General features: G+C 45.5%; 4 protein-coding genes, 1 long non-coding RNA gene and 1 pseudogene across 10 annotated transcripts; 5 read left to right on the plus strand and 1 right to left on the minus strand.

The window, feature by feature from the left end:
• The first annotated feature begins 6,714 nt into the window (after nucleotides 1-6,714).
• On the plus strand, nucleotides 6,715-33,113 carry LOC103647509 (protein SCAI homolog; annotated as a pseudogene).
• An 896-nt stretch (nucleotides 33,114-34,009) lies between these two features.
• Nucleotides 34,010-39,092, minus strand: mbd117 (methyl binding domain 117). The gene is made up of 4 exons (NM_001130128.1): nucleotides 38,329-39,092; nucleotides 37,317-37,446; nucleotides 34,989-37,244; nucleotides 34,010-34,390 (listed from the first exon to the last, which is right to left on the minus strand). Exons 1-4 carry the CDS (start codon nucleotides 39,090-39,092, stop codon nucleotides 34,010-34,012), a joined length of 3,531 nt encoding a protein of 1,176 aa, NP_001123600.1.
• On the plus strand, nucleotides 38,335-43,777 carry LOC100279021 (uncharacterized). 6 transcript variants are annotated; one of them, XM_008669534.4, is made up of 4 exons: nucleotides 39,332-40,413; nucleotides 40,489-40,683; nucleotides 42,783-43,110; nucleotides 43,328-43,710. In XM_008669534.4, the coding sequence occupies exons 1-2, from the start codon at nucleotides 39,401-39,403 to the stop codon at nucleotides 40,625-40,627; spliced, it is 1,152 nt and encodes a 383-aa protein (XP_008667756.1). In that variant the 5' UTR covers nucleotides 39,332-39,400; the 3' UTR covers nucleotides 40,628-40,683; nucleotides 42,783-43,110; nucleotides 43,328-43,710. The 6 variants fall into 6 exon arrangements, with proteins under 6 accessions (XP_035821317.1, XP_008667752.1, XP_008667753.1 ...); XM_035965425.1 differs by having other exon boundaries at nucleotides 42,825-43,110; XM_035965424.1 differs by having other exon boundaries at nucleotides 38,335-40,683; nucleotides 42,776-43,110; nucleotides 43,328-43,777.
• Nucleotides 43,778-57,391: 13,614 nt separating this feature from the next.
• LOC109944361 (uncharacterized) lies at nucleotides 57,392-62,622 on the plus strand. The gene is made up of 5 exons (XM_020549095.1): nucleotides 57,392-57,869; nucleotides 58,143-58,537; nucleotides 58,630-58,800; nucleotides 58,931-58,973; nucleotides 62,588-62,622. Exons 1-5 carry the CDS (start codon nucleotides 57,497-57,499, stop codon nucleotides 62,620-62,622), a joined length of 1,017 nt encoding a protein of 338 aa, XP_020404684.1. The 5' UTR covers nucleotides 57,392-57,496.
• A 2,363-nt stretch (nucleotides 62,623-64,985) lies between these two features.
• Nucleotides 64,986-66,583, plus strand: LOC111590892 (uncharacterized). The gene is made up of 4 exons (XR_002750033.1): nucleotides 64,986-65,057; nucleotides 65,933-65,968; nucleotides 66,035-66,207; nucleotides 66,418-66,583. It is a non-coding gene; the product is annotated as an uncharacterized lncRNA (long non-coding RNA).
• A 295-nt stretch (nucleotides 66,584-66,878) lies between these two features.
• Nucleotides 66,879-68,908, plus strand: LOC103647512 (ribonucleoside-diphosphate reductase large subunit-like). Its single transcript, XM_020549362.3, has 6 exons — nucleotides 66,879-67,108; nucleotides 67,192-67,274; nucleotides 67,477-67,742; nucleotides 67,833-68,064; nucleotides 68,138-68,215; nucleotides 68,748-68,908. The coding sequence occupies exons 2-6, from the start codon at nucleotides 67,269-67,271 to the stop codon at nucleotides 68,805-68,807; spliced, it is 642 nt and encodes a 213-aa protein (XP_020404951.1). The 5' UTR covers nucleotides 66,879-67,108; nucleotides 67,192-67,268; the 3' UTR covers nucleotides 68,808-68,908.
• Nucleotides 68,909-70,609: the final 1,701 nt, after the last annotated feature.

Below are 70,609 nucleotides of genomic sequence, written 5' to 3' on the forward strand. Positions count from 1 at the left end.
CTGGCCAACGGCGGTGGCTGACGCCACTAGAATTGTCCGCACCTGCGAAGGGTGCCAATTCTATGCAAAGCAGACCCACCTGCCCGCTCAGGCTCTGCAGACGATACCCATCACCTGGCCCTTCGCTGTATGGGGTCTGGACCTCGTCGGTCCCTTGCAGAAGGCGCCCGGGGGCTACACGCACCTGCTGGTCGCCATCGACAAATTCTCCAAGTGGATCGAGGTCCGACCCCTGAACAGCATCAGGTCCGAGCAGGCGGTGGCGTTCTTCACCAACATCATCCATCGCTTCGGGGTCCCAAACTCCATCATCACCAACAACGGTACCCAGTTCACCGGCAAAAAATTCTTGGATTTTTGTGAGGATCATCACATCCGGGTGGATTGGGCCGCCGTGGCCCATCCCATGTCGAATGGGCAAGTAGAGCGTGCCAACGGCATGATTCTACAAGGGCTCAAGCCCCGAATTTACAACGACCTCAACAAGTTCGGCAAGCGATGGATGAGGGAACTCCCCTCGGTGATCTGGAGCCTGAGGACAACGCCAAGCCGAGCCACGGGTTTCACGCCGTTCTTCCTGGTCTACGGGGCCGAGGCAATCTTGCCCACTGACCTGGAATACGGCTCCCCGAGGACGAGGGCCTACAACGATCAAAGCAACCAAGCTAGCCGAGAAGACTCACTGGACCAGCTGGAGGAGGCTCGGGACAAGGCCTTACTACACTCGGCGCGGTACCAGCAGTCCCTGCGACGCTACCACGCCCGAGGGGTCCGGTCCCGAGACCTCCAGGTGGGCGACCTGGTGCTTCGACTGCGGCAAGACGCCCGAGGGAGGCACAAGCTCACGCCCCCCTGGGAGGGGCCATTCGTCATCGCCAAAGTTCTGAAGCCCGGAACATACAAGCTGGCCAACAATCAAGGCGAGATCTACGGCAACGCTTGGAACATCAAACAGTTACGTCGCTTCTACCCTTAAGATGTTTTCAAGTTGTTCATATACCTCGCGCCCACGCAAAAGTTTAGTCATCAAGGAAGGGTCGGCCTCGCCTCGGCAAAGCCCGACCCTCCCTCGGGGGCTAAAAGGGGGGAGACCCCCTCTGCGTCGAAATTTTCCTCGAAAAAAGATCTCTTTTTAGCGGAATTTCTTTCGTGTTTTTTTACTACTTCGAAAAGCGGATCCTGGAAACGACGGAGTACACGTAAGCAGCCAAGGTTGACCGAGCCGAGGGACTCCTACGCCTCCGGGATACGGATACCTCACTCATCACCTTCTGCGATAAGTAACTCGCGTTCGGATAAAGTGATTCCGCGGACCGAACAAGTCTTTACGTTCGGAAGCTCTTCTGCCGAAGCGGATCCTTCGAGCCTTCTCGACTGAGTCGGAGACAGGGCCTCATGGACGGGCGAAAGTACGCGTAAGCGGCAAGGCCGACCGAGCCGAGGGACTCCCACGCCTCCGGGATACGGATACCTCACTCATCACCTTCCGCGAGAAGCAACTCTCGCCCACACAAGCATCCTTGTTACCGACAAAAAGTCCAGATGCTCGAAATAAGAGGAAAGGAGACGCAGCTTTACAGCGCAGCGAGGATGTGTTTTCTGGCCTCGGCGGCCGCAGAAGGCACACGCTACAAGACAATCTGATCCTGCAGGCTCGGGTCTTCACGCTGGAAGGGGGCTAGCACCCTCGGCATCGACGACACCTTCAGCGAGATCCGACCCAGCCTCGGACGGCGACGCGGTCCAGGGATTTCTCCGGGAATCCGGCCCGAGCAGGCGGCTCAGTCGGTTACCCCTGGGGCCTCGGCCAACCGTCTTCCAAGGGCGCCAGCCCGGCCCGAGGCCTCGGCTGATCGACTCCGGCGTCGGCCCCGCTGACGGACAACCCGGCTAGGCTCCGGCCAACCAGGTTCCCATTTTCGAGCCAACTCCGCCTCTGTTCGTACTGATATCGCTACCCCTGGCCTCGACTCATCGAAGAGCGGCCAAGGGGTCTCCTTAACTAAGCTAGAGGAGCCTCAGACGACAAGGCCGATCGAGCCGAAGAACTCCTACGCCTCCGGGATACGGATACCTCACTCGTCATCTTGACACGGGGCGACTCATGCTTGGTGAAGCGGTTCAGATAATCAACAGGCGAGACTTAGTGCTCGAAAATGAGGAAAAAACACGGCTCCGTGCCGAAATTACATACATGTTCAGGCCTCGACAGCCATAATGAACAAACACACTGGCATCCAAAGTGCCATTACAAATGGAACTCCGGTTCCCCCTCCGCAGGTACGAACAACCCCACTCCATGGGGGAAGGCCTGCGGAGCAACGGAAGACCGACGAACGGCGCGCCGTCACCTGCTCCAGCAGCGGCGACGACGACGACTTCTACTCCGGGGGGCCGAACAGCGGCAGCACTGACCTCAGGGCGGATGCTGCCGCCAGGAGGCCCCCACCCATGCCAAAACTTGTGAGGCAAGGACGGGCAGAAGGCCGTAGAGTTGAAGGTCGGTCCGTGGCCGGCCCTGTCTATCACGCCGGCAGAAGAACCTCTTCAAGCTGCCGTGGCGGACGCCGGCGCCGCGAGCGGCTCCGAAGCCACTCGCGTCCGAGAGCCAGGCACGGTGCAGCTGCCAGCGCCACGGACGACGACCGCCCTTCCCTCCGATCACTGAGTGAAGGAGCGGGCCGCCGCCCACGCGGGGGCCGACCTCAACTCGGCACACTCCCCTCCCCAGCCCTGATGATGAAAATCCTTGAGGCTGAGGGAGGGGCAGAGGCCGCAGCCCGGCTCGCTTTCCCCCACCATCAAGCCGAAGGTCGCCACCTTGGGTGACCGTCGGTGGAGGGGTGCGGCCGGGCTGCATGATGAAAATCCTTGAAGCCGAACGATGGCTGAAAGGTACCAACTCCCGCGGAGTTGCGTTCCTCCAACGATGAGGCGAAAAGACGGCGGGCACCCCCCATCCGGGGGCTTGGAAGGTGGAAAGACGCGACGCATAAGGGAAGAAGAAGACATGGTTGCCTTCCGAAAGGGGTCGCCCTCCTTTTAAAGGCAACTCTCCCTACGTGCGCCCCAAAACGCCACGGGCTGAGTCTTCTCCGACATGTTCCGAGGCCCTCCCCTGCGGTGCGGGGGCTGGGTCCCGCATGTCATGCAAACCGGCTCAGAGCAGAAGAAGCCGAAGCGCCGCGCATGGTGCACACAACCGCCCAGCGGTTACAAGCGACCCCCACTTTTGCCCAGACCAACGGGCGGAAGGAGTGGGCAGCCATGCAGGCGGCATACAACCGCGCCAAGTGGACACGCTTCTCCAACTCCCAGCGCGCCAGCACGGAGGCCCAGGCCCACGCGTCGCGCAACCGGCGCGCCGGATGCTGCATGCAGGCAACTGCACCGCCACTTGCGCCACCGTCGCGCCTCTTCGGTTGCGGAACCAATGCTGCGATTCGAGGCGACCCAGCGGCGCCAGCCTGGCGCGACGATCAATGCGGCCGAAAGTGGGCCGACAGTAATGACGGTGGCAGGCGGGCGGGAGCAGCGGTCACGTCGTCAGCCAGGCTCACGTCCCATCCAGGGGCAGCAAGAGAGCCTCCTCTCACGGCGTGAAGACGACGCGTCCGTGATCCGTCCCTCGAACGGCTCGCGCACGCACAACGGCCGCCCCACCAACCACTCGCCCCGTCGCATTAACTCCGCGGCGGGATAGGCGGCGCCCCTGGCGGGAGAAGCGGGCGACGCTTCGCCTTCGCCGTAATAACCGTGCCCAAAGAGGTACGCCATGTCGTTCGATTTCGTATCCTTTTCCTTTTTTCCTCTTTCTCTATCTCTTGCAACAGGGACCGGGAAAGGGGGATACCCCAAAAAGGATCCTTCCCTGTGAAGGAACCGGGCTCCGAGCCCCCCTACTGATCAGAGGTTCGAAGGCTGGCCCTCCGAGGGGTTCAACAGTCGCCTCAGATCGCGTGGGCCCTACACCCACTACTGGTCATAGGTTCGAAGGCCGGCCCCCCGAAGGGCTCCACGGCCGCCTCAGGCTACTCGGGCTCCGCGCCCATTACTGATCAGGGGTTCGAAGGCTGGCCCCCGAAGGGTTCACAGTCGCCTCAGACGCCGAGCGAGGGATGACCAGGGGTACGTTCGATACATAACCAAGGCTCGGGCTGCGCTCCCGAGGTACCCTAGGACATTTCCGAGACCAGCGGGAGCGGTCTTGTAACGGAATCCAATCGGAGGGAGGCATCGAGCCCTCGGACCCCGTCGCCAGGGGACCGGGTCCGGCAGATCACCCGCAGGTACTTTTGGGCGTGCCTCTGGGCCCCTAGCCGACCCCCAACGAACGGGGCACGGACGTCCACTCGGATTACCCGCTTGCAGCTCACCGGAGACACCATGTTCGGTGCCCATCGAGGGTAACATGGTGCACTCCCCCCCTCCTCCTTGCGGAAAGGCGATGTAGGGGCGTATGTAAAAAGCCGAGTCTGTCCCTGACCGTCCTCTCGCCCTGTGCGGAGGCTCGGGGGCCACTCTCGCAAACCCGGCTCCGGCCGAACCGTTGACAGCGTCAACATACCAGCTTGAGAGCTTGGGCCCCGACCGTGCACCCGGGCTACGGCCAGTTCGCATGAGGGAACAACCAGACCAGCCGAAGCGTTACGCAAGGCATTAAGACCTCGAAGGAGTGAAACCACTCCTCCGAGGCCTCGGGGGCTACACCCGGCGGGTGCGCTCGCGCGCACCCACCGGAACAAAATGCAACCGAGAAAGGCTGGTCCCCTTGCAAAAAAGTGCGACGAAAGCCTCCAAGCGAGTGCTAACACTCCCTTCGAGGCTCGGGGGCTACTGTCGGGGACCATAATTAGGGGTACCCTCAAGACGCCTAATTCTCAGCTGGTAACCCCCATCAGCATAAAGCTGCAGAGGCCTGATGGGTGCGATTAAGTCAGGGATCAGTCCATACGAGCGACTTGATCACGCCTCGCCCGAGCCTAGCCTCGGACAAGGGCAGCCGACCCCAAGGGGTTTCCGTCTCGCCCGAGGCCCCCCTTTAACGGCGGACACATCTCCGGCTCGCCCGAGGCCTTGCCTTCGCTAAGAAGCAACCCTGACTAGATCGCCGCACCGACCGACCGAGTCGCAGGGGCATTTAACGCAAAGGTGGCCTGACACCTTTATCCTGACGCGCGCCCCCCGGCAGAGCCGAAGTGACCGCCGTCACTTCGCCGCGCCACTGACCGGTCTGACAGAAGGACAGCGCCGCCTGCGCCACTCCGACTGCAGTGCCACTTGACAGAGTGAGGCTGACAGGCAGTCAGGCCCTGCCAAAGGCGCCATAGGAAACTCCGCTCCGCCCGACCCAGGGCTCGGACTCGGCTAGGACCTGGAAGACGGCGAACTCCGCTCCGCTCGACCCCAGGGCTCGGACTCGGGCTAAGACCCGGAAGACGGCGAACTCCGCTCCGCCCGACCCCAGGGCTCGGACTCGGGCTAGGACCCGGAAGACGGCGAACTCCGCTCCGCCCGACCCCAGGGCTCAGACTCGGGCTAGGACCCGGAAGACGGCGAAGTCCGCTCCGCCCGACCCCAGGGCTCGGACTCGGGCTAAGACCCGGAAGACGGCGAACTCCGCTCCACCCGACCCCAGGGCTCGGACTCCGCCCTGGCCTCTGCCGAACGACCTCCGCCTCGCCCGACCCAGGGGCTCGGGCTCGGCCTCGGCAACGGAAGACAGATTCGACCCCAGCTTCGGAGGAGCCCCCACGTCGCCCGGCCTCGGGCACGGGCCCGCCACGTCAACAGGGAGCGCCATCATCACTCCACCCCGAGCCGACTCGGGCCGCAGAGAATAAGACCGGTGTCCCATCTGGCTAGCTCCGCCAGATAGGCAATGATGGCGCCCCGCGTGCCCTGTGACGACGGCGGCTCTCAGCTCCCTTACGGAAGCAGGGGGACGTCAGCAAAGACTCGACCGCTCCGACAGCTGTCCCTCCGCCAAGCTCCGTTGCTCCTCCGACAGCCACGACATCACGCCAGCAGGGTGCCAAGATCTCTCCGGCTGCCACATTGGCATATACCTAGGGCGCTAGCTCTCCCTTCGCTAGACACGTAGCACTCTGCTACACCCCCATTGTACACCTGGATCCTCTCCTTACGACTATAAAAGGAAGGACCAGGGCCTTCTTAGAGAAGGTTGGCCGCGCGGGACGAGGACGGGACAGGCGCTCTCTTGGGGCCGCTCGCTTCCCTCACCCGCGTGGACGCTTGTAACCCCCCTACTGCAAGCGCACCCGACCTGGGCGCGGGACGAACACGAAGGCCGCGGGATTTCCACCTCTCTTCACGCCCTTCTCCGGCCACCTCGCTCTCCCCCCTTCGCGCTCGACCCATCTGGGCTGGGGCACGCGGCACACTCACTCGTCGGCTCAGGGACCCCCCGGTCTCGAAACGCCGACAATGTGTTACCTCGGCGCCAATGATGACGGCGCCGAGGTTAGGGTCTATTTTTTGAAATGAAACTAAAAAAAGACATAATTGTGAAAAAACCAAAAAGGCTAAAATGCAAAAAAGTTGGCCAAATCGCAGCATTTTATATTATTATTACATTAGGCGTTCCTCCAGTCCTCCATCCCCCCACCCCCCACCCCCCATTCGCCCAGATTGGAAGGAGGAGAGGACGAATTTTAAAACCTCGCCTCCCGCCCGCCCACCTCGTCGCCGGCGATGGCCGACGGCGAGGCCGGCGCGTACCGGGAGTTCAAGGCGCTGGCGGAGGCGGCGGACCGCCAGTTCGCGCGCGCGCGGGACCTCCCGCTCTACAGCGGCGGGGACCACCACAGCCGCAAGGCGTTCAAGGCCTACACGCGGCTCTGGCCGCGCCTGCAGCAGGACCGCCGCCGGGAGCTCGTCGCCGCCGGCCTCCGCCGCTAGGAGATCGGCGAGGTGGCCTCCCGCATCGGCCAGCTCTACTACGCGCGCTACCTCCGCAGTCCGCACCGCCGAGCCGCGGTCGCTCGTCGGCGCCTACGTCTTCTACGAGGCCATCCACAGCCGCGGCTACTTCGGCGCGGCGGCGGCCGGGGTGGGCGGCGGCGGCCGGCACAAGGCGCTCCTGATACGGTACAAGGAGCTTCAGTTCATCTCTCGGTTCCTTGTCGTAGCCATGCTGATGCGCCGGGCCGAGGCGGTGGACCACCTCGCCGCATGCCTACATGCGCTCGTCGAGGAGGCGAAGGCCGCGTACCCCGTGTTGGGAATAGTCCCACATTGTCTGGTGAGAGTGTGAAAGCATGGTTTATAAGGTTGAGAGTGCAACCCGAAAGCTCGAAAAAAGAAGAAGTCGACGATCGGCAAGTGCTTCAACTGTGGTAACCGCGGCCACTTCGCACGGGACTGTCCCAAGCCGAAGAAGGAAGAGGCGCTGCTCGCAGATGCCGACGAGGAGGCGACGCTTCTGTGAACCAAGGATGCGCGGCAGTGTCGTGGTTTAGGGGGAGTATGTTAGAATAAACCACGTCATATGTGGTTGTGACGTGTGTAGGGGTGGTAATGGATTGTGATCCAAATAGTTTTTCACAAAATGTCAAGGCCCTAAATAAATTATAGCTCATAAATGACTAGAAATAAAGCCCGATCCTAACCCGCTTCGATCCTTAAATTTTATAGTGCAAAATTTATAGCCCATTGTCAGCCCTAGACGTGTGTGTTAGCTAGCCGTGGCATGCAAGTGTGTGTGCACGTGCAAGTGAGTAGCTAGCTAGCACCAAGTTGAGTCAGTTGTTAGTGCGTGCGTGTGCTGTGTTTAGTTAGATTTAGTCAGCAGCTTGGGGCGTACGTTGCGCCGATGAGTTGCATGCAGGAGGGCGTCGTGATCCGTCCGGTAAAGCAGGCCAAGTCAAGCGCGTATGTCGCGTCGTGCGCCGTGCCATGCGGATCAGCAGGTGGACCGGCAACGAGGAGTTCGTGCTCCATCGTGCGTTGCCGTGGGCCTATAAAATGGCATGTAATCTTGGAACAAGTAGCGGCAAAGAGTGAAGAACCAGCGTGTGCGCTAGGTGCGTTTGGCGCCATTGTCTTGTGTCCAGCTACTGTTCATCTCTGTCTATCTCTGTTCTTGGCGTTCCAGCGAGTATGTAGCGCTAGTAGATTCCAACACCCCGTAAGAACCATGCTTGTCTTGCCCTCCTTTTTTTTATTGGGGAAACCTGAGCGAAATTTACGAAGCGTGTTTTTGGATGCACATTCAGGTCCCGTTAGTCCTAAGGAGACGATCTACTTCTAATTTAGCGGTGAAGAGTTTGCTTTCCTATTCACGTTAAGGTTTGCCGCGCGCCACTAACAGTACTCTCGCTGAGTTTGACTGTTTGAGTAACCTCCGCACTGTGTATTTTGCAAGGTTTTAAATAGCAAGTTAAGAACAACTCCAAAAGAACGTGTAAATTAACCCCAAAACAGATATTAGTCAAGAATAGTGTTTTTTCTTACTCCAACAGCTCCCTCGTTCTTCCCAAAAAAATTAGCGTACCGCATCCACAGCCTCATCTCCGTCATATTTTGGTGCGTTCCATCCCTCCCCAATCCATTCTTCAACGTATCAGATCATCCACGGTCTCCCGATGACTGTACAGATTGTGCCACATGTCACATTTAAATGAACTGTTGGAGTACCTAATATAATTCACTCTTAAAATTTTTTAGCCTGCACTTAATAATCAATTTTTGGAGTAAAATTTTTAACATCCTTTTGGAGTTGCTCTAATAGCGGTTATTTAGCCGGCTATAGCCTTTTAGGAGGTCTAGAGCTAAGAGATGCACTATTTAGCGCTAATCAAAATTAGCCGCTAATAGCCGTATTTAGTCCGCTAAATACGTAACATTAGCTCGATTTAGCTGCTAAACATGCAATCTTTTTTACTAGCCGAACCTTTGAAACATTGAGGCCTAAAAGCAATTTGTGGGTAGACCCTTTAATTTAATGTTTGTTAGGTAGTGGTTAAATGACTTTTACATGTGTCGTTGAACGTTGAATTTGCATGTATATTGATTTATTATTGAACATTTGAACTACTAGTTTAAACTGTCAGATTTAAATATTGAACATTTAAACTATCTATAAAGTTATGTCATGTTTTTTTTAAAACCCGCTAAATGGATTAGCTCGCAGCTATAGTCGGCTATAGCCTTTATAACTTATCCAAAAGCTCGCTGCTAAAGCCCTTAGTCGAACATTTAAAACAGTGGTATTTTGAGCTGATCTGTTTTTTTGAAAGATTAGGAGGGGGAACCCCTACTGTAGCTTTTTTTATTATTAATGAGAAATTACAGTTCATAAAAAATACAATGTGCAAATCACACAAGGAAGTTTTAATTAAGGCTGCCATTGCTCAAGCCAGTTGGGAATGGAGGAATCATATTTTCCCCGCGCTCTGTGGATGACCAAAAGTAATTCCTTTGTGAAGTCATGCTTGCATTGCTGCACCATTGGGTCTTTGTTCTCAAATAGCCATGCATTTCGGCACTTCCATATGCTCAATGTCATGAAGATAACTATCTCCATAGAGAAGGGGACGTTAAGTTGCTGCTTGAGATTGGCCGAAGCCTCCTCGGGATTAGTAATTCTGGGGGGCGTCATACCAATGGAATTCCAGCAGGCCTTGGCAAAGTTACATCTGAGAAAAAGATGGTAAAGTATCTCTTCTGTTTGCCAGATACAATTTTCGCACGAGTATGATTCCAGTGTCATGTTTCTCCTCCTCAGCATATTCCTTGTGTTCAGTCTGTTTTTCAGCCATAACCAGTAGAAAACTTTATGCTTTGCTTGACATTTGTTTTTCCACAACGATTTATAGATGTAATGGGCCTAGGGATGTCCCATTAGATGTCTGTAGGTCATTTTTGTAGAAAAAATCTCTGAACCCCAAATATATTCCCATTTGTCCTTTGAATTGTTTATAGTAATTAGCTCTCAGGCTTCATTTAACTCTAGAAACTGCTCATAAGCTTGTTCAGACAGGGACAACTTAAAAATTTGGAAAAGGTGCTCTTGTTGCTTAGCCTCTTTGATTGAAAGTTTAGTGTTGCAAGCAAAAGAGAATAATTCTGGATACTGTTGTACTGGAATGCCCCGATTCCACATATCATCCCAGAAAAGGATGGTTCTTCCATTGCCAATGGTTGGAGATGCTAGTCCCTTGAAATTTTGCAATAGATTCAGTAAACTTCTCCACCAAAAGGATCCAATTTTTGTACGACGAGAAAGTCTGCCCGTCATATAGTAATTATTCCAGATGAGATGCACCCACGGTAAGTCGTGATTGTTGAAGAACTTGTGTAAATATTTCAGGAGTAGCGCTTCATTGTGGGTCTCCAATCTGACCACCCCGAGGCCCCCACTTCTTTTTGGCTGAGTAATCATGTTCCATGCAGCTAGTGGTGGTTTTTTTGAGTTCATGTCATTCCCTCTCCAAAGGCAATGTTTTCTGTATAAGTCTATCTGCTTGATTGTAGAGACAGGGATTTTAAGTGTGCACATAAAAAATGTTGGTAAAGCTGAGAAAACCGAGTTTACTAACTCCAATCTCCCAGCTTGAGAAAGGAAATTAGAGGTACAGGACAGTCTCTTTTCAATTCTTTGGATAAGGGGTAAAAAATGGTGTAGTCGGGGTTTTGAGAATCCTAGAGGAAGTCCAAGGTAAGTGCAAGGCATTGATCCTATCTGACAGTTAAACGTTCTTGAGAGAATCTCTATTTTCTCCGGGTTAACATTGATCGGATACATACTTGATTTGTTGTAATTCACACTGAGCCCCGTTGAAGTTGCAAAGGAATTTAGAACTGCTTTAAGAAAAAATAATTGCTTTGGGCAGGCTTCCATTATCAGTAATGTGTCATCAGCATATTGAACAATCGGGAAATCTTGGCCACAACGTTCAGTCAAAGGTAACTGAAGCAATTCAGGTGCCTGGCTTTATTGATAATACTCTGGAGTAGATCTGCTGCCAAGACAAACAACAAAGGTGAGAGAGGATCTCCCTGCCTGACCCCTCGCTTGCAATGAAAGGTTTTCCCTGGTACTCCATTGAGTAGAACCGATGACATGCCAGAATGAAGGATATTTCGAGTCCAGCTAAGCCATTTGGGCCCAAATCCTTTATGAGACAGTACCTGTAAGATAAGTTCGTGCTCCAGTGTATCAAAAGCTTTTTCAAAGTCAAGCTTAATCACAATAATTTCTTTTTTTGAAGTATGGCATAAATGAATATACTCGTAGGCCCAGGCCAAGCAGTCTTGAATGGTTCTTCCTTTTATGAAGCCATATTGATTCTTGTGGACTAGAGAGGTCATCACTGTCTGTAGGCGATTAGCCAGAAGCTTTGTGATACTTTTCATAGTATTGTTTAGGAGCGAAATTGGCCTGAAGTCTCCCACCGTTTGTGGATTATCCTTCTTCAGAACCAGAACGATAAAGAACCCATTTATGCTTCGTAAACAAACATCTTCTTGATAAAACTTCTCACATAAATCGTAGAAATCCTGAGAAATGATATGCCAGCATTTTTTGATAAAGTTGGTGTTGAAGCCATCAGGACCCGGGGATTTATCCGAAGGGAGTGCTTTAATAATGCTATCGATCTCTTGCTTGGTGAAGGGCGAATCCAATCATTGTAAACCATCCTGCATATTGATAAGATTTGGCAGATCAAAGACATTCCCCAAGAAATCAGAAGTTCCCAGACGAGTTTTGAAAGCATTCCACAGAAGGTTTGCCTTTTGATCATGCTCCGAAAATGTTGTCCCATTATCATCAGTCAGCGAAGCGATTGTGTTTCTCCTATGTTTTACCGTTGCATGTGCATGAAAAAATCTTGAACAAATATCCCTATCTGTAATCCATTTGATAGATGCCCTTTGTTTCCAGTAAATTTTTTGAATGTGGAGCAGTTCAGCAACTTTGATCTGCATAAGATCTCGGAAGTTCCATTCTTCAATTGACAGGTCCCTGTGCTCCTCAATGATGTCAATAAACTCAATTAATAACTTAATGTGTCCTACTGTTTTATCAATCTTAGGCAAAGATCACTGCCACTCCTTGAGAACTTTCCGAGTAATCTTAAATTTGGTTGTTAAGTTTTTCGCTTTATCAGGAAGATTCTGTTGGCCAAGCCAAGTATTTTGGAAAACAGACATAAAGCCTTTGAAGTGCATCCAAAAATTTTCAAACCTACAAATTTTAGGTTTAGGGACCTTCGACTTGAAAGATATAAGGCAAGGCACATGATCAGAAATATCCCTCGGCAAAGTTTTTACGCGAGATTCAGGATAAACCACCGACCATTCCTGCGAAATGAAAAACCAATCGAGTCTTTGAAGAAGAGGCTCCCTTTGTCTATTCGACCAGGTGAAGGACAGGTCGTGGAGGGGAATTTCCACTAGGTCTAGGTTGCTAATGGCCTCATTGAACTTTAGCATTAGGTTAATATCACCCCCACTAGATTTTTATTTTCCGGCCTACGGATTAGATTAAAATCTCCAACAATCAACCAAAGTTTATCTGAGGGCATATTGATATTAGAAAACCAGTCGAGGAAGTCCATTTTCCCCTGCGGAGTACATGGCGCGTAAATGTTCGTGATAATCCAGGAGTCATTTGATGAATTATAGAAAAATTCCACCGAAAGAGCATATTCGTTCTGAAAAATAACAGTGCTCACCAATTTTGAACTATTCCAGACAGTAATGGATCCACCCGAATTCCCCACCGAAGGAATAAAAGCATATGAATCAAAGGAATTGGGGCAGAAATTTTTAAGGTAAGCCACATCAAAGCATTCCTTCTTGGTTTCCTGCAAGCAGATAATATCACATCTAGATTCCCGAATCATACAACGAATACCGTTCAATTTAACACTGGAATTGATCCCACGAACATTATGGCTTAGGACAGACCAGTCAGAGTAAATAACAACATTGTGATTATTCATAAAGGAAACTTTCAGGTTCTTTGGCGAAAGTAAACCCAAGCCCAATCACTGGGTGGGTTATCAGTCAGTAAAGTAAACCCAAGCCCATCTGCTTCTCAGTCAGTTTTTTTTCTATTTGTGTAGTTGGCTTGTTCCATGTGAGTCCTTTGTGTTCCCATCTTATACTGAACTTGTCATGATTTTGCTTCCTTCTTGTGCACACCCTAGTTCCAGTAGATAATAAGCGCAGCCTTTTATTGTGGGGATTAGCGCCAAACAGGGAGCATCAGGAGTCAGCTGGGCGCAGTTAGAAGGTTGTTTTGGTTTCTACCTGTTACCTGCTAAATTACAGGCAGCAGATGTTTTTTTTGTCTGGCGGTTCGGTTGTTATCTGAATACAAACAAAGGAGCTACTAGAACAATGGTTCAAGTGAAATTGACTGTTGGGAACATAACATCACTCGGTTCTTTCAGTGAGATATATTCCTGATGTTCGTGTAATGAATATTTTGTATCCTAAACAAAAGATAGACATTTTGGAAGTTATGAATTTATGGTGTTTGTAGTTTGTTTCCTTGTTTTTTAATTTTTATTCCAGTTCATTGATATCAATATGTACGTACTACCCCTCCGTTCCAAAATAGTATTCGTTTTAGGGTGTCAATGAATTCATATAATATTTGATGTATGTGTATTATGTGTCTAGATTCGTTGTCATCTAATTGAGTATGGACACAAAAGTAAAAGGCTAAAACGAATTGTATATTGGTACAAAGGGAGTATCATTTACTTCTATCCTAATGACAACATTGTGACCTTGTACATTTTAAAAAACAAACTTCAAGGAATGGAAGCAAGTGCTTCAAGAACTTGGCAGGTTTTTGAAGGCTGGTGGAGCATACAATGGATCTATCTAGATCACTAAGATATGACAACTTGTTTGATTCTTATCCATCAAACCTTGCATCTATTGCACGATTCCTTTCAAAAAGGGTGCTGAAACTGAAGGAAGCTGTGCTAACAAGCTACCGCAAAAATGAGGTTACAAATAACTGTTAGCCTGTTGAAATCACTTTAATATTCATCTAATTTTCATTTGTCTTTCATGATAATTGTAACGCCCCGAATTTCGAGTTGATTTTTTTTCTTTTCTCTATCGCTCGCTAAATTCGGGCGTTACCCCTCTTTCCCATTTCTTTTCGCTAAAACCTCACCCGTCTTCAAAACTTTAAGTCATGTGATAATGGTAAACCCTAGAGTTAATTTCTTTGATTTGCTGCACCATGCCGAACCATGCATTTTTGATTGTTGAAAATGTGAAAGCATTCATATAGAAAATAGATATCAAAAAAGGGAAAAATCTTTTCTTTTCTCTCCCCTCCCTCTCCTCCCCTTTTTGGCCCAGCCGCGCCCCCCTCCCCCGGGGCGCGCGGCCCAGCTGGCCGGCCGGCCCAACCGGCCACGCCCCCTCTCCCTTCCCCCCTCGCGCCGTGGGCCGGCGGTATGGCGGCCCAACCGGCCTCCCCCCCGCTTCCCCCGCTTTGGGCCCAGGAGCGGCCCAGCCGTGCCCCCTCCCCCCTAAATCTCTCTCCCCTCCCATGCGGGCCCCGCCTGTCATCCCCCTCCCCCCCAAATCTCTCTCCCCTCCCCTCCCCTGCCCAGCCGCCCCGATCCCCTGCTCGCCCGAAACCGCCGCCGCCGTCGACCCCCGCCCGCGGTGAGCCCCTCCCTCCCCCTCTCCTCTTCCCTCTCCCCTCCCTCCTTCCCCACGCCCGCCGGCGCTCTCCCCGCGGCATGGCCGTGCCCGCCCTTGGCTCGCCCCGCCCCGGCCGCGCACGGCGCCGCCCGTCCCGAGCTCGCCCCGGCCGCGTCTGCCCCGGCTGCGCCCCGTCCCGAGCTCGCCCGCCCTCGGCTCGCCGTCCCCGGCCGTGCCCCGCCCTCGGCTCGCCGTCCCCGGCCACGCCCCGCCTCGGCTCGCTGTCCCCGGCCGCACCCCGCCTCGGCTCGCCGCCCCCGGCCACGCCCGCCCCGAGCTCGCCGGCCATGGCGGCCCGGCGTCCCGCCCCGGCGCGAGCGTCTGAAAGGGAATTAGGCTTACACCTAGTTCCTATATAATTTTGGTGGTTGAATTGCCCAACACAAATCTTTGGACTAACTTGTTTGCCCAAGTGTATAGATGATACAGGTGTAAAAGGTTCACACTCAGCCAATAAAAAGACCAAGTTTTGGATTCAACAAAGGAGCAAAAGGGGCAACCGAAGGCACCCCTGGTCTGGCGCACCGGACTGTCCGGTGTGCCACCGGACATGTCCGGTGCACCAGGGGGACTCAGACTCGAACTCGCCACCTTCGGGAATTTCCGGAGGCGACTCGGCTATAATTCACCGGACTGTCCGGTGTACACCGGACAGTGTCCGGTGCGCCAGGGGAGGTCGGCCTCAGGAACTCGCCAGCTTCGGGAAAAGCCAACGGCTCGTCCACTATAATTCACCGGACTGTCCGGTGTGCACCGGACTGTCCGGTGCGTCTCCAGAGCAACGGCTATCTTCGCGCCAACGGCTCTCTTCCGCGCATTTAATGCGGGCTCTGCGTGCGCAGATGGCAGGCACGCCCATGCTGGCACACCGGACAGCAAACAGTACCTGTCCGGTGTGCACCGAACACCCAGGCGGGCCCACAAGTCAGAAGCTCCAACGGTCAGAATCCAACGGCAGTGATGACATGGCAGGGGGCACCGGACTGTCCGGTGTGCACCGGACTGTCCGGTGCGCCATCGAACAGACAACCCAGCCAACGGTCATGTTTGGTGGTTGGGGCTATAAATACCCCAACCACCCCACCATTCATGGCATCCAAGTTTCCAGCTTCCAACCACTATACAAGAGCCAGCATTCATTGCAAAGCACACCAAAAAGAGATCAAATCCTCTCCCAACTCCACACAAAGCCCTAGTGACTAGTGAGAGTGATTTGTAGTGTTCATTTGAGCTCTTGCGCTTGGATCGCTTCTTTTCTTTCGCATTCTTTCTTGTGATCAAACACTCACTTGTAATTGAGGCAAGAGGCACCAATCGTGTGGTGGCCCTTGCGGGAAGTTTGATTCCCAAGTGATTTGAGAAGAGAAGCTCACTCGGTCCAAGGGACCGTTTGAGAGAGGGAAGGGTTGAAAGAGACCCGGCCTTTGTGGCCTCCTCAACGGGGAGTAGGTTTGAGAGAACCGAACCTCGGTAAAACAAATCCGCGTGTCTCACTTCATTATTTGCTTGCGATTTGTTTTCCGCCCTCTCTCGTGGACTCGATTATATTTCTAACGCTAACCCGGCTTGTAGTTGTGATTATTTTTGAGAATTTCAGTTTCGCCCTATTCACCCCCCCTCTAGGCGACTATCAATTGGTATCAGAGCCACGGTGCTTCATTAGAGCCTAACCGCTCGAAGTGATGTCGGGAGATCACGCCAAGAAGGAGATGGAGACCGGCGAAAAGCCCACTACAAGCCACGGGAGCACTTCATCGGAAGAGTCCCGCACCAAGAGGAAGGAGAAGAAGAAGGACTCCTCCAAACGGAAGGAGAAAAGATCTTCCTCTTCTCACCACAAAGAGAAGAAGGAAAAATCTTCTTCTCACAAGTCGCATCGGAAAGGCGACAAGCACAAGAGGATGAGGAAAGTGGTCTACTACGAGACCGACACTTCTACAACATCGACCTCCGACTCCGATGCGCCCTCCGTAACTTCTAAACGCCAAGAGCGTAAAAAGTTTAGTAAGATCCCCTTACACTATCCTCGTACATCTAGACATACTACATTACTTTCCGTTCCATTAGGCAAACCGCCAACCTTTGACGGTGAAGATTATGCTAGGTGGAGTGATTTAATGAAATTTCATCTAACCTCACTCCACAAAAGTATATGGAATGTTGTTGAGTTTGGAGCACAGGTACCATCAATAGGGGATGAGGATTATGATGAGGACGAGGTGGCCCAAATCGAGCACTTCAACTCCCAAGCCACAACCATACTCTTGGCCTCTCTAAATAGAGAGGAGTACAACAAGGTGCAAGGGTTGAAGAGTGCAAAGGAAATTTGGGACCTCCTCAAGACCGCGCACGAGGGTGATGAACTAACAAAGATCACCAAGCGGGAAACGATCAAGGGGGAGCTCGGTCGCTTTCGACTTCGCCAAGGGGAAGAGCCACAAGACATGTACAACCGGCTCAAGACTTTGGTGAACCAAGTGCGCAACCTCGGGAGCAAGAAGTGGGATGACCACGAGGTGGTTAAGGTTATTCTTAGATCACTCATTTTCCTTAACCCCACTCAAGTTCAATTAATTCGTGGTAATCCTAGATATACTCAAATGACCCCCGAGGAAGTTATCGGGAATTTTGTGAGCTTTGAATGTATGATCAAGGGCTCAAAGAAGATCAACGAGCTTGATGAATCCTCCACGCCCGAAGCACAACCGGTGGCATTCAAGGCGACAGAGGAGAAGAAGGAGGAGTCTACACCAAGTAGACAACCAATCGACGCCTCCAAGCTTGACAATGAGGAGATGGCGCTCGTCATCAAGAGCTTCCGCCAAATCCTCAAACAAAGGAGAGGGAAAGACTACAAGTCCCGCTCCAAGAAGGTTTGCTACAAATGTGGTAAGCCCGGTCATTTTATTGCTAAATGTCCTATATCAAGTGACAGTGACCGAGGCGACGACAAGAAGGGGAGAAGAAAGGAGAAGAAGTATTACAAGAAGAAGGGCGGCGATGCCCATGTTTGTCGGGAGTGGGACTCCGACGAGAGCTCGAGTGACTCCTCCGACGACGAGGACGCCGCCAACATCACCGTCACCAAGGGACTTCTCTTCTCCAACGTCGGCCACAAGTGCCTCATGGCAAAGGACGGCAAACGGAAGAAGGTTAAATCTAACTCCTCCACTAAATATGAGTCTTCTAGTGATGACAATAATAGTGATGAGGAGGACAGTTTGCGTGTTCTCTTTGCCAATCTTAACATGGAGCAAAAAGAAAAACTAAATGAATTGATTAGTGCTATTCATGAAAAGGATGACCTTTTGGACTCCCAAGAGGATTGTCTAATTAAAGAAAACAAGAAACATGTTAAGGTTAAAAAGGCTTATGCTCTAGAAGTAGAAAAATGTGAAAAATTATCTAGTGAGCTAAGCACTTGCCGTGAGATGATTGACAACCTTAAGAATGAAAATGCTAGTTTAAATGCTAAGGTCAATTCTCATGTTTGCATTGTTTCAACTTTCAATAATAATGATGATTTGCTTGCTAGGATTGAAGAATTGAATATTTCTCTTGCTAGCCTTAGAGTAGAAAATGATAATTTGATTGCTAAGGCAAAAGATTTTGATGTTTGCAAAGTTACTATTTCCAATCTTAGAGATAAGAATGATATACTACATGCTAAGATTATTGAACTTAATTCTTGCAAACCCTCTACATCTACCATTGAGCATGTCACTATTTGTACTAGATGTAGAGATGTTGATATTGATGCTATTCATGATCACATGACTTTGATTAAACAACAAAATGATCATATAGCAATATTAGATGCAAAAATTGCCGAGCATAACTTAGAAAATGAAAAGTTTAAATTTGCTAGAAGTATGCTCTATAATGGGAGACGCCCTGGCATCAAGGATGGCATTGGCTTCCAAAGGGGAGACAATGTCAAACTTAGTGCCCCTCCTAAAAGATTATCTAACTTTGTTAAGGGCAAGGCTCCCATGCCTCAGGATAACGAGGGTTACATTTTATATCCTGTCGGTTATCCTGAGAGCAAAATTAGAAAAATTCACTCTAGGAAGTCTCACTCTGGCCCTAACCATGCTTTTATGTATAAGGGTGAGACATCTAGCTCTAGGCAACCAACCCGTGCTAAGTTGCCTAAGAAGAAAACTCCTATTGCATCAAATGATCATAACATTTCATTTAAAACTTTTGATGCATCTTATGTGTTGACTAACAAATCCGGCAAAGTAGTTGCCAAATATGTTGGGGGCAAGCACAAGGGGTCAAAGACTTGTGTTTGGGTACCCAAAGTTCTTGTGTCTAATGCCAAAGGACCCAAAACCATTTGGGTACCTAAAGTCAAGAACTGAACTTGTTTTGTAGGTTTATGCATCCGGGGGCTCAAGTTGGATACTCGACAGCGGGTGCACAAACCACATGACAGGGGAGAAAAGGATGTTCTCCTCCTATGAGAAAAACCAAGATCCCCAAAGAGCGATCACATTCGGGGATGAAAATCAAGGTTTGGTCAAAGGTTTGGGTAAAATTGCTATATCTCCTGACCATTCCATTTCCAATGTTTTTCTTGTTGATTCTTTAGATTACAATTTGCTTTCTGTATCTCAATTATGTCAAATGGGCTACAACTGTCTTTTCACTAATATAGGTGTCACTGTCTTTAGAAGAAGTGATGATTCAATAGCATTTAAGGGAGTGTTAGAGGGTCAGCTATACTTGGTAGACTTTGATAGAGCTGAACTCGACACTTGCTTAATTGCTAAGACTAACATGGGCTGGCTCTGGCATCGCCGACTAGCACATGTTGGGATGAAGAATCTTCACAAGCTTCTAAAGGGAGAACACATTTTAGGACTAACAAATGTTCATTTTGAGAAAGACAGAATTTGTAGCGCATGCCAAGCAGGAAAGCAAGTTGGCACCCATCATCCACATAAGAACATAATGACGACCGACAGGCCACTGGAGCTCCTACACATGGATCTATTCGGCCCGATTGCTTACATAAGCATCGGCGGGAGTAAGTACTGTCTAGTTATTGTGGATGATTATTCTCGCTTCACTTGGGTGTTCTTTTTACAGGAAAAATCTCAAACCCAAGAGACTTTAAAGGGATTCTTGAGACGGGCTCAAAATGAGTTCGGCTTAAGGATCAAGACAATTAGAAGCGACAACGGGACGGAGTTCAAGAACTCTCAAATCGAAGGCTTTCTTGAGGAGGAGGGCATCAAGCATGAGTTCTCTTCTCCCTACACGCCACAACAAAATGGTGTAGTGGAGAGGAAGAATCGAACTCTATTGGACATGGCAAGGACCATGCTTGATGAGTACAAGACTTCGGATCGGTTTTGGGCCGAGGCGGTCAACACCGCTTGCTACGCCATCAACCGGTTATATCTTCACCGAATCCTCAAGAAGACATCATATGAACTCCTTACCGGTAAAAAGCCCAACATTTCATATTTTAGAGTTTTTGGTAGCAAATGTTTTATTCTTGTCAAAAGAGGTAGAAAATCTAAATTTGTTCCTAAAACTGTAGAAGGCTTTTTACTAGGTTATGACTCAAACACAAGGGCATATAGAGTCTTTAACAAGTCCACTGGACAAGTTGAAGTCTCATGTGACGTTGTGTTTGATGAGACTAACGGCTCTCAGGTAGAGCAAGTTGATCTTGATGAGATAGGTGAAGAGGCTCTATGCATCGCGCTAAGGAACATGTCCATTGGGGATGTGTGTCCTAAGGAATCCGAAGAGCCTCCAAATGCACAAGATCAACCATCCTCCTCCATGCAAGCATCTCCACCAACTCAAAATGAGGATGAGGCTCAAGTTGATGAAGAAGGAGATCAATCAAATGAGCCACCTCAAAATGACGGCATTGATCAAGGGGGAGATGCAATTGAGGAAGACAAGGAGGATGAGGAACAAAGGCCGCCACACCCAAGAGTCCACCAAGCAATCCAACGAGATCACCCCGTCGACACCATCCTCGGCGACATTCATAAGGGGGTAACTACTAGATCTCGTGTTGCACATTTTTGTGAGCATTACTCGTTTGTTTCCTCTATTGAGCCACACAGGGTAGAGCAAGCACTACAAGATTCGGATTGGGTGGTGGCGATGCAAGAGGAGCTCAACAATTTCACAAGGAACGAGGTATGGCACTTAGTTCCACGTCCTAACCAAAATGTTGTAGGAACCAAATGGGTCTTCCGCAACAAGCAAGATGAGCATGGTGTGGTGACAAGGAACAAAGCTCGACTTGTGGCCAAAGGATACTCCCAAGTCGAAGGTTTGGATTTCGGTGAAACCTATGCACCCGTAGCTAGGCTTGAGTCAATTCGAATATTATTAGCCTATGCTACTTACCATGGCTTTAAGCTTTATCAAATGGACGTGAAAAGTGCCTTCCTCAACGGACCAATCAAGGAAGAGGTCTATGTTGAGCAACCTCCCGGCTTTGAAGACAGTGAGTACCCTAACCATGTCTATAGGCTCTCTAAGGCGCTTTATGGGCTCAAGCAAGCCCCAAGAGCATGGTATGAATGCCTAAGAGATTTCCTTATTGCTAATGGCTTCAAAGTCGGCAAGGCCGATCCTACTTTGTTCACTAAAACTCTTGACAATGATTTGTTCATATGCCAAATTTATGTTGATGATATTATATTTGGGTCTACTAACGAATCTACATGTGAAGAATTTAGTAGGATCATGACAAAGAAATTCGAGATGTCTATGATGGGGGAGTTGAAGTATTTCCTAGGATTTCAAGTAAAGCAACTCCAAGAGGGCACCTTCCTTAGCCAAACGAAGTATACTCAAGATATTCTAAGCAAGTTTGGAATGAAGGATGCCAAGCCCATCAAGACACCCATGGGAACCAATGGGCATCTCGACCTCGACACGGGAGGTAAGTCCGTGGATCAAAAGGTATACCGGTCGATGATAGGTTCCTTACTCTATTTATGTGCATCTCGACCGGATATTATGCTTTCTGTTTGCATGTGTGCAAGATTCCAATCCGACCCTAAGGAATCCCACCTTACGGCCGTAAAACGAATCTTGAGATATTTGGCTTATACTCCTAAGTTTGGACTTTGGTACCCTCGGGGATCCACATTTGATTTAATTGGTTATTCCGATGCCGATTGGGCGGGGTGTAAGATTAATAGGAAGAGCACATCGGGGACTTGCCAGTTCTTGGGAAGATCCTTGGTGTCTTGGGCTTCAAAGAAGCAAAATTCGGTTGCTCTTTCCACCGCCGAAGCCGAGTACATTGCCGCAGGTCATTGTTGCGCGCAATTGCTTTGGATGAGGCAAACCCTGCGGGACTACGGTTACAAATTAACCAAGGTCCCTTTGCTATGTGATAATGAGAGTGCAATCAAGATGGTCGACAATCCCGTCGAGCATAGCCGCACTAAGCACATAGCCATTCGGTATCATTTTCTTAGGGATCACCAACAAAAGGGAGATATCGAGATTTCTTATATTAACACTAAAGATCAATTAGCCGATATCTTTACAAAGCCTCTTGATGAACAAACTTTTACCAAACTTAGGCATGAGCTCAATATTCTTGATTCGCGCAATTTCTTTTGCTAGACTGCACACGTAGCACATTTATATACCTTTGATCATATCTCTTTCATATGCTATGACTAATGTGCTTTTCAAGTCTATTTCACACCAAGTCATAGGTGTATTGAAAGGAAATTGGAGTCTTCGGCGAAGACAAAGGCTTCCACTCCGTAACTCATCCTTCGCCATCGTTCCAAGAAAAGGACCGGACTTCGTCTTTGGTATAATCTTAACTCATTTACTTATGACCAAAGGGGAAGATAGTTCTTCGAAGGGCTCTAATGATTCCGTTTTTGGCGATTCATGCCAAAGGGGGAGAAAGTATGAGCCCAAAGCAAAAGGACCGCACCACCACCAATTTCAAAAACTTAGTGTTTTCCAAGAGTATTTATCATTGGTATCCTATTGTGTTCAAAAGGGGGAGAAAGTAGTATTTCAAAAATGATATATCAAAACCCTCTTGAACACTAAGAGGAGGATCTCATTTAGGGGGAGTTTTGTTTAGTCAAAGGAAAAGCATTTGAAACAAGGGGGAGAAAATTTCAAATCTTGAAAATGCTTTGCAAAATCCTATTCATTTACCTTTGACCATTTGAAAAAGATCCTTGAAATAGATTTACAAAAAAAAAATTGCAAAAACAAAACATGTGGTGCAAGCGTGGTCCAAAATGCTATCTAAGAAAGAAACAATCCATGCATATCTTGTAAGTATTAATACTGGCTCAATTCCAAGCAACCTTTACACTTACATTATGCAAACTAGTTCAATTATGCACTTCTATATTTGCTTTGGTTTGTGTTGGCATCAATCACCAAAAAGGGGGAGATTGAAAGGGAATTAGGCTTACACCTAGTTCCTATATAATTTTGGTGGTTGAATTGCCCAACACAAATCTTTGGACTAACTTGTTTGCCCAAGTGTATAGATGATACAGGTGTAAAAGGTTCACACTCAGCCAATAAAAAGACCAAGTTTTGGATTCAACAAAGGAGCAAAAGGGGCAACCGAAGGCACCCTGGTCTGGCGCACCGGACTGTCCGGTGTGCCACCGGACATGTCCGGTGCACCAGGGGGACTCAGACTCGAACTCGCCACCTTCGGGAATTTCCGGAGGCGACTCGGCTATAATTCACCGGACTGTCCGGTGTACACCGGACAGTGTCCGGTGCGCTAGGGGAGGTCGGCCTCAGGAACTCGCCAGCTTCGGGAAAAGCCAACGGCTCGTCCACTATAATTCACCGGACTGTCCGGTGTGCACCGGACTGTCCGGTGCGTCTCCAGAGCAACGGCTATCTTCGCGCCAACGGCTCTCTGCCGCGCATTTAATGCGGGCTCTGCGTGCGCAGATGGCAGGCACGCCCATGCTGGCACACCGGACAGCAAACAGTACCTGTCCGGTGTGCACCGGACACCCAGGCGGGCCCACAAGTCAGAAGCTCCAACGGTCAGAATCCAACGGCAGTGATGACGTGGCAGGGGGCACCGGACTGTCCGGTGTGCACCGGACTGTCCGGTGCGCCATCGAACAGACAACCCAGCCAACAGTCATGTTTGGTGGTTGGGGCTATAAATACCCCAACCACCCCACCATTCATGGCATCCAAGTTTCCAGCTTCCAACCACTATACAAGAGCCAACATTCATTGCAAAGCACACCAAAAAGAGATCAAATCCTCTCCCAACTCCACACAAAGCCCTAGTGACTAGTGAGAGTGATTTGTAGTGTTCATTTGAGCTCTTGCGCTTGGATCGCTTCTTTTCTTTCGCATTCTTTCTTGTGATCAAACACTCACTTGTAATTGAGGCAAGAGGCACCAATCGTGTGGTGGCCCTTGCGGGAAGTTTGATTCCCAAGTGATTTGAGAAGAGAAGCTCACTCGGTCCAAGGGACCGTTTGAGAGAGGGAAGGGTTGAAAGAGACCCGGCCTTTGTGGCCTCCTCAACGGGGAGTAGGTTTGAGAGAACCGAACCTCGGTAAAACAAATCCGCGTGTCTCACTTCATTATTTGCTTGTGATTTGTTTTCCGCCCTCTCTCGTGGACTCGATTATATTTCTAACGCTAACCCGGCTTGTAGTTGTGATTATTTTTGAGAATTTCAGTTTCGCCCTATTCACCCCCCCTCTAGGCGACTATCAGCGTCCCCACCCCTCCCCTCGGCGTGGTCGGCCGCGGCGCCGCCCGTCCCCCCCCCCCCCCCCCCCCCCCCCGGCGCCCCTCGGCGCGTGCGCCTGCCCGGCGTTCCGTCCCGCCACGGCGTGCCCCGCCCCGCCCGCGCGCGCTCCCCTGCCCGCGGCGTGCCCCGTCCCGCCCCGGCGTGTCCTGCTCGCGTCGTGATGGCCCCGGCGCGGCCTCGAGCTCGGCACAGCGTGCCTTTGGCGCGCGGCCCCGACGTGTGCACGGCTCGCCGTGCCCTCGTCTACCCCTAGACGTGCCCGTCTACCCCCCCCCCCCCGTATATTTTATGCGCGCTAATCACATTGTTCATGTTAATGAAAAAGGAAACTCAATTTGGAAATTGGTTACGTTAGTTAATTCATATAGCTAATCGTCTAGCTCATTTAATGTTGATCAACTGAAAGTGGTCATGTTTCTATTAGTGCATGTAGCTAATCCTTATTTTTGGAGCTAAGTAGAACTAGAGCACGTAACGTCTAGTTATTCGTCTATTCGTAATGCGCCTCGAGCATAAGCTTTAACCCCTGCGAGACCTTCCCCCGTTTCTTTCTAACCATGGTAAATGTAATATCGTATGTCATATTTTATGCATGTTTAATCTACTTGTTCTCTTGTATGGTGTACTGTTTGTTTCCTAATTTGAATGAATGGATGTATGTATGTCTGCACTCGCATAGAGAACGATCCAGTTGAAGAGCCCGAAGAACTCGCAGGAGAAGCCCCTGAGCAGCAGTCGGTTTGTGGAGGCAAGTGTCCCTTGACCTATCTCTGTCCTATTCATTCTTTAATTCACCTCCCGCATTACACATTTATGCCTAAGGATTGACTAACTTTGTTATCCATGTCCTTGTTTACCTATTTGGGTTGGATTATTATTGCTTAGTCTTATGCTATTGCTCCACTCTAATCAATGAACATGATGAGAATGCTCAATGATACGCTGTTTTCCCTCTTCTTATTATGATGTTATACTTGTGGCCTTTAAGGGGGCTCGAGCGGTTTCTCGAGTGCCTCTCCGTAAGGACTTGTTCGTTGGATGACCGCCCGGGAAAACAGTGCAACCATGAGGGTGGAATGAGGTGCCCTTAGCTGAATAATTAGAGGATCCGGGGTGTAGTTCGCTTCGCCGTCGTGCCGTCAATGGGGCTCGGTGTATGCGGCTCGCTCTGCCAAGGTTGATTTGTCCCTTGGGGAGGAGTGCGGTACATTTAGGAAACCTAACGGGCGACTACAGCCCTGGGGAATCTTTGTAAAGGCTACGTAGTGAAACCCCGCTGGGTCACCTTGGTAGTGATCAATGGAGAGTCATGATCTCCATGCAGAAAGGGAATCACGGCTTGTGGGTAAAGTGCACAACCTCTGCAGAGTGTTATGAAACTGATATATCAGCCGTGCTCACGGTTATGAGCGGCCAAGGGAGCTCCAGGGATTAGTGATATTTGATCAGGGATGTTCGGATTGCAGGTGACAATGAGACTGATGGTTCTTGATTTTGGCTCTGGTAATGGTAAGTGGTACTCTTTCCGTTTGGAAAGGAGTACGTTTGGGTTAATAACGTGGGTTAACCCTAAAACTTGGCCTTCTCTACTAGTAATAATAATCTGACCAACTAAAAACAACTGCTTGACTTATCCCCACATAAAACTAGTCCACTACAGCCAAACATGATACTTGCTGAGTATGTTGATGTGTACTCACCCTTGCTCTACACCCCCCCAGGTTGTCCGCATTGCAACCACTGCTCAGGAGAAGATGAAGCTGTGGAAGGAGACTTCCAGGAGTTCCAAGACTACGACGAGTTCTAGGCGTGGGTTAGCGGCAACCCCCAGTCGGCTGCCTGTGAAGGCCGCGTTTATCTACATTTCTTTTTTGTACTTTGATTATTGTAAAGACCATGTGGATGTCTCAGACATATGATGTAATCGACTATTATTTCCCTTTTTAATACTATTTGAGCATTGTGTGCTGATGTCCATGTTATGTAACTGCCGTGTACGTGAATTGCTGATCCTGGCACGTACATGGTTCGCATTCGGTTTGCCTTCTAAAACCGGGTGTGACATAGGTGGTATCAAAGCCGTGCTGACTGTAGGACCGCTAACCTAGAGTAGAATGGTCGTTCTAAGGATTATAGACCTCTGTCCCTGCCTTGACTTTGGTATCCCTTCAAAAGTTGGTCATACCGACCAAAACCTATGTTCTACTGTATATTATACCTTGCTGAAAATTATGTTTTATTCTAATCCTTCATTTATTTATGGTTCATTACTTGTTGGTCATACTAGTTCTGTTCTCACTCTTTTGCTTGCGGTGTCTTTTGTAGATGGCTCGTCTTAGACACACCGCACGGAAGTCTGTCATCCTCTTCTTACCCTCTCGTCTCGCGGAGCGTCCGCTTCACCGTCCCGTGGCCGGTCAGTCCAATCACTTGGAGAGGCTGCACCACCGCCTGCATGAGGAGTAGGAACGTCGACGACAGGAGCAGCAGGGCTCTTCTTTCTCGCTCCAGCAGGAGATAGAGTCTGTGAGGAGTTGCTCCCTGTGCTTCCTCTGGAGGCGCCCCCTGCACCACCACTGGGTACTTGCTGAGTATGTTGATGTGTACTCACCCTTGCTCTACACACCAACCCCCCCCAGGTTGTCCGCATTGCAACCACTGCTCAGGAGAAGATGAAGTCGTGGAAGGAGACTTCCAGGAGTTCCAAGACTACGACGATTTCTAGACGTGGGTTAGCGGCAACCCCCAGTCGGCTGCCTGTGAAGGCCGCGTTTATCTACGTTTCTTTTTCGCACTTTGATTATTGTAAAGACCATGTGGATGTCTCAGACATATGATGTAATCGACTATTATTTCCCTTTTTAATACTATTTGAGCACTGTGTGATGATGTCCATGTTATGTAACTGCTGTGTACGTGAATTGCTGATCCTGTCACGTACATGGTTCGCATTCGGTTTGCCTTTTAAAACCGGGTGTGACAATAATGTACGGAACAGCAGAAAATATCTCACAACCTTTCTTGTGATATGCAGATCAAGTTCATAGAACTAACTTTGGATACATTCAGAATGCTACAGTGTTTGGAACGGGAGCCCACTGGGTCTTATCGGATTGCTGCTAAAGAACTTACAGAAAATGCGCTGTAAGTGATCAGAGTGGACCCTCTGGTCTGATTGATATTCAGCTATCAACAAAAATATCTGATGGAAGTCTTCCTTCAAATCCTCAAAAGGCAATCATATATCATCCTACAGTCGCTCATCTTTTAGCGGTATGTGTCTACCCTGATTGTTTCTTTGCCTTTTAAAGTCCATCTTTTGCGTAATATTGGCAGGCACATAAAATTTTCGTAGGATTGCATATTTCCTTGTAAGAATTTCTTTTTCCCAAAACCTGAATGATGGCATTTGTGTTTTAGTGCTAAGGTGTGCCAATGCTCTTATTCATTACAATGACAATGCTATATGCTAATACGATTGATTGTGTCCATGGTCCTGAAGCATGCCTCTGTTGGTGGGCCAAACCATAAGAAAGAGTATCATTTTATCATGCACATGCTTCTAACAAAAAAAAGGATAAATATACTTCCATAAACATGATTGTTGTAAGAAAGAAGTGGTTTTATGGCACACCTTCAGCAAGATTGGTTTGGCAGCCTGACCCAATTCCCTCAGCAGCCAGCATGTTGTGAGGCTATCTCTAGCAGACTCCCTATCTCACCTCCTATTTCAAACTCCACTCTGTAAACAGTGCAGTCTACAGTGCAAAACAATGTTTTTCACGACCATATACACGATCTATCGGGTACGGCTTGAGTGTGTTCATACTTAGGCCTTCACTTGATCTGAAACAATATTATTATATCAGAGAAATGATGCCCCCCTCTTCCTATAGAACCTTGTTTCCATACTGTTGAGTGTTGATTCATAGTTTGACAATATAGGTTCTAGCAACAATTTGTGAAGAGCTCTCTCAAGATAGCATTTTACTCATCTATATATCAGCGTCAGGTTAGTTCTTTCTCTGGAACTTCAGTTTAAGTTGCACTTCTGTTTTCAATCACTTGTTACCCTTCTGAGATTTGTGATTATCTTGTCAGGGTACACTGAGCAGAGTTTTGTTAGTCAAAAGCTTGGCTCTAGCTCTTCATCTCGTGCGAGGGTTGCTTCTGCCTTCCCCATTGTTATGCCAAATTCACATGTCAGTTCTGATAATCATCTATGGCTTGGCCCCCGTGGAAGTGGAGGCAAGCTCTACGGCAATGTTCTGTTTCAACAAAATCCACTTACTATAGCATGTCTAGATCAGTGGATCCCTTTCTTTTAGAATGGCATACCTTGCACTTGCTTATGTTGACACTATTGTCTTTCTGTCAGGCGCAAACAATCTTTATCCAGAAGATCTTATTCCATTTACAAGATATCCACTGTTCCTTGTAATTGATAGTGAAAACAGCCACGCATTCAAGGCAGGTTTGTCAGAACTTAATCTTGGCTTGTAGAAGAAAAGCATTTCCATCGGCACTCTATTGCTTTTCTAGAGTAACATGTTTACCAAATTGCCCATGCCATCCTTTTTTTCTGCATAAATATTAATGTTTTATTGTTTCCTTTTGAATTTGAATGGTTGCATAATCCCATTTGGTTCCAAAGGTGAACTCCTCTCCTAGTGCAAAAAATACAAGCATTTACTATGGTTTCTTCAGCATTGTTGTTATCTGGTTCAATCTATCTTTAAACATCTAAAATAGCTTTAGATGCTTTTCAGCTTCTTAACTGGTAATAGCCAAGGATAGCTAAGGACTGATTTGTGGTATTGTGTGCATAAGCTGGAATTGTAGTTGGGGCTTGTGCGTGTAATTATTGTTAAGGGGCTTTCTCTTTGCATTTGGAATGTATAGATGAAATTTATGCCTCCTTTTGTACAGGGAAAACCCAAGTTGCTTATTAGCATGTGAATCCATCCTTAAATTAACTACTAGTTTTTTTTGTTAAAGGTGGCACTGAATTTGATGAATTATCCGTCTTCTCCTTTTTTTGTGTTTTGTGTTAGATTACCTGTCTAGGGTTTGGGGTCTTCCCCATGTAATTACTATCTCAACCCTTTGTAATGGGCCAGGCCCAATTACCTAAGTCTATTAATACTACACCCAACCCAGATTAGGGTTAGGGTTTCCATTCCAACTTGGTACCAGAGCCAGTTTCTCTTCCCTCCCACCCACAGCCGCCGGGCTGCTTCCCCTCAGCCGCCGGGCTGCTCCCCCCTCCCAGCCGGCGGCCTCCCAGCAGCCGCCTCCGCCCGGCTCTCCCACCGGCGGCGCGCGGCTCCACCCTCCTCGGCTGCGCCCGCCAGGAGCTCCTAGCGGCCGCCGCCACCTGCTCCCCGACGCGCCCGGTCGTGGACCGCGGCCGAGCGCCCGCCACGACACCGTCCGCGCGTTGCCTGCTCGTGCCGTCCCGGCGGCTGACCGTCGCTCGCGCCGCGCCTGTGCGCTCGGCCGCCAGCCGTCCCCGCCCGCCGAGCGCGCCCCTTCCCCACCGCGCCCCCGGCGCCCTGCGGCCTGCCGACCGCGCCCTCTCTGCCCCGTCTTGTCGCGTCGCCCAGGACGCCTGGAACCGCGCGTCCAGCCATGTCCTGAGCCGCGCCCAGGCGCCCTGCACCGGACCACGTGGCTCGCACGTCTCCTCCTCTGCTTGGCCACGCTGCTGCTGGCCTCGCCTTCTTTCTCCAACCCCGGCGCCGCGCGCCCTCTCTGCCGGTCTTCTCCGTCGGGCGCTAGTCCCCAGCCGCCCTTCTCCCTACCGCGTGCGCTCCCCGCCGCGGCTCCCTGCCTCGCCGCCCGACCCGATCCTAGCGGCTGCGCGCTACTCGCGCAGCTGCGCTTCTCCTACCAGTGTCATCTCCTCCCACACCGGCTCCATGGCGTCACCCCCGCCATCCCTGAGCTTTACCTCGCCCGCCGCTCTCGTGACTGTGCGTGTCCTCCTCCATGACGGTCCGCTCATCCGGGGCACGTTCGTGTCCTTCGATTCAGTCTGGAACCCTATTCTTCGGGATTGCGTCGAGGTCCACCCTCAAGCCGGCCGTCACGTCCCTGGTCCGCTTGTCTTCCCACGTGCTGTGATCGCCTCCCTAGCGGTTGAGCCCGTGTCATCTCCCTCCCTTCCTAGTGCCTCCCTCGGGGCACCTTCTTTGGCCCTCTCCGCTCACACCGTACCTTCGCCACCACCACCTCCCCGAACCACCACCGATTGGGTGGTTGACTCCGGGGCCTCCTTCCACACTACCCCCACCACTAGTTCGTTACTCCACTCCCATCCACCCCACCCCTCACATCCTACCTCCATCGTCGTCGGCAACGGTTCCACCCTCCCGGTCACCTCAGTAGGTACATCGGCTCTTCCAGGACCATTCTGCCTTAACGACGTCCTTGTTGCTCCCGGACTAACTCATCCCCTCCTCTCGGTTCGTCGCTTCACTAGTGACAACCAGTGCTCTATGGAGTTCGACCCCTGGGGCCTCACCATACGCCACCTTCCCACACATGATGTGCTCGCTCGCTGTGACAGCTCCGGCCCCCTCTATTCTCTTCACTTGCCCTCTTGTCTAGGGTTTGGGGTCTTCCCCATGTAATTACTATCTCAACCCTTTGTAATGGGCCAGGCCCAATTACCTAAGTCTATTAATACTACACCCAACCCTGATTAGGGTTAGGGTTTCCATTCCAACTTTTTGTTTTGGGGGGTGGGGGAGCAATCTATCTGCAGCAGTACTGCCTACCGAAATTGTTTTACCAAATTATCATTTGGTCGTGTAATTTGCCAGGCAATACATAATGCAGAGAAGGGAGAACCAGCTGCTTTATTACTTTCTCCCAGGACATCGTCAGCCATGCCTGGAGTAGAATCCATGGGTCACGGAAGCCAGTTTACATACTTCCTCACTGCTCCAATGCAAGCCTTCTGCCAACTAGCAGGAATAACTTCTGACATAGATACCGTAAGTTCTCTGTTTGAGGAATTGACTATTCGTTATTTCCTAAAAAAAATCATTTCCAGAGTTGGATTTGTGTTGCTTGGTTTTCAGGATACATATGCAAATGCAGAGAACATACTTTTCTCTGCTTTGGAAGAATACGAAGGAATACTCTGTACTTCTGTTGGATTAAACAATGTCTGGGGGCAAATTTTACCAGATCCATTTCTCAGACGGCTGATTCTCAGGTACCTTGTACATATATTTGCCACATTCAAATCTGTATGAACATCTGTCTAAGCTGGAACATCAATTTAGCAATGTAACTTGGAAAAAGGTGTATTGGCTTCATTTTCTTAAATAATAGGTATGAAGAAAAAATATTGTTACATTGCTTGCAATTCTTTTGGCTAGGGACAAATTTATAGTTTAACTCTCAATCCATCTCATTCCTACCATTTATGGGTCTCAAGTCCAGAAAAAATAAGAAAAAAAAGGGAAAAGAAATGGGCATCAACATGTTGAAAATGGCTGTCAACTGGTATGTAGTATTTCCAGCAACTTAACGCCAGTCTCTTGTTTCTATAATAATATTTATTTTACATACTTGCCTCTAAAAATTCAGTCTTTCAGAAGACAATGCACATCTAGAGTAGCTACCGAGCAAGTAATAAGGTCCATTAGATGTTTGATGCTGACATGTTCAGGGTTGTGTAGGAATTAGTAACCATTACTATGCATGTTAGAGGAAAGGGTGTTATAAATCTATGTTTCCTAGTTCATCAACAACTTTACAGTCGATTTTTTTTTTTTTTGCAAAGTTCTAAGTAAACTTGTGCTGCCAGCAAATTGTTTATGTTCTGGGAAAGTATGATGCCAAAAAATCTGATCTGATTTGTCCATGACTGTTATGTATTTTCTTCGCTTCGTTATGGACACTGTGCCTTTGGGTAACATATGATTGAACATATGACATTCTCTGCCTTCACGTCTTGAGAATCCGTCGATACAATTGTTTGAATATTTAGTTCTATATTTCTTGCAGTGTGAACCATTTGAAGTTATGCCTGCTTATTTTTCACCCCCAAATGCAGGTTCATTTTCTGCCGAGCAGTGCTTTTCTATTTCCACTCAGATGAGCACGAGCATCTACCGACCTGCCTACCTAGTCTTCCAGAGTCGGTCTCCCAAACGCAGAGGCCATAAAAAAACCCATCCTTTCGTTTGCAGAAGACCTTGTCGTCAGCGATCAGTTTAACTTCGGTGACTCCACACGCAACAAGAAATGATGATCGGCAGCAATAACCATAACCCATGCCTTGTGTAGATACCTCCTCGGTAAATATAGTCCAGCAGTTTGTTGATTATTTATTTTGCATTTATACAGCCAACGGGGCAATGGCTCAGCACCAATTAGCTGGCTGCTGCATGGACGGTGTGAGTTGAATGGCGATATGAAGAATTTTGACCTGCCGTGTCATCCCCGTCGAGCGTCTGTACAAGTTCGTTTAGGTGTTCTCTAATTTGCTCTAGGCATTGTAGGCATGTTAACCTTGTCTTCGATTGTTCTTCTTTGTTGTCTTGAGAGGACGGTTTGTAAGCCGGAAGAGGCGTTTTTCAAGTACTCTGGAAGGCAGATGGTTTGCAGAGTTTGGTTAGCTCACCCATATTTGACGGCAATTCTATGGCGATGGTAGTTGAATTCAGAATCCCACTTTCTGTGTTTTCTCGCTTACCATGTGCTGGGCTCCTGCAGTTCCGACGGTACAAAATTCTGAATGCAGACAACACAAACAGACGAATTATACAATGAGTTGTCTGCTTACACTGTCTGCACAGTTTTTAATTCCTGATAGTCTTTTATTTATTGATACAAAGGATCTAATGTAAAAATGATCTTTGTAACCTATATCTTTCTTGTTTATAGACACACTTGCACACGGTTAGCATGTCAGGTTCAACATTTAAAAAAACATGTCAGGCAACTAGCAACCATTACTCCATATTTCAAATAGAGCAATCATCCGTCCTTTACTATATTATACACAAGGTTAAAGATAGAAAAAACATGACACTTTTGCCTGTAATCCAGTCCACCAACAACCAGCCACAATTCATTCAGATTTCAAACAGAACAATTGTCTAGACTTACTATTTAGAAACAAGGTTCAACATAAAAAAACATGACACTTCTGCCATCATCCAAGCCTCAAACATGCACCAGCCACCAGTGCAATGGAGATCCTTTCTCTTGGTGCAATTGAAGATGGACAATTTAGTCTTCAGGCCAATTGGTCTTTTCTTCAGCAGAGTACCCACCAGTATCTCTTGAGAGCACAGTCTTGTATGTATCCAACAACTTAGCTTCCTTGTTCGCAACAACTGCTTGATGGTTGAGTTTTAATAACCAAAAATGTAAGATTCGAATAAACCTGTTTCCACCACTAGCCACGAGTTAAAGGATACATACTACAAGTACAAAACGATTCATATCAACTAGACTATAAATTGATGGTGGGGCAGCAGCACCAGTTCAGGTTACAAGAAACTGATTTCAAATAGATGGACCGTTGATGCCAAGATGACCAGAAAACTTTCCCTTGCACGACGGGCAAATGTAACCAAGTGAATCTGCCTGCTGCTCAGCGACGGTGCCGAAATGCTGGAATGGGCTATTGCACCACACGCACACAGATTGGAGCATGCCAACCATCTTCGAATAAGACGGACCCCAGCCCAACTGGAACGGAGGGGGGCAGTTACCTAGCTGCGGTGCATAACCTAGCATCAATGTTGGCTCTGGTACAGGTATAGGGTCATGCCTGCCGATGGTCCCATAAGGCGGAGCTCCAGCCGAGGCCATCCTTAGCTGTTGCTCAAAGCTTGGATACATCTGCTGCTTGGGGCCACCAAATCCAAGTTGCAAATCACACCGCTTCAAGAACAATCAAAGCTTGCTATTAGAAAACAGAATGACATAAATAAACTTGATTAACATGTAAGCGAATAGATATGCCACAACAAATAGTGCATAAACTGTATGCCTATGGCACAAAGATAAGCCTTAGATATAGAGGTTGTTACAGTTCAGCTGCAGCAAAATCTTAAGGCAACCCAAGGCTAAGGTATGCAGGAGGAAGCAAAAAGGCATAATTAGATCTCCAAGGCAAGCTGGGTTCCCCTGAACGCCTAGGGGGCATCTTTGCAACTGAGAAAGCGACACCTTTGAAAAAGAGAAAGCTACACAAACACAATATATCATGCAACTCACATATATTTCAGCCATCAAGCAAAAGAGTATCTTATTATCTAGCATCATATGTTTCAGTCATCAAGTAGATGATCACATTTCCGCTCCATGCATATAGAGAATATATGGACCCACAGGAATAATAGTGAATATACTAACTAAAGCAAGTTGACTACAGATCTATCACTGATTGTGTGAAAAACAGTGGCATAATAACCCAGTCAAACCTATGCAGGCTATTGCTATTAGATGATATACTAAAATAAATTAAATAGCCATTCACCTGATCTTGAATAATCCTGCTCAGTGGAACATCTTCAACAGCACGAACCAAAGAAGTAAAGCTACCAAAATTGGTTTGCATGGACATAAAATCATCAATAGTCCCACTTGTCCCAGTAGCAGGTAGTGAGTCACAAGAAGGGCCTGCATCATTGTATTGATTATCTAAGTCACTGTCAGATTTTTCCAATGCCTCAAGCATGGAACCCTTGATATCAAAATCCAACGTGCAGTGCTCATTTGGTTCAGTGCGACTGGTAGAGCTGACAAAAGAACTCCTAATATTGTGCATATCAATATCATCAGTTGCAGTACCACCAGTAAGTGTGTTTAGGTCAGATAATGAGTAACAGTTTGCAAAAGCATTTTTCATACTAATGACATTACTCAACTGGGCAAGACTACTTTCTGTGATAGTACCATTGAAGATATCACTGTTATAAGCTTCAGCATCAAAACCAGTTTCATTACTTGTCATGTTTTGTGAGTTCACTAGTGCTTCTTTCGCACGATCTTCACCTCTGTTGCCATAGTCCTTGATTTCAGGAGTCATTGAACAGGAAGAAGTGAAACAATCCACATTTATTTGAGCTCGAGGTATAGGTTCCATGGTCAAATTAGATTGGTACATTGTGACATTTTTCTGGTTGACAAAATTTTCACCCTTACAGGTGTCGTTCTGGTTGGCAAAGTTTCCATCCTTACAAGCCGTGTCATCATTAGAGGTAGTACCGAAGCATTGGGCGATAATGGATGATCGAATAGCATCATCAGGAGTATCAGATGTTTCATTGTTTCCACCAGAAATAGGAGAAGATATTGAATCCAAACATGAATTGAGATTTACATCCCTTACTCTGACATCATTTTTTATTTCACTGTCTTTAAAAGAAGTCATTTCGCAATCCATAATCTTGAGCTCAGCAGATTTCTCACTTTTGAAGCTTCTGGGGTTTTCCGCATTGCAAGTTATATTGCCACCATCCACTTCCGTACCAATTGAATTAAGATCAGGCTCATTCCTAGATACTGAAAGTGGGTTACTTTCTAGCTGGTTACTAAAATCATGTTCTTCAGGAGAACTGACAATTTTGCCATGCAGTAGATCACAGGACATATTAGTACACCTCGTTGAATCATCTGTGCATTTTCTTTCATCAGGATCATTCACAGTTGAAGAAACCTCTTTATGTACATCACAAGTTTCATCAGACCTATTGAACTTTTGGGAATAATCTGCATTGGAAAGTTCTGGATCTTTTAAGCTGATATTCTCATGAACATTCATGGAGTTGCAAACACCCAATTTCCTTTCAGCATCAATAGAAAGAGAAGTTACAACATTGTCACATGCTTCATCGTGGGTTTTATGATCATCAGAATTGTCGACAGTATCCAGATGATGCCCAGAGGAAGGCTCTCTGGCAGGATGTTTTTTTATCATTTCAAATGCATCTGTAATATCCATTAGAGGGTCCTTATGATGTGCAGAGACAAGTTCTCCAGCAACAAGTCCTTTTTCCTGTTCAGGAAAGCCATTCATCTCCTTAAGAGGGTCCTTCTGATTCACAGAGATATCTCCTGAAGATTCTTTTCCCTGCTGAGGCAACTCAGAAGGTTCTTTTCCCTGTTGAGGCAACACAGAAGGTTCTTTTCCCTGTTGAGGCAACACAGAAGGTTCTTTCCCCTGTTGAGGCAACATAGAAGGTTCTTTTCCCTGTTGAGGCAACACAGACGGTTCTTTTCCCGGTTGAGGCAACACAGACGGTTCTTTTCCCTGTTGAGGCAACACACAAGGTTCTTTTCCCTGTTGAGGCAAGATAGTGATCTCCTGAGATCCACATGGCACTGCCATCAAGGATGGTCGACCATCTAACAGTTCTGCTGGACTCAGACCTTCATACCTTACATTTGCAGCGCTGTGGCCAAAATTGCCAGATACCTCTCCAGAGGTCTTCTGCTGAGTCTTCTCGTAGTTTCCATCTATGTTGGTACCCAATTCTCCAGATTTACTAACCCTGCGCCTTTTAGCTTTCCTTTGGTGAAAGGACAACTGATGTTGCATATAGGCGCTCTGGTCATGAAACGTCAAATTGCATTTCCGGCACTCCTTTGCATTCACTTCTATTGGAGCTTCATCCTTCTGAAGTTTTTGTTGATGAGAATCACCAGAGGAATTAAACAATGCAACTGAATTAACTGGCACTGCAATTTGCTTTTCCTCAATTGAGATGGTTTGCTGGTGAAGACCTACAGACTGATCAAAAGTACTTTTAAATTAAACTATGAAAACCCAAGCACACAAATAAAATGCATAATCAAAACTTACATTAACATGTAGGTCATGCACTCCTGCATTGTTAATCTGAGAGGCAGTTGGCTTTGCCTCCTGATATCCAAGAAGGGACAAGAGGTAGGAAGATACTTCTTTGCAAGTAGCAAACTGATGTCCTTTGGGGCTGAGTATGATATAAGCAATTCAGCACAGGTGAATAACAGCTGTAGAAAAATAATTTGACAAATGCTATAGGCTACTAATGAAATAAGAAACAAATCAAAAAGTACATATATCCAGGTGTTGTGGAAATTAACCACTGTAAAGGCAGATGTTATAGTGGCATACTGTTCTAGGCTCCTAGCAAAAACTTGGCACAGCTATGCTTTTTCTCTCTCGAATACGCATGAGAGCTGTGTATCATTTATATTAAGGAGAAACAAGGGGTTAAGAAACCCTACAACAACCACTGATTACAACACGCCAAACAGCTATGCTTTTCATCAAACAACTACAAAATTACGTGATTCATATCGTTAAAAGGAAACAAAAAGACATTTTCACAGAAAAAGATATGTTTTTATAACTGCATGCATTTGTGATGGCACTAACATCAGTCTTGAATCTTGATGCGATGGTATTTCACTAATTTTGCTTGTTTGGGTATTAGCCTAATTTTCTCAAACTCAGATGAAGATGATAGTTGTTCAGATATATGCAGCTCGATGTTGTAAGCCTATTGTATATATGTTTAAGCGCTTGAGGGCACGGATCTGAGCAGCATATTTCATATAGAAGTCCTATCCTCCTAATCTCAATTTCATGTTTCAGTTAGGTTACTGACCTATTGGGGAAAGACAACTCAGTGCTAAAGAGTAAGTAGACAATCTTTCTATGACAGAAGCACTGTGAGGCTACTATGGAACTTGTGAAAAAACATGCATATAATCACTTCGTGACAGTTTGAAACAGAATCTGAATCATTATACATACTCTGAAAGACTGAAACCGTACCAACTGAAGCCTATACTACAATAAACAAGTATGCCTGGGTACAGGAACAGACCTCACATAACGGCGGCAATTAATCCATGCGACACGCTCCTTTCGCTTGAGCCCAAGCAGCAGTTTCCACCCACAGGGCAGGTGGTCACCGAACATGCCAGCATTCACAAACTTCCTCCGACGCCTCCGGCTTCCCCATTGCCCTTCCAGCGCGTTCATGAATCCCAGCAGCTCGGACTCTGACCCCAATCCTGCCGTACGCTGACGTAGCTCTTCCCCATACGGATCCACAAGATCGGCGAGTCTCACCAGGTCAACCACCAAACCCTTTGGATTCAGCACTACCCTATCGGGGTCTGCCGCCGCAGCAGACGGCGGCGGCAGAGACGGCGCGGGCGGTGCAGGTGCTGTTATCGCGGGCGCGGCTAGGGTTTGCGGTCGGGGTGGAATCGTAGGCGGAGCAGGGTACGAGGGGTCGTCACGCGCGAAGAGGCGTTGGAGGTAGAACACAATGAGGCGGTTGTCGGGGTCCTCCTCGGTGGGGGCAGCTGGCGTAGATAAGGAGGAGGCCCCGGTGGTGGTGGGCGTTAGTTTGTGGGATATGTTGGTGGCGACGCGGCGACGGGAGAAGGTTTGTTTGCGGGAACCTGCGCTCTCGTTGAAAACGGCGCGGTCGATCTTCGGGGGAGAGAGGAACTCGCTATCGCGGCGCCGGCGCCGGCCCCGGCGGGAGTCGACGGCGTAGGGCGATGCGGCAGCTAGGGCCACGAGATCCGACTGTGTCAGCGCCCGGAGATCCACTACGGCTGCTACCTCAGTCCCCATTGCCCAGCGTCGCCGTCACCGGCGGCTGCTGGGCGACGGAGGATTCGGGGTTTGGCTTAGGAGGGGAGGAAACGCATGAGTGCAGAGTGCTGGATGCGACGAGGACGATGGGGACGGGAGATGTTCAAGACAGGAGTGGGCCAGTGTGGGTTGAGATGTCGAGTGGCGCGGCGGGCCCCGTAATCGAACGGTTACGGTGCCTTCCAATTTGCGTGTTGATTTGATCAAACCCTGGACTGTGAATACTGAACCCAACTAGTCTCACGTGGTCATCACTCACCGCGCCGCCGCCGCCGCCACCGCCAGCAATGGCGCGCCGCCTCTTCTGTGCCACGAGAACGCTCCTCCTTCCTGCCCCAGCTCCCGTGCCGGCGCCCACCTCTGCGTCTTCTGCAGCGGCCGCGGAAGCGTCGGCCTCGCTCCTGCCACTGCTCCCCTGCAAGCGGAGAAAGAAGCTCCTGAGGAAGCTCAACAGCCCACGGGTCGCGCCTATCGAGCCGGAGGCCGCGCGTCGCGTTCCGGCCCTCGACGCCGTGCTCGACCGCGATACGGCCTTCCGCTTCCTCCACCGGGCGCGCTCGTTCCTGGCTTCCCTCCCGCCTCCGCACCGGATCCCCCTTGCCGAGGCTGGAAAGCTGTACCGCGAGCTCGGCTTCCCCCGCGGCCGCAAAGTGTCGCGCTCCGCTACGCGCCACCCGCTGCTGTTCCACCTCCCAGTCGTGGACTCCGTTCCGCACCTCGCGCTCACGCCGTTCATGTGCTCGCTCCTCGAGGAAGAGCGCCGCATCCACGACGACCTCCTCCCTTCGCGGGTGCTCGCAGTCAGGAAGCTCCTCATGCTCACAGCCCACCGTCGCGTGCCGCTCGCGAAGCTCCACCACTGCCGCGCTGTGCTCGGCCTCCCCGACGACTTCCGCGACCGCGTCCAGGACTTCCCCGACGACTTCCGCGTCGTAGTCGATCCCAGGGACGGCCGCCACTTCCTCGAGCTCGCGCGCTGGGACCCTGCGCTCGCCGTCAGTGCGTTGGAGCGCGACTTCGTCGTGGACGAGCGCCGCGTCCGGCGCACGTTCCGCTTCGCGGTCCCACACCGCCGGTTGATGCCGCTTGACGCCGAGGACGCCGACCGCCTCGACATGGCGACCACGTTCCCGTTGGTCTCGCCGTACACCAACGGCGCGCTGCTCAAGCCATGGACGCCCGAGGCGGAAAAGTACCGCGTCGGTGTGGTGCACGAGTTCCTGAACCTGACGCTGGAGAAGCGAGCGATGATCCACCACATCGTCGAGTTCAAGGAGGAGTTCGGGCTCACGCGGCACATGTACGAGTCGTTACAGAAGCAGAACCGCGCTTTCTACCTCGCCGGCACAGAGATGAACTGGGCCTTATTCCTCAGGGACGCGTATGACGAAAATGGCGTGCTCAAGGAGAAGGATCCCCTCGTGCTGTTCAATGAGAAGCTTCAGCACTATGCGTGTATGAGCAAGATAGATTCCAGAGAGACCATGATTGATACTGCAGGCTTGACTGAATAAGGTCAGCTTTCAGTTGGTTCTGCCGCCAGAATTCAATTGTGCTTATTTGCAGCCAGGTATATACAGTTTCCTCTTGAATTATATTTCGTTCTTTGATGCCTATCTTTTTTCAATTGTTATTGAGCATTTGAGTTGAGTAATTTTACACTGTCTGTATCTGTTTACATGATGAACGACGTCACATTTGATAATACACCGTTAGGGTTATTATAGCTTTTCTTATTGATTTTTTACCATAAGGGCAGAACCCCCCCCCCCCCCCCCCCCCTTCATTATGAAATGGAGAATTCAGAGTTCTTACAGAACTCAGAAAGATTAAGATTTTCATGTAAACCTATAGCCAAACATACCAAAGACAAAAAAAACACCCAACAACCTACATATGGAGCACTGGGGAAACATCCCACGTAGCACTAGGCAGTCTATTACAGCTCAATTTTCTGCTATTTGAAGTAACTCCTTTTTCAAAAAGCTATTGATAACAAGCCAATTATGACCAGCAAAAGAACTACTAAATCCACCGTTTCCTCTTGCATCATTAGCCACTAGGTCTTCAATTCTTCATCGAAGGATTCTTCTAGATATTGGCGCCCATCCTTTCGAGCGATCAAAAACCTCCTTTGCCATCCCTTTGATTAGCTGGCTTCCTTCCTCCATCATTCTTCTTTCCTTCCTTTTCTGCAAAATTGCCCAGGAATCCAACCAGTGACAAGAGAGGAAAACAACATCAGAAGGGTCAATAATCCGTTTATTGTTGAAACATACATCATTTCTAGTCTTCCAGATCCACCAGAGCACAGATCCTAATCCTACAATCAAAAGGTTCCTAATTCTCTTATCAGAGCCTAAAAGCCAATTACCAAAAGTATCTTCATGTTTCTTTGGGACTGTCCTTAGATTAAGAACAATCTGAACAATCCTCCAAATATATCTAGCCACCGAGCAATTAAAAAAAACAAATGATCAGTTGATTCGAATAAACCACAAAAGCAACATTCTCCTCCCCCTTTCCACATTCTTTTGATTAGATTTCCTTTAGACAAAATTTTACTCCTAGCTATAAGCCACAAAAAGATTTTATTTTTTTGGGGAATTTTAACTTTCCATAAGAATTTGAAAGGGACTTCAGACAGATCACTCCTAATTTTTTTGTAAAGAGACTTGGCTGAAAATCCCTTCTTATCTAAAGTCCAAGACACTGAATCGTCAGCGCCAGTCAGGTGAATATCCCTGCACATGTGTTTCATTTCATCAAGATTATTCACCGTGTCACCAAAGAGTCTTCTCTGGATTTTTAAGGCCTCAAAATTGGAGCAAATCACCTTATCCACACAGATATTTCTGTTTTCAGAGATGTCCCATAATCTTTTAAACCGGACGCAGAAAGGTTGATCCCCTATCCACACATCATGCCAGAAACTCGTGCGATTCCCGTTGCCAAATTTTTTTCTACAAAACTTGTAGAAAGTATCTTTGACATTCATCAGCCCTTTCCAAAAATACGAGTCTTCTTGTTTTTTGTCAACCAAAATAAGGGGGTTCCCCTTAATGTATTTTCTTCTAACTATTTGCTGCCAGAGACCCTCAGTGGATTCCAACCTCCAAATCCACTTCGCAAGCAAACTGAAATTCATGCATCTTAAATCAATCACACCCAGCCCTCCCTGGTCTTTGGGGAGACAAACAATATTCCAATTTGCTAAGTGGAACTTCCTAGAGGTATTACCCCCTTGCCAGAGTAGTCTTTTTCTATAAATGTCCATTTTGTTTATCACCCCTTCTGGCGCTGAATACATAGACAGCATGTATAAAGGGATGTTAGACAAGCTACTATTCAACAAGAGCCCTAGGGCTGTCCACCACTCCACCCTAGGAGTGAGGAGGGATGGCAGCTTCCTCAGAGTGACATGGGCGTGAGGGTATAGAGAGCTTGGCTAGTTTGGGAGCCATAAAACCGGAAGGGATTGGAGGGGCTAGAATCCTCTTATTCAAAATTAAATAAGAAGAGGATTCTAGCCTCTCCAATCCTCTCCAGTTTTGTGGCTCCCAAACTAGCCCTTATTAGGGTTTTACCCCTTACATTTCTTCTTATAATTCAATCTGAAAGGGAGCCTCTACAAATAGTGGAGATAATGACTTCTGTACTAGTATACAGCACTGAATGGTCTCACCAGGCTGATGAGCACCTTATCGCCAGCGAGGAGCCGCCCTCATTGAGCCATGGCTGCATCTGTTGCTGCCCGTGAATCATAGACTGGATCAGCGCATCAGATCGTACACCGCCACGTGGCCCATTGGAACGAACTGTGACTGGACTCGGCCACCGGTTGTCAGGTACAGTCACCCAAGACAATGCTGGCTCAACCTCGCGACCATTCACATCTTCTTTGGTCGGTGCAAGCGGCAATTACTGATCGTCTCACACGCGAAGGATGTCCAACGTCGCCGCCTGGCTACTAAGTGGGTGAACCAATGGTTGAACTGTGAGTCCTCTCGCAGTCTCGCTCTTTTTATCTCTTCGTTCAGTTGTCAGTAGTAGGCCTACGATGAATTATACTTGTGGTGCCTGCAATCCTTAGACATAAAATGCTATAACACTGATGAAATTCAAGGTGATCTCTTCATTGAGATAATAAATGCCATAATTGAGTTACCGGAAATATTTGGAGCTCACGGTTCCCTTTTTTCTCTCATTTTCAGCATTGGCCTTTAGATTTGTGCAATGGAGTTCTGCAACATCAAGATTGATACTGGCAACTCTATTGATAAGACTGCAGGCACAAATAAAGGTTGGATCATGAAGTGAGATCAAGCTCTTATGGACAGGTAGCGAACTTCTTATCCAATCTTAGCTTATTCCCAATCGAGCACACGTGAAGAAGAATATTTTGTTTGACTACTGTAAATGTTTAAGGCCATGAAAATTTACAAATATGAAATAGTCGTGGTATATGTATGCTATTCAAAGGAGACTTCGTCTGCTGTTAACTATTTCCTTCCGTTGCACACATGTGAGCTTGCAAGTGCCACACTTATGGTTTTGACCACACTGAGATGCAATGCGAAAATTAATATTGTGTCTATGGTCTGAAATGTTCCCCCAACACTACTGAACAGGCTTTGCAGAAACATATTCTAGCAATACTACATGTTTCTCAAGTTCAGTTATAATTTCTTCTTAATGGTAAAGCATCAGGTCATTCCGTGTTCTGTCATTCCCATTCCCGCACTGTCTTTCTCATTCTTCCATCCCCGTAAAGCTCATTCCCATTCCCGGCTGTCATTCCGTGTTCTGCGTGCATCCAACGCCTAGCTAAAATTAAATTAAAAAAACACAAAATGTGGCTCCAATGGGATTCAAACCTGCGACCTCTCAAGCAAATGTGCTCGTAGCTACCACTACACCACAGGTGTGTTTATGTCAATATTTGTTACAGTAAAAATATATACTACATCTCTCACAAAGCCCACATGCTACCTTTGCACAATAGTAGTAGATAATTATCAACGAGTGTAACACCCTAAAATCTTGATTTTGTGATTAGTAGATTTTTTTTAACGGAATCAAATTAATGTGTATTATAAATTTTTATGAATGAAACTAGTTTCCTAAAGTTAAATAAGTAGTAAAAAAATTAAATTTTGGCTATGTACGTAAACTATTTTACATGATTTATTCACATCAAATTATATATACTTAGGGGCATTTGTCTAAATGAAATAAAGAAATAAATATTGTAAATATATGTTATGCATGCACGTAGGTTTTGATTGTACTTGTAATTTGAAACTCGAACTCCGGTTGAAATTTAGAATTTGTGAATCAAGCTTGAAAAAAAACCAAAATAGAAAAAAAAATGAAAATAGGAATATAGAACTCACCGAAGCCCTACTTGTAGCCTGGACCTGATCCTCTATGTCCAACAAAACACGATAGTTTCGTTACTTTATCCAGTACTGCCGAAAGAATAGAAGCCACCGATAAAATCGCAGCCGTAAAAAGCGAAGGGAAAAGCTAACGGACACGTGTGTGTTTCTCTTGTTGTTTTCACTCGATTTGTACACCGTTGGATCTGCAGGATGCTCTTTTTCATCTGTTGGATATTTTTCTCGCTGACAGAGGGTCTCTATTGCGTCTCTTTGCTTTCCGCTGTCCACTTTCCCCAATCTTTGCTCTCTGGCTGAGCGCCCGTTCATCTTCCCCAACGTCCTGCCAGCAGCCAGCAGTTGTACCACGGCAAGCCAGCTCCATCACCGCTCACTACTCGCTAGCTACTGGACAGCGCTTCCCTCTCTCCATCACGCCGGCGCGCACGACTAGCTCTAGCTCCCGGAGCCGCCCTTTCATGGTCCCCGCCGTGGTCGGGACGAGATGCCTCCGCTCGCATTCCTCCGCCGCTACCTCCCCGCGAGGTTCATGCTCGCCTCCACTTCATCGCTTCAAGGAATCGAGTGTCTGTTATCGATCCTGAGTTGCGTCTGTCTGTTTGTTTCCCTGAGCAAAGGCTTCTCGCGCGCCCTCGGTTGGTGGAGAGCCCCAAGCCTCCTCCTCCTGCCTTGAGTGCTCGACAAGTTCGTCGCGTCTCAGCTCTTCAACCACGGCGACGGCACGGCGAAAGAGGCTTGTTACCCCAACCCGGCGCAGGCATTTCAGGCTGAGAACAAGCAACCGGAAGAAGCACTGGACTACGCATCCACGTTTGTGCACCGTTGGATCTGCCATATGCTTTTTTTTCATCTGTTGGATATTTTTCTGTCTACTGTCGCTGACAGAGGGTCCCTATTGCACTGTTTGATTTTTTACTTAGGCGTCTTTTCACTTTCCGCGCGCTGTTCACTTTCCCCAACCATTGCCCTCTGGAATGCGACAGAGTGTCTGTTCACTTTCCCCAACGCTGTAACACCCGGTTTTAAAGGACAAAGCCGGGTGCATCTCATACATGCGCCAAGAAGACAACATATATAATAACAGAGTGTATAGAGACAAATGTCATAAAACATCAGAGTAATTATTACATAGCGGAAGACTTATTACAAAATAAAGGAATAAATGTAAAACGAACTAAGGATCGTCGGCGCAGATGTCAACTGAGAAACGCCACCTAGATCAGATCATACTCCTCGCCTTGTGGCTCCTCCTGAACTACCTGCTCTTCTCCTGTGGGGGGGTGTGAGACAGCAAGAGTGAGCTCACATACGTTCATCGCTCAACAAGTTGTGGGGAATAATGTGGCATAAACTCACCAAAGGTGGGAGTTCATGAAGTGTAAGGCTGATCAATGAAATAAAGGCTGAGGCTGAGCATTGCTTTTATAAGTTGGTCAAAATTTTATTAGCAATTACTAAGTGTAAGTAAATATCAAACCTTAATAATAATAAAGAAAAGTAATAGTAAAATAATCCCAAATGCGATGTAAATGTCAAATTGAATTTAAGTTCCATAAATTAATCATGTGAGGGTCCGAGCCGCTCATGACCGTGAGCACGGCTAGTATACCAGTTTTACACTCTGCAGAGGTTGCGCATCTTTACCCACAAGTCATGTTACCCGTCCGCCAAGAGATGACCAATCCCATACACCTCTACCGAGGAGGCGAGGCAGGGTAACACTACGAGACCTTTACAAAGTTCCACTAGCTTCAGAAATCCCGCTACAGTTTATAGGAAGCTCCAATGCAGGGTTCTTGCCTGACCGCCATCGCAGCAAAATCAACCAAGGACCTCCCTACACTGACCACTCCCCTACTGCCCTTGCCCCTTTCGGGTAAGGAAGACCTCCACTAGCTTTCCTAGTTAATCAGCCAAGGGCGTCCCATTATACCCTTGTGGTAGCACTGTTTTCCCGGGTGGTCGCTCCATGTTCCCATTAACATAATGATCTTAACATGAACAGTAATAATAAAAGAGAATAAAAGAGTAATTATGAATAAAGTATCTTCATACCCAAATCCACATAAAGCAATAGCAAGTACTACCCAAAGAAATATTTCAGTGGTAAACAAGGTATAAAGATAGCCAAAACTAGGGTAACCTATTGGGTCCCATCAAAATTATCCTATGCAGATCATTATAATTAATAAGAACATGGCTGGGAAAAAGTAAGTGATCAAGGGCACAACTTGCCTTCAATGAGCTCCTGCTCAGCTATCTCTACTTGCTTAACCTCAGATTCCACAGTGGCTTGCTCGTCTACTCGCATCAACACAATACATACATAGTATAGCATAAATTAACATCACATCAAGCATGCAAATAAAATATACAGTAAAAATCTATACATTAAAATGAGATCATAGGAACTGGAATCATTAAATTTGGAGTTATAGATTTCAAGTTATGAATTTTCTAAGATTTAATGTGCTTGAAATGGGATTAAATGAGAAATTAATTTTCTTACTATTTTCATGTCAAAACAGAGTCACTAAATGATAGAGAATAATATTACAAAATTGTAGAAATTGGAATGGTTCAATTTGGAGCTAAAATGAATTTTCTATGCATTTTACAAGTTTCTAGATTTGTTTTTGTATTAAAAACGAATTTCTAATATTATTTCTCTATTTTTAATCCACACTGGACTGGGCCTCAATTTCTGGATAGGTCAGGGGGCTCTTGCGTAAGATTACCGAGACACAGTGAATAGTACCCGAGGACCGCGGGTTGATTTTAAAGTTTGACGAGGTCTCTTTAACAAAATATACCCGCGAAGGGGTACGAGGGCATCTAAGCCGCACGATCTAAAATGGACGCACGAGATTAGATCTGAGTTTAACGAAGCGGTATGCGATTCCCGGCCACCCGATCCGAGATGGACGCGCCAGATCTAATCGTGGCGAAAGGGTACCAACATCTAATCCCGGCCGCATAATAAGGATCCAACGGCGCATAACGAATCGGTCATGATCTAATCTCATCCGCTGGAAACCGATCCAACGGCACAAGATGTTTACCCCCAGATCTAATCCTAGCCATAGGTTCTACATCTGACGGCAGGCGTGTCTTCTCCTATCTCGAGCACCCCAGGCGGCGGGGCTGGCTTCCCCCGCGGTGGAGCTCGCCCGCGAGCGGCAATTCTGCCGCCACCGAGCACTAACCCAAAATTAAACTGGTGATGCGCGATGAGCGATGAATAGAGAACATCCTGGAAGACGAATTACCTTTGGGGGTGAGGTAGGGACCCTGGCCCACGGCGCACCGAAGCTCCGCCGTGGTGGTCGGCCGCCCATGGTGAATTCCGGTCTTCCCAAGTGGCAGCCGCAGAATTGGTGGTCTCCCTAGCTTCGATTCGACCCGGCGAACATCAGGGAGGTTCTCCACTAGCGATCCATGGCACCAGAACTTGTCCACGGCACCGGTGGTGAACGGGAAGGAGGAGGGAAGGAGCAGTAAGCACGAGCGGGTCGTGGGAGGGGGATTCAGCGAGGTGCGGCTGGAGGAGTAGTCGTGAGGCGATTGCGTGGCGGCGCGGTAGCTTCGGCCATGGGCTAGAAGGTGGCGGCCATTCTCTCTCTCTCTCTGCTACTTGCAACAAGCACACGGTGCTTCACTGGCGTGGCTTAAGGTTGGCTATCGGTGTGGCTCAGGGATGTGAGGTGCGCGCATAAGTATCCAGTGGTCAGGGAAGAATTGGTCCCCCGCATGCCTCGGCGGGGAGCAACGACCGATGCGCAAAATCCGGCCAGCGACCCGGTAACAGAGTCTGAGCAGCGGCGAATCTGTTGGGTGAAGAAGATGCGGGCGAGATGATGAGGGGTCCACCAGGCAGCGATTCGAGCGAGTAGTACTGGCCGACCGGTGGGGCTAGTTCGACAGCGCGCCCACGATGAGAAGAGCCAAGCGTGAGTGCGGGCGTATTGGTGGGCCGCGCGGGATTAGGTTTAGTGGGCCGGTTGAGAATAGGCCCAAGCGTTGGGCAAGGTTATTTCTCTTTTATATTTTCTGTTTCTTCTCTTCTTTTTTTTATTTCAAATTCAAATCAGTCCCAAGTTTAAAATTCCAGTTTTTTTTGTGGCAACTCTATCTTCTAATCAAATGTTCAATTTGAACATGATATGAACTTTATAGGTTTTTATTTTGTATTTTATGGTAATTCTCTCTTTCTATATCATTTCTCATTTCCAAACTTTCAAGTTAGTCTTCGTATTTCTATTTTGTTTATTATTTTATTCATATTGTTGTGACTACTATTAAGGGCATAAACAATTAAAAGCCAACATAATGCACGATTTAGTGATATGTCTTTTTATTAATTATTTATTTTTAAGTGAGGTGTTCACATGTGATGACAAATGGATGCGATACACACATATAAATAAAGGAAAACACTTTTCTCCTTTTAATACAATCTCTTACAAATTAGGTGTTACAAATCCTACCCCCTTAAAAATAATCTCGTCCTCGAGATTAAGAAGGTCTAGGGAAAAGGTGGGGAAAATCTATGCGAAGCTCTTCTTCTCTTTACCAAGTTGCTTCATCTTCACCGTGGCGGCTCCATTGCACTTTGCACATCTTTATAACCTTATTCCTCGTGACTCGAGTCAAAGTATCCAAAATCTTGATGGGGTACTCAGTATAAGTTAGATCCTCTTGAACACTAAGGTCCTCCATTGGTAATTGTTCCTCAGGTACCCTGAGACATTTCTTCAGCTGAGATACATGGAATACATCATGAACATCCGCGAGATGATCCGGTAACTCCAATTGATATGCAACCTCTCCCACTCGCTTTAAGATTAAGAAGGGTCCAATGAAGCAAGGGGACAACTTTCCTTTGACAAATCTTTTCATACCCTGGAGTGCTGACACCTTCAAATAAACATAATCTCCCTCCTTAAACTCAAGCAGTCTTCTCCGGGTATCAGCATAGCTTTTCTGTCTTGACTGCGCAGTTCTCAAATTCTCCCTTATTTGCTGGACTTGTTCTTCTGCTTCTTGTATAATCTCAGGCCAAAACAACTGCCTTTCACCAGTTTGATCCCAATACAGTGGAGTCCTGCACTTTCTGCCAAACAAAGCTTCAAACGGTGACATCTTCAAACTGGCCTGATAGCTATTATTATAGGAGAACTCTGCATACGACAAACTCTTATCCCATCTTCCACCATGTTTAAGAGCACAAGCTCTTAACATATCCTCTAGCACTTGGTTGGTCCTCTCAGTCTGCCCATCAGTCTGTGGATGGTAAGCTGAACTAAAATTCAATCTTGTATCCAAAGACTCGTGCAACTTCTTCCAATACCGGGAGGTAAACTGTGATCCTCGATCTGACACAATCTTCTTTGGCACACCGTGCAAGCAGACAATCCGTGCCATGTACAACTCTGCCAACTTGGGTCCTGAATACGTGGTCTTTACTGGAATAAAGTGGGCCACTTTAGTTAGCCTGTCCACAATCACCCATATCGAATCATACCTAGCAGATGTGCGGGGTAATCCAACAATGAAGTCCATGCCAATCTCTTCCCATTTCCACTCAGGTATCTTCAGTGGATGCAGTAGTCCGGCTAGCCTCTGGTGTTCAGCCTTAACTCTTTGGCATACATCGCACATAGCCACATGTGCAGCCACATCTCTCTTCAAACCATACCACCAATACTTTTGCTTCAAATCCTGATACATCTTAGTACTTCCAGGATGGATAGAATAAATTGAGTCATGTGCTTCCTTCAATATAGTTTCCCGAAGACTATCAATATCGGGAACACAGATCCGATTCTTGAACCATATCGTGCCTTGCTCATCCTCTGTGAATTCCGGGCCTCTACCTTCTGTTATCAGATCCTTGATCTCCTGGATCTTTGCATCACCAATTTGTCCTTTGCGGATTTCTTGCTCCAAGGTAGATTCCAATTCAATGGTAACTCCTTCCGTATGTGTAACAATTCCTAGGTTGAGCCTCTCAAAATCTTTTGCTAATTCATCAGGTAGTTGGACAACGAAAGCAGAGTGAACATGCTCCATACGACTCAAGGCATCTGCAACCAAATTCGCCTTGCCTGGGTGATAGTGAATCTCCAAATCATAATCCTTAATGAGCTCCAACCAACGGCGTTGCCTAAGGTTGAGATCCTTCTGAGTGAATATGTACTTCAAACTCTTATGATCCGTGTATACTTGGCACTTAGTTCCCATGATGTAGTGTCTCCAAATCCTAAGTGCATGCACAACTGCAGCCAATTCCAAGTCATGAGTGGGGTAGTTCAATTCATGCTTCCGCAACTAACGAGATGCAAAGGCAATCACATGTCCTTCTTGCATGAGCACACATCCAAGTCTTTGGCCACATGCATCACAATAAATGTCAATTCCCTTTTGTAGATCTGGCATAACCAATACCGGTGGCGACATTAGTCTCTCTTTCAATTGATCAAAGCTTTCTTGGCACTTCTCATCCCACTTGAATTCTCTTCCTTTCTCCAAAAGCGATGCCATAGGCTTGGCAATTCTAGAGAACCCTTCAATAAATCTCCGATAATATCCTGCGAGTCCCAAGAAACTCCAAATCTCAGTAACTGTAGTGGGTACTCTCCACTCCATTATCTCCTTAACTTTAGCAGGATCCACTGATATTCCTCCATTAGAAATAATATGACCAAGAAATGGCACCTCGCCAATCCAAAACTCGCACTTGCTGAACTTGGCATATAGCTGGTTATCTCGTAGCTTCTGCAGCACCAATCTCAGATGTTCCTCACGATCGCTATCACTCTGAGAATAAATAAGAATATCGTCGATGAATACCACGACGAATCTGTCCAAATACTCCATAATCACCTTATTCATCAAGTTCATAAAATAAGCTGGTGCATTGGTTAATCCAAATGACATAACAGTAAACTCGTATAATCCATATCGGGTCGAGAAAGCCGTCTTAGGAATATATGATGGTCTAATCTTCATCTGATGGTATCCCGATCGGAGATCAATCTTCGAGAATATCCTAGCACCTCTCCTCTGATCAAATAAATCCTCAACGCGGTGCAACGAATACTTGTTCTTCATGATATAACCTCATTAAGGGACCTATACTCCACACACATCCTTTGCGATCTATCCTTCTTTTGTACAAACAGTACCGGTGCTCCCCAAGGTGAGGAACTCAAACGTAAGTAACCAGCCTCTTGTAATTCCGTTAACTGCTTCTTCAGTCCCTTTAACTCTTCTACAGACCTCCTGTATGGCTGTTTGAAAGTAGGGGCAGTCCCAGGTAAGAGATCAATGACAAACTCAACTTTCGTATCTGGTGGCATCACTGGTAACTCCTCTTGAAAGACATCCGGAAAATCCTTAACCAAACGGATGTTGTCACCAACAAACTTCCCATCGACTAAGAATGCTGCTAGTTTGGTGGCGGTAGTTACTGCAATTCCAACTTCAAATCTTTCTCCTTTGGAACTGGTGAGTTCTATGGTTTCTTTAGCACAGTGTATAAACTGCCTTTACCTTTCTTAACCACGACATACCAAGGATCACGTCTATAGTGCTCTCTTCTAACACTATAGGGGTAGTTCATCTAGGTTAGAAATACAGGGTAAGAAAGGAAGAATTGTAGACAAGGCGAGTAATTACGAGAAATGTTATTGCGGGGGATTTATTAGTTAAGTAGATTAGTGTGTCACCCACTGAAACTAATACATTACCTTATAGTGGTACATGCTAAGATGCCCAACTATAATGTTTCAATCAATCAAAGAAGCAAATCAAGCATTTATCATCAGAACAATCAAACAACATTTTTTTATAAAGAAAATAGTTTTAAATTTTGTCTTAGGTTCCCTATCTCTTAAAAAGATCATAGTGGTAGGATTCCAATGTGTGAAATCCATCTTGTCTTAGAGTAGAAAAGGTAAGAATGATCAGAATAAGATAAGTAGGTAAGGGTTGTCCATTTCTATCTAGGTTTCGTCCTACAGTCAACATTTCCTCTGATACCACTTCTGTAACACCCGGTTTTAAAGGACAAAGCCGGGTGCATCTCATACATGCGCCAAGAAGACAACATATATAATAACAGAGTGTATAGAGACAAATGTCATAAAACATCAGAGTAATTATTACATAGCGGAAGACTTATTACAAAATAAAGGAATAAATGTAAAACGAACTAAGGATCGTCGGCGCAGATGTCAACTGAGAAACGCCACCTAGATCAGATCATACTCCTCGCCTTGTGGCTCCTCCTGAACTACCTGCTCTTCTCCTGTGGGGGGGTGTGAGACAGCAAGAGTGAGCTCACATACGTTCATCGCTCAACAAGTTGTGGGGAATAATGTGGCATAAACTCACCAAAGGTGGGAGTTCATGAAGTGTAAGGCTGATCAATGAAATAAAGGCTGAGGCTGAGCATTGCTTTTATAAGTTGGTCAAAATTTTATTAGCAATTACTAAGTGTAAGTAAATATCAAACCTTAATAATAATAAAGAAAAGTAATAGTAAAATAATCCCAAATGCGATGTAAATGTCAAATTGAATTTAAGTTCCATAAATTAATCATGTGAGGGTCCGAGCCGCTCATGACCGTGAGCACGGCTAGTATACCAGTTTTACACTCTGCAGAGGTTGCGCATCTTTACCCACAAGTCATGTTACCCGTCCGCCAAGAGATGACCAATCCCATACACCTCTACCGAGGAGGCGAGGCAGGGTAACACTACGAGGCCTTTACAAAGTTCCACTAGCTTCAGAAATCCCGCTACAGTTTATAGGAAGCTCCAATGCAGGGTTCTTGCCTGACCGCCATCGCAGCAAAATCAACCAAGGACCTCCCTACACTGACCACTCCCCTACTGCCCTTGCCCCTTTCGGGTAAGGAAGACCTCCACTAGCTTTCCTAGTTAATCAGCCAAGGGCGTCCCATTATACCCTTGTGGTAGCACTGTTTTCCCGGGTGGTCGCTCCATGTTCCCATTAACATAATGATCTTAACATGAACAGTAATAATAAAAGAGAATAAAAGAGTAATTATGAATAAAGTATCTTCATACCCAAATCCACATAAAGCAATAGCAAGTACTACCCAAAGAAATATTTCAGTGGTAAACAAGGTATAAAGATAGCCAAAACTAGGGTAACCTATTGGGTCCCATCAAAATTATCCTATGCAGATCATTATAATTAATAAGAACATGGCTGGGAAAAAGTAAGTGATCAAGGGCACAACTTGCCTTCAATGAGCTCCTGCTCAGCTATCTCTACTTGCTTAACCTCAGATTCCACAGTGGCTTGCTCGTCTACTCGCATCAACACAATACATACATAGTATAGCATAAATTAACATCACATCAAGCATGCAAATAAAATATACAGTAAAAATCTATACATTAAAATGAGATCATAGGAACTGGAATCATTAAATTTGGAGTTATAGATTTCAAGTTATGAATTTTCTAAGATTTAATGTGCTTGAAATGGGATTAAATGAGAAATTAATTTTCTTACTATTTTCATGTCAAAACAGAGTCACTAAATGATAGAGAATAATATTACAAAATTGTAGAAATTGGAATGGTTCAATTTGGAGCTAAAATGAATTTTCTATGCATTTTACAAGTTTCTAGATTTGTTTTTGTATTAAAAACGAATTTCTAATATTATTTCTCTATTTTTAATCCACACTGGACTGGGCCTCAATTTCTGGATAGGTCAGGGGGCTCTTGCGTAAGATTACCGAGACACAGTGAATAGTACCCGAGGACCGCGGGTTGATTTTAAAGTTTGACGAGGTCTCTTTAACAAAATATACCCGCGAAGGGGTACGAGGGCATCTAAGCCGCACGATCTAAAATGGACGCACGAGATTAGATCTGAGTTTAACGAAGCGGTATGCGATTCCCGGCCACCCGATCCGAGATGGACGCGCCAGATCTAATCGTGGCGAAAGGGTACCAACATCTAATCCCGGCCGCATAATAAGGATCCAACGGCGCATAACGAATCGGTCATGATCTAATCTCATCCGCTGGAAACCGATCCAACGGCACAAGATGTTTACCCCCAGATCTAATCCTAGCCATAGGTTCTACATCTGACGGCAGGCGTGTCTTCTCCTATCTCGAGCACCCCAGGCGGCGGGGCTGGCTTCCCCCGCGGTGGAGCTCGCCCGCGAGCGGCAATTCTGCCGCCACCGAGCACTAACCCAAAATTAAACTGGTGATGCGCGATGAGCGATGAATAGAGAACATCCTGGAAGACGAATTACCTTTGGGGGTGAGGTAGGGACCCTGGCCCACGGCGCACCGAAGCTCCGCCGTGGTGGTCGGCCGCCCATGGTGAATTCCGGTCTTCCCAAGTGGCAGCCGCAGAATTGGTGGTCTCCCTAGCTTCGATTCGACCCGGCGAACATCAGGGAGGTTCTCCACTAGCGATCCATGGCACCAGAACTTGTCCACGGCACCGGTGGTGAACGGGAAGGAGGAGGGAAGGAGCAGTAAGCACGAGCGGGTCGTGGGAGGGGGATTCAGCGAGGTGCGGCTGGAGGAGTAGTCGTGAGGCGATTGCGTGGCGGCGCGGTAGCTTCGGCCATGGGCTAGAAGGTGGCGGCCATTCTCTCTCTCTCTCTGCTACTTGCAACAAGCACACGGTGCTTCACTGGCGTGGCTTAAGGTTGGCTATCGGTGTGGCTCAGGGATGTGAGGTGCGCGCATAAGTATCCAGTGGTCAGGGAAGAATTGGTCCCCCGCATGCCTCGGCGGGGAGCAACGACCGATGCGCAAAATCCGGCCAGCGACCCGGTAACAGAGTCTGAGCAGCGGCGAATCTGTTGGGTGAAGAAGATGCGGGCGAGATGATGAGGGGTCCACCAGGCAGCGATTCGAGCGAGTAGTACTGGCCGACCGGTGGGGCTAGTTCGACAGCGCGCCCACGATGAGAAGAGCCAAGCGTGAGTGCGGGCGTATTGGTGGGCCGCGCGGGATTAGGTTTAGTGGGCCGGTTGAGAATAGGCCCAAGCGTTGGGCAAGGTTATTTCTCTTTTATATTTTCTGTTTCTTCTCTTCTTTTTTTTTATTTCAAATTCAAATCAGTCCCAAGTTTAAAATTCCAGATTTTTTTGTGGCAACTCTATCTTCTAATCAAATGTTCAATTTGAACATGATATGAACTTTATAGGTTTTTATTTTGTATTTTATGGTAATTCTCTCTTTCTATATCATTTCTCATTTCCAAACTTTCAAATTAGTCTTCGTATTTCTATTTTGTTTATTATTTTATTCATATTGTTGTGACTACTATTAAGGGCATAAACAATTAAAAGCCAACATAATGCACGATTTAGTGATATGTCTTTTTATTAATTATTTATTTTTAAGTGAGGTGTTCACATGTGATGACAAATGGATGCGATACACACATATAAATAAAGGAAAACACTTTTCTCCTTTTAATACAATCTCTTACAAATTAGGTGTTACAAACGCCCTGCCCTCTGGAATGCATGAGAACGAGGGTCGACGAAGCTTCCCACGACGTGCTGCTGTTTGTCGGCAAGGTCTCCGCCCTCCCCATTTCTTCTGCTCCTCTGTTGCTGGGAGCCGTCGGGCTATCCAGGGGAGGGGGCGGCGATTTTTTTCTCTGCTGCTCGTGCTGTTCGTGTTGCTGGCGATCGGCGGGCTGTCCGGTAGGAGATGAGAGAAGGGGATTTCTGTGACGCATAGTGGCGGAGTCGGCTCCCCGGTGGCGATTTCCTGATCTCGCGCTGGTCCATGATGAGTTGCTGTGGAGGGGGAGGTGGCTCTGACGGGATCCATGTTTGCTGTCAGCGGAGGAGCTGTGGTGAAGTGGGTGGCTCTACTGCTCCAGCCCACGGCGATGGGGCTCCAGCGTGTGTTGACATGGTTGATCCGGTGAGGGAGTATCAGTTTTTTTTGTTTTTGCTCCTCGTTTTTGTTCTTGTGCATAAGTTTTTTTGACATGTGTGCTTGTTTTTTTCCTTTGAGGCCATTGGCGTGGAAGCGTTGTAGACTTTTGTTTAGTTGTGTGGTCTTGCTTCCAGTTAGGTTAGTTGGACCAAATGAAGTTGTGTAGAAAACTAGTTGGATTGTGCAGCTAATTTTGTCCCCTGCTCCTTAATGTTCAGATTCAAGTGAAATGTCCCCTACTCCTATTGTTTAGATTCCAGCGAAGTGTAATTATTTGTTGTGTCTGAACTGCATTTGGCAACTCGAGGTTTTTTTAGCCAGGGTAGGTGGAAATATTTTTAAATTTGTTGATTGTTTTAGAAGAAGCTATTTTCTGGAGGTGGTTTTCAGGTTGTACTAGTTTGAGGACATGCAACACTTTAATTATAGATGATAAAGTGTCTCTTAATTTAATCTTGTTTTGAACATTTGGGAGAACTGCAATGACATGCAAATTTGCAGAGTCGATTGCAAGATGTAAAAGGATGGAAGGATTCCAAACTTCCGTGCTTAATGCTGATTTCCATATACCATTATCATTAAGATTTCACATATTTAGTGACCATAACAATCATTTGTCCAGACATTTGAATTGTAGTTCTTGGAGTTCATGTATGACCACGTTTTTTTGTTTTTGCAGGCCATTATTTCCTCTCCCATGATTAAGTTGATCGAAACTTTTGCTGGTTTTTGTAAGGCTCAGGTTGTTTGTTCTTGATCATTTTTTTCTGTATTAGTTCGCCATTGTATATTTTTATCTTCACTTTTTTTTGTTTCATTTGGTTGTTGTCTCAATTTTTTCTATATTTGTTATTCATTTTTTATTTTTCTATATAGAGAGCTGCCTATAGAGAGAAGGTGCTAATTGAAGCAGAGAGACAGTTTCAGGACGATTTCAATTTTTTGAAGGAAAAGTTATTAGTTGATTTTGGCCAATTAGTGGATGTCCAACGTATTGACAGTATTTGCCAAGTTATGTGCGACAAGTTCAAGGGTTGTTGTTCGGTTTGCAAGACAAGGTGCATTGAAGCTGTAGTCGATTCTGTGAAAATTATGGTTGAAGCAATGTCTATCAAGCATCAGGAGATTTTGAATTCCATAGACCCTCTAGTGAAAACGATGGCTGTTAAGTCAAATGAGAAATACACCCATACTGATATCAATGTGCAACCAGCTATTGTTAAGTCAGATGAGAAAGTCGTTGTTGCGGACATTGTTGAGTCATCTGATAGGAAAGGTCTTGGTGTGGGTACTAGCAATCCACTGGTAACAGTGCCCATACATCTGAACACACCAGTCGTTTACAGGTCGGATGCAAATACTGCAACTTCTGTGAAGCCCCCAGCGGGTTAGTGTTTTAATCTCCATTTGTCTTTTTTTTGGTTCCATGCACTTTATTGTTTAATGCATCTAGATTATCTCTATTATATGCTGATTTTTTATTGTTTGTGTTCATAGCATTTTCAATTCCATGTAGATGTTTTTTGTGCTTTTAATATGTTTGTGGTTTCATGTTTAGTATCTTTTATTGATGGGTTTTTATTGCACTATTTTTTGGTCGTCATATAAAATCTATCCTAATCTGATGTATGTATATTTTTTTCTTAATTTTTTATTGTAGAGCGTGTTCATCCACTCAATAAGCGATTCCATTTCTCCAAAACTGACAAGTTGGGTCGCTTTCCACGTACAAACCTCTTCTCACCTGTGGGTCTTTTTGACCTCCACATTTCAGATGATGAAAGTGACCACAAAAAAAATACTGCACCTGATAATGCTATATGTCCACATGGGTCAGATGTCATTCCAATCGGGTTAGGTCATTCTGCTTTGCCTACATGCACCCATGGTGTTCACCCTACTCCTCCCAATGTTGTATTACAACCTTTAGTTAAGTCACATGCAAATTCCTCTAGAAGCCTTATTGAGCTGTGTCCTGAAAGTGATACAACAGCAGTAGCCAACATTGATGTACCAGAGAAGGTTGTTTCTGTGCTAGTTTCTCATGCTCAAAAGGTCTGCTATATGCCTTTTTCACTGTTCTTTTTGGTTAGGTGAGTTTCTGTTTTTTTACTTATATGTATTTCCTTTTTTGTCATCTATGTCAGTCTCATGCTGATGGGGCAGTTCCTCCAGTGAATGCCACATTCTTTGAGCCAACATTAGCATGTAATCTTTCAACACTGAACTCAACAGAAATGCCTAGGAAGTCCGAAGGGATAAGTGGCAAAAATCAAGATGTTATTGTTATTGACGATCATGTGAGAGCGGTTCAGGAGGTGATATTTTATTTTTCTAGCTACACTGTCCTATGTGGTCTGTTTTTATGTTTGCTATTTTATCCATTCTTTTTAATTTTTAATTTTATATCCTAAAACTCATGTTATGTTCTCCCATTTTTTTATCCAGGTTCACAATGTTGTTGGTGAAATGGTTGGTGCTAGTTTACATGGTAGTAGAAGATCTAAATCAACAGCTATAGTTGACCAAATGTACAATGATAGGAATATATTCAATGATCGAGAAGCTAGGGGAAATTTGTTGGGAAATCAACTAGAAGTGGCAAATGTAGTCAGAAGTGATGTTCAGTATATTGGTGAAAATCGGTTACAAGCCCAACATCCTAATGTCCCATTACCATGTTCTGTTGTGCAATTGCGGTATTATTATATCCTTTGTGGCATGGGGCGTAGCCAATGGAAAGAGTAAGTGCATCTTGTATTCTTATCCCAATGCTTGATTATTTAGTATATTTTCTCTTCATATACTTCAAGTTTTATAATAAACCCATTTTTTGTGTAGTTTTGTTGCAGTTCGGTTTTCAAAAACCACCACTGTGAATTGGGAATCTTTTGGACTGTCAATAGAACCCAATGGACATTGCGACAACTTTTTTATTGCTGGGTTCTGCCGAAAACATTTTGAAGATGTTCATCCAAGGCTGTCAAAGAAACATTTCTTTTATCCCAAAGTTGGGGTAATTTTTTTCAACTCATTTTTTCCCAGATGCAATATATGATGGTTTTTTTATTTGCATGATTTTTTTGTATCAGTGTTTTTATTGAATGTAATTCTGTTTTATTTTTAAAAATTCAATTTATTACAGCATTCAATGATGGAATACAACAGTCAATTTGAGTTTGAAGATCTGAGAAAATCGTTTCTAGGGGCCAATTCTGCTCTGAAGCTACATCGCTCTAATAAGGTTGTTGCTCTCTCTTTTTGTTATATTTTAAAAAAATCTTCATGCATTTTTCTATTTTTATCCTTAATTTCTCTCAATCTGTTTTTCAGTTGTACTTTCCGGTGTGCCACTCGAAGCATTGGTTTTTGTTCATTGTGGATTTGAAGAATAAGCGTTATGTTTTCCTTGATTCATATTTTGATGAAGATGATCCTTTCCAGTGCTTTGTTAGAGATAAGCTTGTAAGTCATATTGTTCTCCATTTTTATTTTTTACTAAGTCTATAAGTTGTTTTAAATTCTATTTTTTGTGTTCTCCATTTTCTCAAACTTTTTTTGTGTTGTATAGATTCGTGTGTTCAAAGTCCTCTGGTTATTATATTCTAAATCAAACATGGATCTATCATCATTCAAAATTTTGTATCCTGCGGTACCAAAGCAAGAAAATACGTACGTTCATTTTTATCCTTTTTTATTAGAACCCAGTTTTCATTTTTCTATTTTAGTTTTTGTTTTTATAATTTATATGGTTTCAAATCAGAGTTAATATATTATTTCTTGTAGTAATTTTAATTTTTCTTTTTTAGGCATGATTGTTGTATTTTCACTTTAAAGTATATGGAATATTGGGATATATCTGTTGACATGATGTTAAAGTTCCGTGCTGAGAATATCCCTCAAATCCGAATTTCACTAGCCAACGAGCTCTATTTTAGTGAGAAGAATACCGAAGACAAGTCTCTTGTTCGCAACATGTTTCTTCAGGTTTTGTGATTTAAATTAAGTGTTTGTTTGGGTTCTAGGGTTGCAATGTTTCATTTAATTTCTTGTTCTATGTCAGTTTTCATTTATGTACATTCATCTATTTTTGTTGTAGTTTGTTCTTTTTTTTGTTTTTGAAAGCAGAAGAGTTTATTTGGTAGGGGTCATTGTTAGGTTTTTTGGTGATGGTGGGGTGGATTTGCTGAATTGTTTATTTTTATGTTGGATTTCTGTTGAGGTTGTTTATGTTCAGTTGTTAAAATTTTCTTTCTATTTTTGAACACAAACTAATATATGTGGCGTGAATTGCTTATGTTAGTTAAGCTAAATTTTGGAGCTCATGATTTTTTTTCTTCAACCTATAACTTGTATGTTTTTCTGATGTCGGAGTGGTAGGATTGGTAGCATTCAGTCTAGGATTGGTGTTCTGAAACCCCCCCATGCATTAGTCAAAATTTTACATGCCCAATTTTTTTTCAAGATATATATAATCGCTCACATGATCTATAAAACTGGTGTTGCAATTGATATATGATCTTTTTGAATGAAAGTTTGCAAATGAACTAACTGCTTTTAGTTTGGTGAACTATGTTGTCCATTATTCTAATATGAAGCAAAAAGACCCTTTGTGCTAATATAATGACTACTAATGTAGATGCGTAAGAAAATAAAAAATATAGATAAAATGGTTACTTTAGGTATTTTCTCTATTGTCACATCTCAATATGCATTTCATAACCATCATTTTTGGACCTCAACTATATACTAATTCTTTATAAAGAAGAATAAGCATGCCTGTTTATATGACAAAACAATTTTTTAGTAGTTGGTGGCTTTCTCTTTTTTTCATAGTTTGTTGCCATAGGACACGGTAATTTATAATATTTATATCTGGAAATGATTCTTGTGAATACTCATTCAGTATAAAACATATCATTGTTTAAGACAATTTTTTTGCTAACGCCATTACCTATTACATTCTGATAAATTAGCTTTTTGCCTTATTGTATATCTTCACAATTCTTTTTTCTAAAATTGTAACTAATTACGGCCGAACTTAAAAAATTGCTATTACCAAATCAAACTATCCCAATCAGCTGACCGTATTGTTTTTTGTAAGATGTAATTATTTTTGTTTCATTCTTTTTTGCTTTGTGTGTGTGTTTCATGGTGTGGGGGTGCTTTTAGCGGTGTGCAGTTTTTTGTGCTCCGTCTTTTTTTCCTCTAATTTGCTTTATTTTTTTGTTTTTTTAAAACCAGAATATTGATCCACGGATTGTCCAGTAGCAAAACCCAAATATTCCAATTTAGCTGATCGCGTTATCGTTGGATGTTCAGAGGAGCAATGGCAGAGACCAAGCATCTTTATTTTTTTCTCGTTCTCAAAAAGTGTACCACCAATTTGCAATGACTCCTGAATCAAACAATGTCAAGTTTTAGTCCATACCATTTTTCCAAATAAAATCACTTGTTCTAAGTGACGTTCATTTCTACGTTGATACTTATATGACATATGTAATATAAATGTATGCATGCACTTTTTCTATCCGTTCAAAAAGTTTTTGTTTTACTTTTTATTGTCCCAGAAGGATCTTTTTGTCAACAGTTTTTTTACCCAAACGAGTTACATGCCTTAACTGAATATATAAAACAAATTCAGCCTTTTGGTGTTCGTACTAATTCTAAATTTTAGAGTCTATCCCTTCACTTCTTCCCCATTGAAACGTTCTTTTTTCTCCATTTTCCTGCATCTTCATAGCATGAGTGGGTGGTGGTTCTGTGGGAGCGGAGCGGTAACACTACAAGTTGCTGATCTTTTCATCTTCTTCTTCTCTTTTCCTTGTGGGCCTGTGATCACAGAAAACAACACATATTTGTGGATCAATCTAATTTTGTTCAATTTATATTTTTAGGGGGGATGGGAAGAAAAAGATTTAAAGTTAATGTAATTGTTTAAAAACACTAAGCGGGATGTGTTTTCAGTTAGACGTACTTGCTGCTGCATTGTTTGTTTTCTTGTTTTTTTCTGCTCTGCCTTCTTCATCTTGCTGCGGATTTCCTCTACTATTGGTTTTAGCCTTGTAGGTTTTTTTGGCCTTCCTTTCTGTTTCACTGCTTCAGGGTTCTTCAGAATTTCAACTATTGGTCTGCTCTGATTTTCAGCATTGTTCCCTCCCACTGTTCCTGTCCAAGGTCCCCCTATTATAACTTCTTCTGATGATAGCATTTGGCAAACCTTTTCTTGTAGTTTGTCTAATTCTTCAGATATATACTGCATAGTCTTCTCTGTTTTTGCTGCTGCTGATGTGAGCAATGCTGCTTTCCGACTCAATAGGTTATGCCTTAGTACTGGATGAGTTGCCATTGATGCATGCATCAGTGGTGTATCTTTTTGGTTTTGTTTTTTCTTCCACCTGTCCATTATGTATTCCTCTGGGATTTTCGTGAGCCCTTCTTCAATGATTACTTTAAGTATGTGGGAGCATAAAATGCCATCCTTGTCAAACTTGCCGCATACATAAGTGAACTCTTCCATTCCATATGTTAGGTTAGCCATAACAAGGTACCTCCTTGTTTTATGTGGTTTGTGTTCCTGGTTTGTTTTTGGATACACTTCAAAAGTATGCGGGGCAGCTGTTCTGTTGTAACTTAGTTTTGGGGTTGTTTGCAACTGGGACTGGAATTTTTTGAATATGTTCCTATTGTATGCTTCTTGTGCTTGCCTCTCTATTGTATATCCAAACATTAGTTCCTTTGGACGTTTCCGATTGCTTTCATTATCCTCATACTCCTCTGACACATTCACTTGTTCCACAATCCTTTGGTACTCACGCAAGAAGCTAATCACACTATAAGTTGAAGCCACATTGTCTTTAAACCTTGAGTTTGTGCCCTCGCTTCTTCCTGTACTTTGCAAGAATGGGAAGAAGTCATTTTTGAAGTATACCGGTATGAACCTAGCTCTTGTTTCCCACATTTTGTTGAAATACTTATTGTTTTCTAGGTGGTAGTCCTCAACCATTTTCTTCCAGTCCCTCTCAAATTCATGCACAGTTAGTGAATAGTTAACTATGTCCTCAAAGTCCTCTGCCATTCCTAAATTTCTTGCAAAGCAATTTCCATTTTTCTGGTAGCATTTGCTTTTTATGTGGAAGAAGCAATTCCTATGCACTGTTTCAGGGAAGACCTCTTTGATTGCGGTTCTCATTGCTTTATCTTGATCTGTTATTATTGTTCGAGGGTGTTTTCCTCCCATGGCCTCAAGGAATGTGCTGAATATCCACTTGAATGTTTCTATTGTTTCATCAGAAATGAATGCACATGCGAACAAGCATGTATGTGCATGCCCTGTAACTCCCACAAATGGCGCAAATGGTAGGTTGTACTTGTTAGCCATGTATGTGGTGTCGAAACTGATGCAATCTCCATACATCTCGTAGTATTTCAAAGATGTCCCATCGGCCCAAAACATGTGCTTCACTTTTTTATCTTCTCCAATGACAATTCTATAGAAGAAATTGGGATCTTCCTTCTGTTTTTCCTGGAAAAACTGCAGTGCTTGTGTCATATCATTTCCTGTTACTTCCTTGTTTAATTTAGTTCTGTAGTTACTTACATCTTTTTTTTTGTACGGCAATGCTGTCATACCTCCTCTCAGATAAGACAATATAGCAATCATCTTTCGAGTAGGTATGTTGTTGTGGTTCAATGTTCGTATAACTCCTTTTTCCATTTCAGTCATGTATTTATGTCCGCTAAACATGTTGTTGCTGTCTGCTGGTCTAAGATCATGATTGTGTTCCAAGTCTAACCTATCGATCACCCACTTCTGTTGATGTTCTTTTATAACCATGACTACTCTGCAGTCTGTTTTAACCTGGACATTTGTATTCCTTTTTGGCCCTTTCTCGCTCCCCTGATGTTCTATGCAATTATCTTGTTCCTGCTGATCAGCTTTTTTTGTTTTTCCATGCTTGTTACATTTCAGCTCCACCTTTGTAACCTCATTGTTTCTTTTTTTGTTGGAAGTTCTGAAAGTGTGGGTGATTGCTGGTTTAAAACCAGCCAAAAACCCATAGAAGAATAAGAAGTGCTCTGCATCTCCCCTGGTCTTAAATTCCATCCCAACTTGAGGTGTATATTTGCTGTCTATTGGTGCATTGTTTCCTTCTAATGCAGCTATCTGCTCACTCATAATGAAGGCATCGATCTGATCCTCTGTTAACTCTTCTTCACTTCCATCTGTTTTTTTAAATTCTGCAGCATCAAAGTTTTCACGAGCACTTGATGTTTCAACTGCCCTTCCATCTACATTTGGTGCACAATCAGGTAGTTGTTCTACATGCATTCCTTCAAAGAGATCTCTGTGGTATACTGCTTCACCATATTTAGATGCACCGGCTTCAATGCATCCCCCAAATGTCTCCTACATAAATACCCGTTATTTTTGTTAGTTGTTAGTTTATTTTTTTATTTTGTTTTGTTCTCAAATGTGTATTTGTCTGCATGATCAGATCATTTGGAGTTTTCGAGATGGATGATTTCGTACCTCGGCGTATGCACTTGAACATCCATCCACTTCAAAATTCTTGTATGTATTCTCCTCTGAGTTATGCTGCATATGTTTATTGCTTTTTCCCAAGCTCCACACCTTTCCTTGGACATGTTTGCATCTGCAAGCAGGGTGTCGCTCTCAAGAATCATTTGTGTGTATGTCTCCCATGGCTTTTCTAGTGTGGTGTTGTTCATGGTTTCATTTTGTGTGTCCATGCCACTATGCATTTCATTGCATTCATCACTTGCTGATTCTCCTTGTGAGTTACGTATCTGTTCCATCATCAGGTCCATGTATCCCCCCTGCATAATCATCAAGGCTCAATCAAATATTCATATTATATTTTCTGTGATAGGTGCATATTATTTTGTGTGTGTGTAGGGTGGCTGGGGTTTTCGTGCATTTTTTATTACCTGGTTTGACACATATGGGAACGACATTTGTGTGCACATCTGACTGCTTGGTGATTGTGTTGTTCCACTCTGAGTCAAAGAGGTTCCAGCCATCTATATTTTTGTTTATGCATTCATAAAAATCACAAAAGTCAGTTTTCAAACATGTGAATAGATTATCTTTCTCAATTGTAATTTCTAGAATTGAGATATAGCTACCTGACTACTTCCAATTATTCGCAATATATACTGTTGAAAATTGTTGATTTCATCTTGCGAGAATATGTTATTTTCTCTGACAGTCTTGGTAGTGTCATATTCATGAACCTGCAAAAGGGAAACAAAATTATGATCAGTTGTTTTTTTTGCATTGGCACATAAATTTAGGTGCCCATGGCTTTGTTCTATATGATGTTTTTTTGCAGCAAAGGCAGTAGATCACTTTTTTGGGGTGATGTAGGAGGAGCTTTTTTAAGAGGCCATGCATGTTATGACTTTTTTTTGAATTTGTTTTTGCAGACCTTGTTTATGGACATATAGCTAGACGAAATGCAGGTATGTTACCGCTGCTTTTTTATCTCTTATCATTGTCCTATGCAATTCATTTTTTTGTTGTGGCAGCTGTTGTGCTCTAGTCATCAAATAAGAAGGCATAGGTTGAGAAGATCATGGAGACCAAGCAAGTTTGGAGGCGGAGGCGTAGGGGCAAGTTCATGTAATAGGTTTGTTTTTTGTGTGGCAGATCATCATTGGATGGCTAATGGATAGTGTCAGGTTTCTCTCCAATTGCAGAGGTAATACAATCAAAGGTTCAGGGTTAGCCAAAAGTTGATGTATATATCTATCTTTTTTTGAAGTTCCTGTGTAATTTAAGATGTATGTGTTTTGGCGATTTTGCTTTTTTGGCATCGTGGGGGATTTTTAATTGGAGTCTAATTGGAGGAGGGGATGACAAATCTAATATGAGTTATTTTTACTTTTCTGTCTGATTCATGTGTTTGTAGGTTATTTTTACGTGGGTAGCACTGATTGAATGAGAGAAACAACAGTAAAATGAGGGCGTGGGGCTCAGATGTGAGTACCTTTTCAATTTCTTTGCCTCCACTGTCTCCTCCCATCTTTTTTTGTACTTTTTGTGCCCTTCTTTTCCTTGTATCTTTTGATTGCGTTTGCTCCTAGGGTTGGTTTTGGGGTTGCTGGCGGCTGGGGAGTAGGGGGAGTTGATCGTGCTTTTTTTTCTGTGTAAAGGATTTAGGGTTTTTTTGTGGCCTTTTGTTTTTGGACCACTTTTTGTGCCACTTTTTTCTGTTGGGGAGTATTGGGTTTGTGTTTTTTGTGGACTACGTACTTTTTAGGCCCACTTTTTATCCTTTTTATTTTTTGTTTTTAGTACTTTGTTTTGGGGCCCTTTTTGTATCTCTTGTTGAGCCTTTTTTATATCTTCTTTGTTGGGCTTTTGTTTTTTATTCCAAAGGTTCAATTTTTTGCAGGGGGCTGCTCACCGGTTATTGCTACTCTCTCACACACATCTGTTCTTGCCACTCTCTCTCTCTCACACACACACCAGTTGTTTGTCTTTCTGTCTGTGCTGACGTGGGGTTGTTGCCCCTGTTCTCTGTCGTGATTCGTGAAGCTGGTGGCGAGGATTGTTGTATCGAACCTGCACAAGAACACGAAGAAGTCATTCTCGGAGACGTAAGTAACGACTGACTTTGTTCTAATTTCATTCATTCATTTGGATTGGGTGGTGAGTTGGGGTGTGGCTGTTGTGGATGCAGGTTTAAGGACATGTACATGCAAACAAGAGATCCAGGCTGATGCCCCTCTAGTCACTGAAGATGTTTATGAAATCATCATGAAGGTGAGATTCTGGTTTTCCCCTGACACATTTCTGACAGGGGCACCTATGTAGACAGTGCTGATCTGTTTCTAGCAGTTGAATCCATTGTTCCATTCGTTTTTTACAAGGCTGTTTATCTCATACAGTAAATTTGTTGTGCCCTGCACAACACACCTTGTTGTAAATTGGCCCTCACATGACTCCAAATGATGTTACATTTCAGAATGCTGCTCGCTTGGACAGTGAGATAATTTATGATAGGGATTTCGACTACGACTATTTTGGCTTCAAAACTCTAGAGAGGTCTTACCTGTTGAAGCTTGATGGTAAGGTCGTTGAAAGGCTACAACAGATGTTAATGAAGGTTTCACTGGGGATACACAAGGAAGACATCGAGTCTGCCATCAGGACGTACCATCTGATGTCCCAGCGCTGGTTTACTCATGCTTCACCGATGCTTTTTTCAATGCTGGCACGTCGAGGCCCCAAGTACTGTGTCTTGTTTCCCTCCAGATGATGTCATTGTGGGTTCTGAAATTGTTTATTTACTGTTGCTTTTTCTGTGATGCGGTTAAGCAGCTGTTTTCTTATATGCATGAAAGATGACATCATTGAGGGAATCTATGAAACCCTCAAAGAGTGTGCTGTAATAAGCAAATCTGCTGGAGGAATTGGTGTCTCAGTTCATAATATCCGTGCTACTGAGAGTTATATTCGAGGAACAAATGGAACATCAAATGGAATTGTTCTTATGTTACGTGTCTTTAATGATACTGCTCGCTATGTTGATCAGGGTGGTGGCAAAAGAAAGGTTATGTTTCTTCATTATCGTCGCTTTTAGTTCCTTCATCTTCAGAAATTCTAACCAGCTTCTAAAACTTTAGGTGCATTTTGCTGTATACTTGGAGCCTTGGCATGCTGATATTTTTGAGTTCTTTGATCTGAGAAAGAACCCCAGGAAGGTATTCTATCTTGTATGTTGTCATTACACATTTTTTCCATTATGTTTGTTATATACATGTAAATGATCAGCCACATGATGCTGGAAAATATGTTAATAATAGACATATGGGTTGTAACTCCATGAGGTGTTTTGATGTGCATAGCACTCAACTGTTTGTTATCTTCTAACATGTTTTGATATGTGCCAACTGAATGGCCTATGGTTCTTCCTTTTTGGGTCTGTTATAGTTTTTGCCCTGAAATGGGAAAAGCCATGTGTTTATAACCCCAGAAAAGCAGTTGTGTGCCTATGTTCTGTTGTAAATCGCATTGGATACGGTTAACGCAAAAGCTTACTTTCATGTTTATAACCCCAGAAAAGAGGTGTTTTGCTGTATTTTTTGTTTTGTTTTGCTGCTGCTGTTTTGGTGTTGCTTACTTTCATGTTTTTGTTTGATGTTTGTTTTGATGTATTATATTGTAATAATTAGTATTGTATGCTACTATGCTTTTTTGTTCCATGTATGATTTTGTTTTAGTTTGTTTTTCTAGGTTCTTAAGGAATCAAGTGACGAGGAAAGGGAGCAAGCTGAAGAGATGATGAAGTACTAGGTATTTTTGTTTTGTTTTGCTGCTGCTGTTACGGTGTTGCTTACTTGTAATGTTTTGCTACTGCTGTTACGGTGTTAGATGTTTCCATGTTGTTGATGTTTTTTGTTTTGTTTTCTTTGCTGTATTTTTTGTTTTGTTTTGTTTTGCTGCTGCTATTTTGGTGTTGCTTACTTTCATGTTTTTTGTTTGATGTTTGTTTTGATGTATTATATTGTAATAATTAGTATTGTATGCTACTATGCTTTTTTGTTCCATGTATGATTTTGTTTTAGTTTGTTTTTCTAGGTTCTTAAGTGTCACACCCGGGTTTCGGGGCACCAAGACCCGGACGCGAACATAATCACCAGGTGTGCTGGGACCAAGTCTCACACATATGATGAATCATGGCACAGGATCGAATGTCACATCTTTACTACATAGCAGGAGTTATGTACAAAATAAATAAATAATTACATTATAAGGAGACAACGGTCCAACAACCCAAAGTTGACTGGGAGACGACGGCCTAGATCTCTCACGAACACATCACAACATCCTCCATGCGCCTCATCCTGCGGTACCTGTTCTTGACCTGTGGGGGGGGGGGGGGTGTGAGACAACAAGAGTGAGCTCACATACGTTCATAGCTCAACAAGTTGTGGGGAATAATGTGCATGAACTCGCCAAAGGTGGGAGCTCACGTGAAGTGTAAGGCTTACCAAAGGAGATGGTTAGAGCTGAGCATTGCTTTTAAAGTTGGTCACAATTTTATTAGCAGTTACTAAGTATAAGTAAATACCAACCCAAATAAATAGTAGAACAAAAGTAACAACATCACCTGCGATGCAATGCATATGACAAATTGAATTTAGTTCCATAAATTAATCATGTGAGTGTCCGAGCCGCTCATGACCGTGAGCACGGCTAGTATACCAGTTTTACACTCTGCAGAGGTTGCGCATCTTTACCCACAAGTCGTGTTACCCATTTGCCACGGAGTTGATCAGACTCCATACACCTCTACCAAGGAAGCGAGGCAGGGTACCACTACGAGGCCTTTACAAAGTTCCACTAGCTTCAGACTACCCGCTACAGTTTATAGGAAGCTCTAGTGCAGGGTTCTTGCCTGACCGCCATCGCAGCAAAATCAACCAAGGACCTCCCTACACTGACCACTCCCCTACTGCCCTTGCCCCTTTCGGGTAAGGTAGCCCTCCACTAGCTTTCCTAGTTAATCAGCCAAGGGCGTCCCATTATACCCTTGTGGTAGCACTGTTTTCCCGGGTGGTTCTCCATGTTCCCATTAACATAATGATCTTATCATGAATAATAATAATAAACAGATAATAAAAAGTATAACAATGAGTGATGAATATCTTTATACCCAAAGCCACATAAAGCAATAGCATATACTACCCAAAAAGTTTGTAGTAAAACCAGTGGTGATACAAGGTATAAAGATAGTCAAAATCTAGAGTATCCTATTGGGTCCCAGCAAAATTAACCTATGCAGATCATTATGATTAATAAGAACATGAATAGGTAAAAGAAGTGATCAAGGGCACAACTTGCCTTCAATGAGCTCCTGCTCAGCTATCTCTACCAGCTGAACCCCAGAATCCTCTGTAGCTTGCTCGTCTACTCGCATCAACACAATACATACATAGTATAGCAAAAATTAACATTACACCAAACATATAAATAATGCGCACAGTAATAATCTAGACACTAAAATATGATCACAGGAACTCGAATCATTAAATTTGGAGTTATAGATTTTAAGATATGAATTTCTGAAGATTTTATGTGCTTAATATAAGATT

The sequence above is a fragment of the Zea mays genome, chromosome 2 (assembly GCF_902167145.1).
Source record: "Zea mays cultivar B73 chromosome 2, Zm-B73-REFERENCE-NAM-5.0, whole genome shotgun sequence".
Taxonomy (NCBI): Eukaryota; Viridiplantae; Streptophyta; class Magnoliopsida; order Poales; family Poaceae; genus Zea; species Zea mays.

Excerpts from the sequence above, each read along its gene's own strand:
- mbd117 (NM_001130128.1), bottom strand. The coding sequence starts at position 39,092 with ATGGGGACTGAGGTAGCAGCCGTAGTGGATCTCCGGGCGCTGACACAG. Across the intron at positions 37,245-37,316 it reads TGCATGACCTACATGTTAAT|TCTGTAGGTCTTCACCAGCA; the intron begins GTAAGTTTTGAT and ends ACTTTTGATCAG. Across the intron at positions 34,391-34,988 it reads GCAGGATTATTCAAGATCAG|CGGTGTGATTTGCAACTTGG; the intron begins GTGAATGGCTAT and ends TTGTTCTTGAAG.
- LOC100279021 (XM_035965424.1), top strand. The coding sequence starts at position 39,401 with ATGGCGCGCCGCCTCTTCTGTGCCACGAGAACGCTCCTCCTTCCTGCC.
- LOC109944361 (XM_020549095.1), top strand. The coding sequence starts at position 57,497 with ATGTGCGACAAGTTCAAGGGTTGTTGTTCGGTTTGCAAGACAAGGTGC. Across the intron at positions 58,538-58,629 it reads TAGTTTCTCATGCTCAAAAG|TCTCATGCTGATGGGGCAGT; the intron begins GTCTGCTATATG and ends CATCTATGTCAG. Across the intron at positions 58,801-58,930 it reads ATGTGAGAGCGGTTCAGGAG|GTTCACAATGTTGTTGGTGA; the intron begins GTGATATTTTAT and ends TTTTTTATCCAG.
- LOC103647512 (XM_020549362.3), top strand. Across the intron at positions 67,743-67,832 it reads CTGGCACGTCGAGGCCCCAA|CTGTTTTCTTATATGCATGA; the intron begins GTACTGTGTCTT and ends GCGGTTAAGCAG. Across the intron at positions 68,065-68,137 it reads AGGGTGGTGGCAAAAGAAAG|GTGCATTTTGCTGTATACTT; the intron begins GTTATGTTTCTT and ends CTAAAACTTTAG.